The sequence below is a fragment of the Megalobrama amblycephala genome, linkage group LG1 (assembly GCF_018812025.1).
Source record: "Megalobrama amblycephala isolate DHTTF-2021 linkage group LG1, ASM1881202v1, whole genome shotgun sequence".
In the NCBI taxonomy this organism is placed as follows: domain Eukaryota; kingdom Metazoa; phylum Chordata; class Actinopteri; order Cypriniformes; family Xenocyprididae; genus Megalobrama; species Megalobrama amblycephala.
In genome coordinates, this window is record NC_063044.1 from 7615306 (window position 1) to 7687394 (window position 72089).

The 72089-nt window shown below is 37.1% G+C and overlaps 1 protein-coding gene across 1 annotated transcript; it reads right to left on the reverse strand.

Moving 5' to 3' along the window:
- Nucleotides 1–974: 974 nt before the first annotated feature.
- On the reverse strand, nt 975–39182 carry proza (protein Z, vitamin K-dependent plasma glycoprotein a). The gene is made up of 10 exons (XM_048152694.1): nt 38997–39182; nt 38681–38773; nt 18282–18451; nt 17593–17617; nt 16009–16122; nt 12932–13060; nt 12532–12647; nt 8024–8138; nt 7607–7932; nt 975–1769 (listed from the first exon to the last, which is right to left on the reverse strand). Exons 2-10 carry the CDS (start codon nt 38754–38756, stop codon nt 1563–1565), a joined length of 1278 nt encoding a protein of 425 aa, XP_048008651.1. The 5' UTR covers nt 38757–38773; nt 38997–39182; the 3' UTR covers nt 975–1562.
- Nucleotides 39183–72089: the final 32907 nt, after the last annotated feature.

The following is a 72089-nucleotide window of genomic DNA, read 5'->3' on the forward strand; positions in this document are numbered from 1 at the left end:
TAAAAAACAGTAATATTGTGAAATATTATTACAATTTAAAATAACTGTGTACTATTTAAATATATTTGACAAAGTAATTTATTCCTGTGATGCAAAGCTGAATTTTCAGCATCGTTACTCCAGTCTTCAGTGTCACATGATCCTTCAGAAATCATTCTAATATGCTGATTTGCTGCTCAATAAACATTTATGATTATTTTCAATGTTGAAAACAGTTGTGTACTTTTTTTTTTCAGGATTCCTTGATGAATAGAAAGTTCAAAAGAACAGCATTTATCTGAAATACAAAGCTTCTGTAGCATTATACACTACCGTTCAAAAGTTTGGGGTCAGTAAGAATTTGTATTTTTATTTTTTTGAAAAGAAATTAAAGAAATGAATACTTTTATTCAGCAAGGATGCATTAAATCAATCAAAAGTGGCAGTAAAGACATTTATAATGTTACAAAATATTAGATTTCAGATAAACACTGTTCTTTTGAACTTTCTATTCATCAAATAATCCTGAAAAAAAAATATTGTACACAAATATTTTGTACAACTGTACACATTAAATGTTTCTTGAGCAGCAGATTAGCATATTAGAATGATTTCTGAAGGATCATGTGACACTGAAGACTGGAGTAATGATGCTGAAAATTCAGCTTTGCCATCACAGGAATAAATTACTTTGTGAAATATATTCAAATAGAAAACAGTTATTTTAAATTGTAATAATATTTCACAATATTACTGTTTTTTACTGTATTTTTAATTAAATAAATGTAGCCTTGGTGAGCAGACGAAACTTCTTTTAAAAACATTAAAAATCTCAGTGGTTCCAAACTTTTGGACTGTACTGTATATATATATATATATATATATATATATATATATATATATATATATAAACTTATACATGTCAATATACCATTGTTACTTTCCAGCATGTACATCTTAAAGGTGTCATTGAGACAAACATCAGTTTTTCTTTCTTTTTGTTATTATTATTATTTTATTTATGGCCAATAGTCACTTATCCAAAGAATCACAGCAGTATCTATGATAAAATGCATAGTCAAGGTTACTCAACATAGTTTACATACTTCTGAATGGCTGTCAAGCTTAAAAAAAAAAAAAAAAGAAAGGAAAGAAAGAAAGAAAACTAGCTCTGGTATTAGTTCCTCATTTATTCTATCTGCACTTCTCATGCTCATTATTTATACAATGGTCATATATTACTAATTAAGGAGTGTTTTGGTACAAATAAAAACTGACTAACTTTATAAGTGAGGGAATATTATTTTAAATAATTAAAAAAAATTGTGAAATATTTATCAGTTATTTAAAAAAACAAACAAAATGTATTTGTAATCAAAATGTAACAACTTTCTCTGCCTCTGCTAATATAACACAAAAGTTCAGGACCAACGCCACAAATCAGATCAGTTCTGCTGTAATTTTTCTAATTTTTTGACTGGCTGTGCACAATACCATAAGTTATGCGTGTAGGTGGAAACAATGGCAATATTAACTAATATCACATGGCAGAAGTGTATCGCATGTTCATTTTTTTTCTTTCATTATGGCTTCATGAAGGAGTTTAACCATGGCAAAAAACGAGACACTTTTTGTAAGATGTAGCCATTCTTGCAGTCAGTTCCTGAAGGCTGGCTCACTACGCCAGTGAGGAAGAACACCTCTCGGTACAGCGTGAGCACAGGGCTGCCGGGTCCAAAGATGCAGTCTGCTTTAGCTCGGGGCATAGTACAGGCCATCTTGTTGGTGACCTTAAGACAAAATAAAAGTCATTTATATTAGTGGTGGGCCGTTATTGCCGTTAATGTGCTGCGTTAACGTGAGACTCTTATCGGGCGATAAAAAAAATATCGCCGTTAATCTTTTCTCAAAGTTGGGTCGGGAGCTATACTACGCAAGCTATGATGACTTTCACCTTGATATTTTAGCGCGGATGTATACCTAGCCGAATTGCACTGTAGGGGGCGAGAACGAGTCTTCAAACCTGTGTGTATGCCTACTGTGAAATTACTACATCAAACGTGACGTGCTAACATGGATGCAGCTATGAAGCCGCCGGGTTTGCTTCAGGGAAAATTTATTTTTAAGAAGCTTCCCAATGGAAACCTCGACAAGACTAAGGTTGTTTGCACATTGTGCAATGCGGAATTAGTTTACTGCAGGAGTTCTTCCAGTCTCAAGTACCACCTAAACGCAAAGCATCCCTTAGCTAATGCGGAAGATGCTGGGCCAAGCACTGATGTAGCGCAGGGGAAGAGTCGTCGTCAAACTACTATGTTTGATCCTGGTCTAATGTGCCACCTGGCTTGAGAAACCCATTCTCAAAGACTTACTTTTAGTCATATTCTGAATGCCTTCGGCAGAATTCAAATGAGCCATTTTAATCTAGATTAATCTAGATTAATTCCAAGATTACAGTGAGATTAATCTAGATTAAAAAAATTAATCTATGCCCACCACTAATTTATATACACTATAGCTACTTTAAATATCTTTGATTCACCCCTCATACACTCTATATTCCAGTCCTGTTACATTGACAGTACTTTTGCTTCCTTTGACCAGTTAGCCCTTACAAATACAAGACTTTGTTCACAGATATTTTTCAAATTTCCCTTACAATACACCCCTTTCTACTGTAGAGAATATTCTTGGTGTTGATAATGTTTGAAAAGTTCCATCTCTGAGATATTCATTAGGGGTTCAAAAGCGTAGTGCTGAAACCCTGTTGTAATAGTTAAAATTTCCAATTTCCAGCATTCTCCCCTAAAAGTGATCGGGCAGTCCAGTGAAATATATATGACAGGAAAAAACATGAAAATGGCTATAACTACTTTGCCGTTAGTCAGACTGAAAGGCTTCAGGTCTCAGGAAAAACGACGTCAGATGTCAGGTCTCGTACAATTAGGCATCGGACGAAACAGCCTCAGACTAAACAGCATCAGACTAAAAGGCATCAGACAAAATGGACTTAGAAAGAAGTGAATTGCCCCACCTCAATGTGACGTCACATGCACACAGTTTTCTAACTGTTAAATGTTACACTAAGTTGTAGCAGTAAAACAGATCCCACTGAGATTATTTTTTAAATTTGTATTATTCGCAAGTTTTATTTGCATGTATAAAAAGTTAGTTAAATAACACATTGCAACTAGCTTGCATTGCAAACTATTGTGAATATTTACGAAAATTAACCATAGTTTTATTATAGTAAAAGTGTGGTAACTATGATTTTTGTCGGATTGATACTATTTGTGTAACAATAGTTTTACTACAAATACCATAAACTATAGTATAGCAAAATCATAGTTAATTTGTGGTTACCATGGGTAACTACAATAACCATGTTTTTTTGTTTTAGGCTATTTGTAGTAAAACCATAGTTCATTTTCATAAGGGAGATAAAAAATCTTTTTCTGAAAAAGTCTGAGTCCTTTTCATCCGATGCCTTTTAGTCTGAGGCCTTTTTATCTGAGTCAGTTTAGTCTGATACCTTTTGGCCTTAGGCTGTTTCATCTGATGCCTACTGTAATTGTACGAGACCTGACACCTGACATTGTTTTTCCTGAGACCTGAAGTCTTTCAGTCTGAGGTGCGATGCCGTTTTGTCCGATGACTGAAGCCTTTTAGTCTGAGTCATGATGCCTTTTCTTTGTATGACTGAGGTCTGAGGATGTCCTAAAATGAACACCGTACTTGTGACTATCACTGAAATCCACACAGCGTTTGATCGTTGCATTTACAGAAATCGTTTCACTTTTAAGAAGTGTTTTCTCAACATTGCAACATCGCATATTTAGTCAGATCCTGATGAACGCATTAAATATTATTTGAATTATCATTTAACCATGACTTAAATGATCATTTAAGTCATTTAACCATGTATTACTGTCTCTGGAAGGCTTTTGCTTTTGAAATCAACCCAGCACTGCCTATTTATATACATTGTTCATACGAACCAGAGTTCAATTGCTCCCCCCTCCCCTTGCCCCCACTGGATTGTGTTCACATTTTATTATTTGGGTCCGAACTACAGTGCGTTTGCGTCATTAAAGCTGCAGTCCGTGATTTTTCCTCTTTGTCGCCATCTCTGTTTGAAACCTGCATTTGCAGTAGGGATGGGCGATATTATCGTTTGCGATAAATACCGTTGAAAATTCTCCTCATGATAAAAATTTGTCTCCTCTCGATAATTACGATAAGTCTAGTTGTTGACGTAGTTTCGTGCGAGACCGATTCACTGTTCACGCACGGAGTTAAAACAAGCACGACTAAAAAGATGTGAGGCTGAGGAGCAGTTTGTTGTTAAGCGAGGAGCTACCGCCACAATTTGGAACTGGTTTGGTTATAGAAAATCAGATGCGGAGCAAACTATAATAATCACTATAAACAAATGTTCAGTGAGTGAGCCGTATGTCATTCACGCCGTCATCACCCGGGTGTTGATAGCGCGCGAGTGCAGGTGAGACCTGAACATCTCACGCTGCTATCTGTGTTTAAACTAAACCCATTTAAACCTTGCCACTTTAAACATTCAACTGTAAGACGCAAAAGAGAACTCGCGCGCACTGTGAGGAGATTTGTGTGTACTCATCCGAAGCGCGTACACGGAGAGCTGCGTCACAGCTATATTTTGTTAACTATCTGAAAACATAGTTGGGATTGTTACTTTTTGATACAATTAGGGCTCTTACGGTCGGCATGACAACCGCGCCACCGCGGTCGTGTGAAATATATATATATTTATATATATCAGAGTTCGCGTTAACGGTTTTTTTTTTTTTTTAGCAATGACGGAAAAAAATATGAAGGCCGTCCGTCATTTTGACAGATTACTGAGGCTGATGTAGTATGTAGCTTGTAAATGTAATTCCCACCCCTGTCCAGTAGGTGGCGAGTGCGCTCCAGTGTGGCAGCAAAGCGCGAGTTCAGTCTCCAGAATAAAATGATTCACCACACAGGCAAGCACTCGGTTTAGGTATATTTTATAATAATAAAGTTGTGATACTTATACTTACATAAATCAGTTTCTAATCTAGTTCGTTTTGTTTTAAATGGTTCGTTTTGTTATTTTTCTTGCTGACTATCAAAGGAATTTTGAGGTACAAGTTAACATAACGTTAATGTTAAGTGAAAATGCTTGCAACACTGACGATTTCGGTAAGCTACTGTGTCTTTCAACATATTTTCATGTATTTCGTTCTGCAAAGAGGAAAGGATGAAGCTGTTCAAGATGAAAGCGAGATCAAAATGAAAAGCCTATCAAGATGAAAGCCTATCAACTTATCCTGCAAGTTCATGAATAAAAATGAAAATGTGTACGAAATCAGAAGCTATCAAATGTCTTATCATTATAATATAAAAATTAAAATGACGGGTAATAATTGATTATGATAGATTTTTTACTGTCCGTCAAATTGATATGTATATATTATCGTCATTGGTATAGTTATCGCAATAAATACCTGAAATTATCGCGATAATTTTTTTAGGCCATATCGCCCATCCCTAATTTGCAGTCATATGCGGAACAGTTATCTGTACGTGCGTTGTGCATCGGCACAGCTCCTCAGCGCGGATGAATCTAATGTTTGCTGTCAGTCACCGCACTTCAGAATCACAGATTCTACGTCTTGAAAGTATGACCAATATTAGAATTTTCACTGGAAAATATCAGCTGAACAAGTAAGTAACATTTCTGCCACTTTTGTTCTGACCAACTGAGGAAAAAAGCATTAGGCCTACAATAAATCGCGCTGCCAATGATGATTAAATCTAATGATTGCTTAGCTCAGATCATGCCAAACTGTGCAAATAATTATTACTGTTATACTTAAATTGTTAATGTTAACAACATCAGCATTGCATGACTATGTGTATTTAGTGTGTATTAGTGTTACCTGTAGATTTCAATGTCTGTAGCCACTCCACAGTCCAAAGTCTTTTGATTTTTGACTACGGGTTAATCTTCAGTTGTCACTGATGATTGTCATTTGGATCTTTCTGGATTACAATCCGCCATCAAAATGATAAGTTTAATTATTTCAGCTGCTGTGAGAAAAATGATCCGCTACCAGCAGCATCCTCACGTGATAAAGCCAACTAGCCTGGACTCCTTCTTTCTGTTTACGGACGTGACGTAATGACACACAAACGAACTGCTGCATGCTCGAATTTCCCGCAGAAATCCACCATGTCGCTCTTATTATAAAACATTATTACAAGCTTACCATTGTGAATTGAGCTAAGATAATCAGATAGTTTTGAACACTGGCTGGTTATGTACTTGCTCAAAAATGGATTTTGGATCATTCTTAACCAAAAAAAGTTACGGACTGCAGCTTTAAGCTGCAGCTTTTTGCCCCCTTTCTTGATAAAGACAACACAGGAGAAGGCGGTAAAATGCATAGCGCTGCTCAGCTCACTTTTATATTTAGTTATTTGAACCTTTGATTTGGTTTCCAAACACAACGGCCCTTGTGTCCATCTGCCACGAAAGTACTGCAAATGTTCTAAAGAACATGTAAGTCCATTTGTGATGAAGGTGAGCAGAAATGAGATATACATTCTCTCATTCTCAGTCACGCTTGGCAGGAAAGTGGGTGGGAACCAATGTTGGGTAAGTTACTCTAAAAGAGCAATTAATTACTAGCTATTAATTACACCTCTAACACTGTAATTAGATTACTGTACTAATTACTCTCTCTAAAATTTTTTCCATTACTTATTACTTTCTAAATCCCATATCAACCTCGACAAGCTGAACAATACAAGGATGACATGAAACTGCTCTTTTAATTCTTTCAAATAAATAATATAAAACTGTATAAATTATTCTTGGACTGAAGTACAAGGTTACATTAAAAACATAGTTTAACGTAAGACGTTAAATTTTGATGTTAAATCCATTATTGTTTTATATAGAATTTTTCTATTGTCTATACAGTATTTAATGCAATTACATCAGAAGTGTAATTAAATTGCAGTAAAAATAAGAGTAATTTCATACTTCTTCAAGGGAACAGTAATTAAATTACTGTAATTAATGACTTAGTAATGCATTATACCCTAGACTTGTTAGAAGGCACAAAATCACAAAGTTTTATCAAATCAAACTTCATTAATAGGGAGACTCTACCGTAATTTAGTATGATTGCATTAACATCAGCAGTGAACTGTACCAGAGTTAACATGAACCGTACCCCAAAAATCACTTTTTGCGGACTCGGGTACCGTTCACTGGTATGCACCCAACTTAAAACGGCACTCACATCATCCAAATAAAACAAACCCCAAAAGTGCTAGAATGGAAACACCCTAATTTATAAGTTCTGTACCTGCCCGTGCTTTTTTAACACTGTTGACAAGACGCATTATTTTACTGAAATGAAAAAGCCCTCACCCACCTTCATATTCCAAATTAATAAATTTTATGATGCTTGGAAAATATACACTTGTACTAATGTTGTTATTATGAGGACTAACATAACATTATAATGTAATGTTATTATGAGGAAATAATTTGTGAAATGCTTTTCAATAACCACTGGAAACCTGCAACCTGCAAAGTACTGACATATCCACATACCTGACCAGAGTGGCGCTGCAAACAAATCGGCAGTTTGTCGTAGGATAGGTGGTTTAACATGAGGTTCCCTTGAAAATCTGTTGCACCTGAAACTTCCTTCCAACCGGTGACCACACCCATGTAGTCGCCGGCCATGAGCACACTGTCAGAAAAGTCTCTCTCTGGAAGACAAGCTGGAACCACATTCTTCTTGAAAATAATCTTCCCTCTCAGCTCTACCACAGCCAAGTCATTCTCAGGTTTGCCATCAGCATATAGTGGGTGGATGTGCACCTGCTGTACATGAAGCGTCTGCTCTCCTGCTTCAAATGAGGTCACCCTTTTGCCTGTAGAGTTTCAGACATTACATTATTTTTAAATTAGAAAACTGATGTTTAACATATGTTTCAATCAATTTCCGAGCATAATAGCACTCACCCACTGCCACCTGAAAGTCGCTGTACTTCCCCACACACTGGGCTGTGGTAAGAACCAGATTGTCTTTGAAGATGACCCCACTGCAGAAGCCACTAGATCCCTGACGCAGCAATGCCTTGAAATAGATGAGTACAAATACACAATGTAAAGGTTTGTTAGTGCATGTAAATGTGAGAGTGAATGCCCTAAAGAATATGGAATGCAGAATATGGATGAATAATATAGTGATTAACCATCCATTTCAACTGAAAGATGAAGGCTGTGATATTAATGTTGTCCACTAGAGGGAGTCACAGGATGAGGAATTTTCTTTAAGCCTAATCTTTTTCTAAGCCTAATCTTTTTCTTCATTTTCCACCCCTTTGAATGGAAATAAATCCATAGATCTGGTTCATCAGTGAAATGCTTATAGATCATTAAATGTTTAATTAACTTTTTCAAGACCCCAATAAAAACCTATTTTTCAAGTTGCCAAATATACTGCTGACCATTTAAAATGAAGAAATATATTATACAATTTCTATAAAGACATTTATTGTTGTGGTATTAATAATAAAACAAACACTTATGTGTTAAACTGCAAGCATAAGGTTAGGAGGCCACACATTTATAAATAAATTATAAAAAAATGAAAAGGGCATTACAATAAATGCCTTAGATAAATAAAGTTTTGAGCTGAAAATTATATTCACATTCATTTGAAATTGTCCTGTGACATCTTATGACATGCAATTAATCTAAATTTAAATGTTGCATATGAGTCCACACATATTATGATCAAAACCTAACTTTCAGTGTAGATTCAAGAACTTTTCTGTAAAAACCATATTATAAGATACATTTCAATTAGATCACTTTAAAGAAGATCTACATCTCTCTATTTAATTCATGTTGATTCATGTGCCATGGTTTAGTGGAAGATTGCTGCCATCTACTGGAAAACAAACACCTTTGAAATTAAAATAACATTAAATTTCAATGACAGCCACTAGATGGCGGCAGAGTGTCACTCACTGGCTCATTTGCCATTTCCACATTGGTATACATCTTTTCAAGTTCTTCATTTAGGTTTGTTTAGACATTATAAAATTATTATTTTAACAATAATACTCTTTGTCAAAGTTTGTGTTTTTTGAGCTGATTTTTGTTTTTGCAGTTATGTCACATATCACAGTCAAACCTGAACATGGTATGATGTGGCCAAAATAATTGGAAAAAACTTTCATTGTTCAGAAAAAAAAAAAAAAAAAGAACTTCACAAAAACCTAATTTTTACTGTTTTTTGGCCCTCACACAAAATGTGTGCTAACATCATTTCACTAATCATATCATCTTTCTGGCCTGGTGTCCAGAAAGCCACTTCTCTCCAAGAAAAACAGAAGACAGGCTGAAATTCTGCAGGAAGTACAAGGATTGGACAGCAGAAGACTGGTGCGAAGTTATTTTCTCTGATGAAGCCCCCTTCCAACTGTTTGGGACATCTGAAAAATCAATTGTCCTGAGAAGAAAAGGTGAACAGTACCATGAGTTCTGTGTCATGCCAACAATGAAGTATCCTGAGATCATCCATGTGTGGGGTTGCTTTTCATCCAAGGGAGTGTCTCTCTCACAATTCTGCCAAAAAGCACTCCCATGAATAACGAATGGGATCAAAACAGCCTGCAAGAGCAACTTCTCTCAACAACCCTGGAGCAATTTGGTGATGATCTGTGCATTTTCCAGCATGATGGAGCACCATGTCACAAGGCAAGAGTGATAATGAGGTGGCTCAGAGATCATTACATTGAAAGTTTGGATCCGTGGCCAGGCAACTCTCCGGAGCTTAATCTGATAGAGAACCTGTGGTCAGTCCTCAAAAGGTGAGTGGACAAGCAGACGTCCACAAATTGTGATCAACTCTGAGCATTATATAGCAAGAATGGATCGCCATCAGTCAGGATTTAGACGATATTAGCTGATATTCAGCATGTCATAGTGAATTACAGAGGTTATGATAAGGAAGGGTCAACACTGTAAATACTGACTCTTTGCATATATTCAGGGACGTCAGGTGGGTATGGCAGGGTATGACGGCTGCCATACCTGGGCTGCCTGGTCAGGTCAATGCAAAGTAATATTTTTATTGCAGGATTAACAGAGTTATATTACTAAGTGTAACATAATTTGGAATTGTTTAATAAAAGAAAAGCAAGTAAATAAAAGCGATCTGGTTGTTACATTTGTGTCACATGAGTTCAACGGCGCTGCAAATGTGTCTATTTACAACGTGATTTTGCAGCATTGAGTATTGTAGCCTATCACAGGCATTTCTGTTGAAAATAATGATCAATCAGAGGTGAATGCTGTTAAGTTTTACATGCACACAAATCCTCTCATTATAACAAACACAGCGGCCACGATGTAAATAAATGATTCATTGTGGACTTTAGTCAGATTCATTGATTAAAACGGAAGTCCTTCAATGGAAGGAAGTTCTTTACTTGCATTTTATTCGTAATTTGAAGAAAGGTTTTTCATGAGACTTTATGATCTTTCATACAAATATATACTTCATACTTAAATACAAAACGTACGAAAACAGACAAAAAAATTACAGATTTTTTTAATGTTATAATAGTGATTTGATCATCTCTAAAACTAAATTAAAAAGCAAAATGTATGAAAAAAACTTCGGGAGTTGAAATGTCTAATGAGCCAATAAGTGCTCCTTTGCCACCATCTACTGATTATAGTGTTAATTTCATGTTTTTTTTTTTTAATTTAAAAATAAAAGTGTCTGCATTTCAATTGTTAGTTTTCCTATATCATCAAACTTTTAGTTTTATGAATTCTGTCAAATTTTGGTAATGACCAAAATGTTCTGTACCTTCAATGCACCACTTTCAAGGTCCAGAGAAGTACTAAAGACATTGTTAAAATAGTCATGTGAACAGGGGTCAGTAGTATGAAGCTGAAGAAAGTGCTTCCATCTACATCCATCCATCATAAATATTTACTCCACACAGCTCCGGGGGGTTAATAAAGGCCTTCTGAAGCGAAACGATGCGTTTGTGTAAAAAAAATATCCATATTTAGTTATGAAGTTATGAAGTAAAATATTTAGCTTCCACCAGACTGCCTTCTGTATTAAAGTTACGAAGAAAGTGTAAACTGGCATTGCGTCAGTTACACTTTTTCCATAAGTTGAAGGCATTGGACGTAGCATAAGCTTTTTGAACTTCAAGAGTTTTACACTTTCATTGTACATAGAATATGGAAAGCGGTCTGCGAAAGCTAGATATCTTACTTCGTTACTTGTTAAATATGGTTTTTTTTCTTTTTTTTTTTACATAAATGCATTGTTTCGTTTCAGAGGGACTTTATTAACCCTCCGGAGCTGTGTGGAGTACACATTTATGATGGATGGATGTGGATGGAAGCACTTTCTTCAGCTTCATACTAGTGACCCCTGTTCACTGCCATTATAAAGCTCGGATGTGTCAGGATATTTATTAATATTTCTCTGATTGTTTTCATCAGAAAGAAGAGAGGCTTGAGGGTGAGTAAAGCTTGGGGTAATTTTCATTTGAAAGTGAACTAATACTTTAAATTGCTTTGTTGGATTTAAAGCACCCATAAAGATGGCAGAGAAATTCTGACTCGGCTCATTCAATTCTAACAGGCTCAGCGCTTAATTCAAGTAGTGTTACATTATTTAAAGGGTAGGTCAGCATCAACAAGTAACTAATGAATAAGTGGCTAAATTTAGCCTCATGATTTCTGAGAAACATTGTTGAAAATTGAAATCAACACCCAAACAAACAATTTTGTGAATATTTGCTAGATGTCTGTTCTGTGTGTGCGCTGAAAAAAAAGTATTGTGTTTGTACACAGTCTTGGCTTTGTAAACAGGAGAAAAAAACAAAGTGCATCAGACTGATCCACAGAGCTTTAAAACACTCATGTAGCCAATCAGCGGTAGGGGGGCGTATCCGCATCATGATGGGGAGGAGAGAGAGTGAGCAAGCGGTACATTTGTAGAAAAACTATAGAAAGAAAGATGCTGAGATATTACCAAAGAAGAAATGTCAGTGGAATATATTTGGAAGACGAAAGGTTACGATCAGGCAAGAGCTTTAGGACCTGTGTTAATTTTGGAGAAGCTTTAGCACTGGGGAGATGTGAGAAAGCAGGAAGGCCTGAAAACGGATGCAGAGGTTGCTTTGTTTTGGCTGTTGTAATATTAGCTATAGTAATGGGACAGATTTGAGTGTCAATGTTTGTCTGGAGCAGGTGTGCTGACGACTGTGTTGCATTGCAAGTTCGTTATTTTGGTGGCAGTGCAATAACAGGAGGGGTCTGTTTGTTTGGATGTCGATTTCAAATATCAACAGTGTTTCGCAGAAATGTTGCTCTTGTTTATAACTGAAAGCTGTGGTGGGCATAACGAAACTGAACACAGAAGCTCCAGTGTAAAGAAGTGTAAAGAAGAAACATGATGTCTGGAGGATCAAGAGTAGTCCGTTCACCTGCCAGGGACACTCTTCTGGGCCACAGATGAGTCCTTCATAGTCTGACTGTATGTTAGATGATTGACGTCTGCCCCACTGGCTCAAGCTACTAATTTTTCCACATGGAAATGTCACTAAAAAAAAAAAAAGTAAACATTTACTTAGAAATTATTTGGTATTGCTTGTACTCAGGGGTATTAGCACTCCCCTAATGCACTTGCAAAGCACATATGAAGCTAGCTTTGGTGAGACAATATGGAATGGAATTACTGAAATTACTTCCTAGTTGCCAGATGAAAAGGAATAAAAACACAATGTCTCTCTCTATATATGCCATTACCAGGTGTTACATAGAATACATTTTGTAATCTGCTTTTGCCTTGTTTGCAAGGTAGAAACTATGAGACAGGGAACTCACCAGCTGGCTCGCACTTCTCTCTCTGCTTCAGTTTCCAACCGTAAGCACACGAGCACTCGTACGACTGATAGCCTGGCTTACAGAACTGACTGCAACCTTTGCTCTTATCTATTACACATACTGTTTGATCTAGATGCGACAACAATCAATGAGTTAAGTGAGAATCAAATCATAACAGTACGAGAAAAAACATCATTTAGCATCATATAATAAAGACAATTCAGAAATTAAACAGAAATAAAGCAGTAAAAACTCTAATCAAATGGTCAATTTTACAGCATTTTGTTAAAGGGGTCATGAAATGCATTTTCAGATCTTTATATCATGTTTCTGGAGGTTGGCTTATTCTAAGTTTTTGGCCAACCCTCTACGGACACGCTGAAGCTCGAGTCGCCATCGGCTAAAATTCTTCATTAATTATAATATAAAATATAAATTTCAAACATTATTAAAGACAAGTAAACAGCCTGTAATAAAAAAGAACAAATAATCAAACTACAAGCAATAGCACAAATAAACACAATATAACAAAGTTACCAATTAAATAAACAGTGATTTTTTGTTTTTTTCAGGTAGATCTAACAGTAGTTAGATACAGATTAGGTACAGAAATTGAATAAAGTAATCACATATAAATAAGACTGCATAGTCTTCACTGTATAAATTAAATATAGATGAATCTTTATTAAAGTTACAAAAGTTATTCAGTCAAAAGCAGTGAGTGATCTCTTCGTCTTTTGTTGTTTGATTAACATTAAAAACACAGGCAGAAGCAGGAATATTAGGCTGTTGTCACTTTAAGACATAACACATAGATACAATATACTGATATACTACGCATGAGTTTTCTTTCTTGACTGTTTACATTCACTTGACATAACCGACTGTGTTTAACTGACTGACTTTCTGTGCGCGTGCTTTGAATGTGTACCACGAGTTAGAGGTCTTCACGGGTCCAAAAATTCATACCTGAACCCGGAGAGACCCGTAAATGTGCTACACGGAACCGACCCGGCCCGACTATTATTTTGAAAGTTGGACCCGAACCCGTGCAGAACCGAGAAATGCCATAAATGTACTACCCGGACCCGTCTAAGCTGGACCCGAACCCGACCGGACCCGTCTGGACCCGATTGGCACATAGGTCTATTCCACAGCAAATTGCTATTAATAAGTCAATAAACAAGCTGCGAAAATAAAACGTGTTGTCTTACCTAATATTAGTAGGCTATAGCTTTCTCCCTTGTACCTGACTGTGATGCACTTGCCAAGAAAGTTCATCCGTTATTCCTCTCTTGCCGATTGAAATGCTTAATCCACTCATTATTCCAGCTTTAAAAGTTCACTTGCTGTTACGATGACAAATGCGACTTTGCAGTTTTGCATTATTTTGTTGTATCTCGAGACTCGAGTCAACTCACATAATAAAATAACTTTGACTGTTTGCCCTTTTGAACTATAATAACAATTGCTTGTTCAGTGACATGGCCGCTGACGTTAGCATTACTTATTTGCGGTCATTTCTGTGCTTTCTGAGCCGAGTCTGACCAGAACTTTAGATATAACAAGACGGCATAATGTTATTATAAAAACAGGAGAAAGAAAGTGCGCTTGCATGAGACATGCGCGTTAGCTGGAGCAACCTGAAACATAAGCTTTAAGCATCACAGAAAACATTCGTGTGATAGTTCATATTTTGTTAATGATTTGAAATAGGCTATGTTATTTAAATGTGAATGTGCAAGGCTACAAGCAGTTCTTGAGATTTGAAGTTTGTTTGCATTACTGTTGCACACGATAGGAACAGTAAAACTCGATGATCACCGTTCGCTTGCATTAACTCCGCCCGCTCTGCTTCTGATGGCTGGGGTCACTCGTGTTTTTTCACCTTATTTCCCGGCTCATACTTTGCAAGTTACAAAACACGCACAGCGCTGACTGACTCCCAACACGGCCGGGTGATCTCTGAATCAAATCGGCTCGGGTATACACACATGATGTTAATCAGACCCGGGAACCTAAGTAATAGATTAGGACCCGACCCGGACCCGGCTGACCATTTAAAATATAGTCTCGAACCCGTACGGGTCCCGGATCGGGTCCCGGGTCCTCGGGTCTCGGGTCTTCTTTGTAGACCTCTACCACAAGTACCGTGCCGAATTGAATTCTCTTTCATGTCTTCTTACACCTGAATGTTTAAATTGGCAAGGCTTAAAAACCCGATCGGGACAGTGACAGTTCTGTCAACTCTTGGCCACCGGGCAGTCCTTGTTGTTGAGCCCTGCGTTTAGATCTAGCGTGTCAATTCTCTGGCGTGTGTAAGCTTCTCTTAGAGATGAGGATATGCATAGTAAACTAGGCATTGTAAGCATCTGTGACGAGCAGGGCGGGCGAGGCCGGTGACGCGAGTGTTAATGATCTTCACCTGTGAGGCGCATCGGCCTCGAGTCTCTCACGGAGGAGCTCCGGAGGCATAAAAGGAGGAGCGACGACAGTGAAGGACAAGAGAGGACCAGGCCTGGACTTTATTTTATGTTTTATTATGTTTGTGTGGCCGGCAGACGTCTGCGAGGGTCTGCCGGCATTACTTTCGTTTTGTATTTGTTTATTTTGGTATTAAAGTTTTGTTGAATGTTCGCCGGTTCCCACCTCCTTCTTCACGTATATACGAACTGTGTTACAGCATCATATATGGTTACTTTGGGGAGGAGATGGGGTGGGAATGCATGTACGCACAATCTTCTGCTGATTGGTTTCTAAAGGCAGTTTTGTGCAGGTTCTGGCATACGTGGCATACTTTGAAATCAACGCAAAGCTTTACACATGAGACCCCAGACATGCCTCAGAAATGTGGATGCGTAAATATCAAGGACATTTTGATTTTCCATTTCATGACCCCTTTAATGTGTACTTTTAAAAAGAGCTCAATGTGCTCAAAAGCATCTCCTGAAAATGTGCAGTGCTGTGAATGAGATGCATTGTTTTTATTTTTTTATTTTTTATTTTTATATATTTTTAGAAAGAAATCATGAACATGAATGAAGTTTTTCCAAATCAACATGGGTTGAGTTACATACCCGTCTCGCAGTGGATTCCTGTAAAGCCTGATTTGCAAATGCAGTCATAACCGCCCACACTATCTGAACACATGGCTCCATTTTTGCATGGATGATCAGCACACTGGTCACCATCTAGTACGTGAAACATCATCAGGGTTAACACAAACAATACACAGAAAACATTATATATCTGTTATTGTATCCAACCCAGACTACAACATATCTTAAGCATTATTAAATGTTTTTTTTTTTATGATTTATTATGACTTGTCAATCACAGTATGCTCACACCCAATACTTTTTTATGATGACCACTAAAACTATATAATCAACTGCTGTCCCAGGAAAACTAAAATCCCTCTGTTACACTTTACATGTACTTGCTATAGTAATAACAGTAAATTATGCATAATTTCATGCAACAAACCCTAATCATAATCCTAACCCTATAGTAAGTGGCAATAAGTGAAATAACTGATTCCACTTGCCTTAAAGGATTAGTTCACTTTCAAATAAAATTTTCCTCATAATTTACTCACCCCCATGTCATCCAAGATGTCCATGTCCTTCTTTCTTCAGTCGAAAAGAAATTAAGGTTTTTGATGAAAACATTCCAGGATTATTCTCCTTTTAGTGGACTCCACTGTTGAGGGTCAAAATTACAGTTTCAGTGCAGCTTCAAAGGGCTTTAAACGATACCAGATTAGGAATAAGGGTCTTATCTAGCGAAACGATTGGTCATTTAAAAAAAAAAAAATGTAAATGTATATGCTTTACATAAACAAATGATTGCCTTCCAAGTGGTTCCGCCAAAACTGCATTTTCGTATTCTTCAAAAAGCTTACGCTGTGTGTCCTATGCCTTCACTATTCAACTTGCGGAATGAAAGCAGCGCCAGTTCCATTTTTTTCATAAGTAGAATAGGGAAGGCGTAGGACATACAGCGTAAGCTTTTTGAAGAGTACGAAAGTGCTCTTTTGGCAGAACCACTTGGAAGGCGAACATTTGTTTATATAAAGCATATACATTTACATTTTTTTTTCGAAAATGGCCAATCGTTTCACTAGATAAGACCCTTATTCCTCGTCTGGTATCATTTAAAGCTGCACTGAAACTGTAATTTTGACCTTCAACTGTTTGGAGGCCATTGAAGTCCACTATAAGGAGAATAATCCTGGAATGTGTCAAAAACCTTAATTTCTTTTCGACTGAAGAAAGAAGGACATGGACATCTTGGATGACATAGGGGTGAGGAAATTATGAGGAAATTTTTATTTGAAAGTGAACAATTCCTTTAATTGGTTTGATTGGACTATGTCTTCAATCCTGCTCCTGGAGGGCCACTGTCCTGCTGAATTCAGCTCCAACCCTAAACAAACACACCTGAACCAGATAATCAAGCTCTTCAGGATCGCTTGGAAATCACAGGCTGAAGGTTGGAAATAAACTTTTCAGGACAGTGGATCTCCATGAGCAGGGCTGAAGACCTCTCTGCTATAATGGATATCGATTTTCTTGCATTTGGAAAGACAACTGGCACCAGCCTTCCTCACATGACCATCATTCATCTTTAAGTTTCTTTCTGCAGCATTCACAACTTACCAATGTAGACAGACCAGAAGATATCCTTTAAAGAAACAAACACAATCCATTTAAGTCTGTATATAATTACAAGTGCAATTGTGAATATTAGCAATATTATTTAAAGTGTAGAGTAGGGGTGTGCGATTCTCACAAAAAAAATTATATCCCAATATTTTTTCCAAATATTTGGTTTAGGCCTGTCATGAACAGCTGATTCCTAAAGCTTTTCATATTCTTCTTATTCTGTGCGGTGCTCATAAATGTACTGATTTATTCGGTCACTGAATCAATCACTGATCTGCTGTGGTTGACAATTTTTGTTTGACAAAATAAAGCAAAAACAAAATATTGACAATATTGGGTCTAAAATGTAACTCAAAATGACAACTTATTTTTTATATAATATCATTCGAATACTTTTGTGATATTGGTTGACAATATAATTTGATCTTGGATGGGTGAGGAATGTCCCTGTAGGCCTAGATCTTGAATTTCAGGGTCATTATTAAGACATTACTCTACTGTACAGCTCACCAGGAATCTGTGCTCTCTCTCAAGGTGTGTTTCTGTTTTGTTTGTTTTTTTTAAAGTGAATGATGTCAGCCAGCACATTGTTAAAAAAATAATTACACTATTATCATAGATGATGATACATATCGCACAACCCTACTGTAGATGGGTGAATTTATTGGAAGGCTCAGACTCACTGTCCGATAATTATCCTGGAAGACTTCTCTTGCTTCCTCATAATCACAAACTTCCTCTAAACACTCCCTCTCAAGGTTGGCAGGGAGTTTTGCCTCTTCATCACCGGTGTTGCTTCTCTTCTGACGGGAAATTACATTAAGTGCATCCCACTTTTCCAAGAACAGAGGTGCTGAAGTATGTAGGGACACAGGAAAATTGTGAAAATTACATTTTGTAAACAAGTATGAAAATTATTTTATATATTATGAATGGTAGACGTTGAACCTGAAAAACAGATAAAAATGATATTTATAGTGGTGAATAGGGATGGACTCAAGTACTCGAATGTGACAGCGACGAGTGATGACTGTATTCACTTTGATCATGAAAAATAAAGTTAAGTGCTTGCAGCGTGTAGGATTATTCCCGAACAAAGCTCACCAAATTTAGCCTGACTACGTCAGACTTCCTACTTCCGCTCAATTTCATTTCGCTTCTGTACTCAGTCTGATACAGCGTCATAGCTTTGTGTTTGCCACCGGTCTGGAAACAGCCGGGCCAATCAACGAACAGAGGGCGGGCTGAGAGCCGTGACGTAGATGCTAAGCGCCGAGTTTTACATTGTAGGTTAGAGAAATCGAAAACCGAAACGACCGCGGAAATGGGAAACGAGACACGGGATGCAAACTTCGGGATGCATTAACTTCGCATAATCTGCAAAAGTCGTTTACAGCCATGTTCACTCCGGTATTTCGCTCACATCATCATGTGTTTACAACAGGTTTACAGTGGAAGTTCAATCATAGATTTGAGTTAGATGCATGATGTCTGTGCTTCGATGCGGCTGTACAGGCGGATAACATACGTCATAACTAAACGTATCTGATTGGCTTACGGGTAACCAATGATTTTAAACTTCAGACAAGCGTCCCCTAGCGAGAGAGAAAACACTTCTCTATTATGCCATTCCAGACTCTGTCTACAAAGCAAAGTGAAGTAGCAGAGTCTGGTATTACCAGGCTACACCAAATTACCACAAACTCCACATTCCAAAGATCAAAGAGTCAACTCATTCCCTTACTGAACCATTTGTGAGCCATAAAGTTGGATCTGGAAACTAAAATGGCTGATCGAAGATGGCCCCTCAATGTCTGCTTAATTACAAATGCATTTGATTGTAGTAACAGAGCAAAAGATCAAAGAGACTCTCTTTTGCTGTGTTGACTTTAAGAAAACAGATGGATCAGCAAACACCAAGGTGTAAATTCACGGTTATCAGAAAACTTGGCCCTGCGACACATCTTGAGGTGAAGATCACAGCAGGGCACCATGGGAATCACCCACAAGAAACTTTCCCTCTGCCCAGCTTTGCATTTCAAAAGACATTCCAAAGTTTCAGAGACAATTTAGAAAAATACTGCCAGAGATATGAACTTATCACCAAAAGCAGTCTCTAACATATCATATGTATTAAGCATGTTTTATTTTGTTCATGGAACGTACGTAATTCTTTCTGTGTGTTTTAAATATTGATTACTGGTAAATTTGAAGAAAATCTACCTCAATTACAGAAAGTGTGTACTGTTTGGTATGGTTGTGATGGATGAATGCTTTCCAGTATTTTGATGCAAAATTGATTTATGTAAGATGTATGACTTTTGAACCAGCAAAATTAACTTCTCAAAGTTCTGACCAAAATCCCTAAGTTTGAGAACAAAGGACTGTAAGGACAGTATGCTAATTGCATACAAGGACAGGAGAACTGGGCGTGGGACCCCGCCCAAAACAGGACCTGATTGGCTAAAACAATCGGAAAGGCGGAACCAACAAACCGTTCAAAACTCAATACTGCGCATTGTGAAAGTGCTTGCTTGCTTTTTGCTTTCTGCTTTTGCTTTCGGCTTTTGCACTTCGTCTTGGCATTCGCTGAGGCGGCGGACCGAACATCGTCCTGCCTGCAAGCCAAGCCATTTCAAGACTCACTCAAACCCCTGCAAGAAACTTCGTTGAATTTCGCAGCTGAGGACTCACCAAAAGACCTTTGTTCCAGCAACTCCTTGAGACGCAGAGAGACACTCACACAGCAACGCGTAAACCCTGCTATCCAAAGAAGACTCCATTTTCTGCAAAGCCAACTTCTTCCCCACGGACGTCGTCCTTCAGAACTCTTGACCGAGCCACGCGCTTCCTTCAACTCCGTCACGAAGGGAACACGCGCTTAAAGGAGCAGCCAACGCAAGTAACACAGGTCTCCTAATTTTGCTGAGCTGGTGCAATTTTATTAAGCAAATGAAACTATGGTTGAATTGCTAGTGTATTAATTCTCTCAGGTTACGGTCAGAGAAACTTGTTAAAAGCTAAACAACTGGGGAATCCATTCACCTCCAAACAATAACCTCACCATTTCCCTGTAACTGAATGAATGAATGTGTGTGTGTGTGTGTGTGTGTGTGTGTGTGTGTGTGTGTGTGTGTGTGTGTGTGTGTGTGTGTGTGTGTGTGTGAGTATATGTTTTTCGTTAGATTAGTTTGTGCGTAGTAGATTTAGTTCAATAAAGTCTTGTTTGATTTTCCATACATACAGTGTCTTGTGCTGTGCTTACCAAATTGCTGCCTTAAACAAAGATCATGCTACTTGCTCATAATCATAATCATAATTATTAATCATAACAAAATATTATTACTGTTGGCCACAGAATAATAATTTTGTCCAGAATTGGTAAAAATACTGTAACCTCAATTTTTCGGTGGACGAATAATTGATAAAGTGTTAAATATTGATTCTGAATCATTCACGGTGAATCCGGTTCTTATTAAATGTAATTTAATTACATTTTGATTCGATATTTGGGTTTAATTCCTACATATCTGGTGGAGAATATGCTGGCAGTTTAATCCAATTTGTAAGCACAAAACAAGTCACTTGTAATTGTACTTTTCTATTGATCCGGAAGATAGAATAGAGACAGAAACGAGTCTTTTTGATTGTCGTGTAATGCTACGAGCGCATAACAAGGCGCGGTGTGGATGAATGAAATTTGAGCTCGAGTTGTTTGTTTGTACGTTTTGTCATTGTTAAATCTGCAGTAAGTGAACTTAAGATCGTCTTTTGAGACGAAAAGAAAGTCGCCCTAAAGCGCACCAGGAAAAGAGTAAGCGTGTCCCTTGCTTTTGTTCCTTAAGGCCTTGTAAAAGCTAGATTTGATTTAATTATTGCGTGTTCCAATTTTAAATCAACTAAGCTAAACTCCCGCAGGTTAACATTGGAAGTAGCTACCTAATGTGCCTGTTTGTATCAACTCACTCAGTGAAATGATATATATTATTTGTAACACTGCGCGTGTTCGAATCTGATTTGAATGGGAGTATTTTGAAAATTCTTGATCAAGTAATTTGTTTGCAGTAAATCCTGCATGTTGTTGCGTGTTCAGAAACTGACACGAATAATTAAAATCCGCCGTGATTTTCAATAACGTTATTGTTTTAACTGCAGTAAACCTGCCCTTTAAGATAAAATTTGTCTCACTCTAACGAGCTGAGAATATTAAACTGCGCATCGTAAAACTACGAGTAGCGCCATTGTTTGTGCAAGACTGAAATGTGCCGCCATTTCATGTAAATGCTCTAAACTTTATCTGCACGCTGTAACCACGTGCGTTTGTAACTGTGCTTTCGCTGTGCGTCGCCATAGTAACAGCCGTGGCACGGAAGTCAGAGAAAACTTCCTGGATAATTCTCGCTGCGCCACATTGTAAACAACTCAGGTAGCCTAGCTAACGGAAGCCGCGGTATTTAAGTTAAAGCCTATGCTAAAGCCATTAGCCTAAAAGGTTAGCGGTTAGAGCATAAGTATTTTTGTAGCTCGCTGAAGCTAAATGCAGTGTGTTTGGAGCAGTGTTGAAGTGTTTTTACCCTTTCACCTCTAAACTCTAATATTTTAGAGTCTTTTCCATCTTCTTCTTCCTTCTTTATTTCCAACTCTCTTCCCATCAAAAAGAATACTGACTTAGGAGTATTTAATTTGTGATAAAACCACAATTAATTACGCTACTTAAAACTATATATAATCACGAACCCATTGACATTATATTGACAATTCCCTCAATTGTGTAAGAGTAAACCTTGACCTTCAAAGCTCAGGTTGAACCAGTTACCAATTGTATAAGCCATCCTTTTTTTTTTGTTTGTTTTTTTTGTTTTTTGTTTCATATTTATTTTATTTTTATTTCCTTTTATTATTTTTGTTTTTGTTTTCATTTCACTTTATCCTTAGTTTGTTTTCTTTCATTTGCTTCCCTTATTTATTTTTCTACTTTTACTTGTTTTCTCTCCCTTATTCAATTTACCATGCTGACTGGTTTATTTGAATTTTAATTACTTGGCCATTGCCATTTTTACCTCCCCTGTCATTCTCATTTATTTTAAACAAATGATGATGGATGCCATTATGTATTTGTTTTAAGTAAAGAGATGAGGATTTAAATTTTTGTTTTGTTTTATTTTGTTTTCTTTAGAGGTTTAATTTTTTTTTTTCTTTTTTTTTTTTTTCTCTTCTCCCCCCTATTGCCAATGCTTTTCCTCATTTGCTCCTCCCCTTTTCACTTAAGTCCAATCTTCACTGGGAGCAGCACATTTACACCTATCTGTGTTGAGACCTAAAAATATATAGTTAAAGCCCTGTGAGTTTAATGATAAAGTGCAAACAATTCCTTTGAACTTTTGCTTTATTTAGGTATAAACCAAATAACAGCAGCTTTTCACTCACAGATAAACATAGTGGATGAACAATAGCAGAACTATTGGTCAAAATTCCACATGCTAATTGAATCAGTCTCCTTTTTCTCACTGTCATCTAATTCTCTCTTAGTCTCTTCCGTTTTCTTTCTTTTGTTTTGTTTTGTTTGTTTTATCTTTCTCCCCATGCCATTTCTGGAACCGAACCTGTGAGAGTTATACAGTGATTACAGAAACTTTCTGGATAACTATTTATAAATAGTTTGAAATTTTAAGCAGACGTTTAAACTCACTCTCCCTTTCAGCATATCACCTTCTGAAATTTCGGTAGCCTACCCAGCCTAAATTTGAAAAAGGAACAAGAAGCGACTGCCATTCGCCTAACACGTTCTAAAAAGAAAAAGAAAACAAAGAGCACATGAACAGGTGTATGGTGTCAATCCTATAAAAATAAAATTATTGATGTTAACATTTTCTTCCAACCAGGAGAAAAGTATAACAGCAATAATACACTGCATTGAGAGATTGTAGTTCAGATAAAAAAAAAGAAAGTTTTTTTTTTTCTCTTGACTACTTTTCCCATTTGATCTTCATTGAAGTATCTCCATTTAACCCCATACAGAATTCCTTTTTTTTTTTTAACACAAACATTATTCTTTCTATTTTCATTGGAAACTCTTTCATAAAAAAAAAGAGACAATTTTTTTGTTGTTTGCCTTGATTGCTATCTGCATTGTTTTACCTCTGCTCTCTTTCTCTTCCCCTCTCCTCAGCTGTGTCCTCCCAAGTTGTATGCACTGTTTTCTCTTACAGAGACTACGCGACAGCAGTACACTTCACTAGAGGCCCCACAGCTTCAGCACACAACACATAACTGCCCATCACACTTAGATCACACAATTTTTTTTTTTTAGAACGATCTGTGTCAGTCTCTTTTCCAGGTCTCTTCCCCACGTGCCAACATGTCTCGATCTACCGACCCCATCGCCTATTGGGAAGATTTAGAGAACTGGCTGAGTGCAGTGACAGGAAGTCTCTTACCCCAAGCCGCTGACAACCTACGGCAACACACACAAGATCAACTGGATGTTAACATAACAGACATCATGGCACAGGATCCACTCCAAAGCTTCAACCACAAAGAACTAGCAAAGATCACCGGTTTCCTGAGCCACACACTGATAGCCACACTCAAGTTGAGCGACAAGAAAACAGCCCACCTCCAGGAGGAGCTGACCCTCGCACGTCAACGCATCAACCAGCTAGAACTGGAAACGCAGGACCAACAGGAAAGGTCCAATGAGATGGAGATAAGTACCAAAAGGGAAATTAAAAAACTCCAAGAGACATTGATAACCACCACACAAAATTTAGAACAAGCAAATGCTGCTCAAGATGATCTGACCAACAAGCTGCAGTATGCAGAACAGATACTGGAAAAGGCCAAAGTTGATTTGAGAGACAAGAGCAGCCGAATAAAGGCCCTTGAAACCCATCTTGAAAAGTCACGAGACGAGATCCGCAGTTTAAACCGCCAACTGGACTATGTAAAAGAAGAATCTGACTCAATAAAAGAAGAACTTAATCATCCTTATGAGCTGCATCCTGAGTCAACAAGGACTAGACACACTCTGATTTCACCTCTGCCTAGCAGAGCTGCATCCCCTATCCAGGGACCAACACATTACAAAAGAACTGAAGTAACACCACTAAAACATTCTCCCACCTGCTCAGAGGAACACTATCCTGCTGACCAAAGAAAGGGTAATCTCCAAAGGGAGTCTGAAGTGGCATGCAGCCTGACGTTAAAAGACCTCGACAAACTTGCCAGAAACATCCACAAATTCACTCCGAATGTGGCAGGAAGTCAAGATGTCCAGGCGTATCTACAAGACATTGACTTCCACCTGGAGATGAGAGCTAACGTCACAGACAGAGATAGACTTTACTTACTCCGATCAACATCCAGTCCTGAGGTGAGAAGTTTCTTAGACAGACAGCCCACACACACCAAGTCTGATTACCACCTCCTCAGAGAAGCCCTTATCAAAGAGTTTTCGGACCCAGAGTCTGACCAAGGACTGGTAGCCGCCCTAGAAACCAAGCAAGGCCGGCATGAATCACCTCAAGTATTTTACAACAGACTCAGACGAGCATACTTTGGGGCACGCAACGAACCTGACATGGAAGAAGACCTAAACTTCAAAACACTTTTCCTGAGAAACCTCCACCCTGGAGTAAGCCATCATCTGGGCATCATGGCCTGCCCTCGATCCATGACTATACAACAGTTAAGGGATTTGGCACACAAAGCTTTTGGCAAGCAGAAGATGGCCTCAGAAAAAGGGACCAAGCAAATAGAAGTCTTTGATGTCAACACTCAAAATCACGAACTTTCCTTAGAGGGCATCCAACATCAGGACAGCGCCATACTGCCACCTAAAGAACGCAGAGAATCCTCCTTCAGCAAAGAATGGAACTCTCATGCCAGCGTCAGACCCAAACAACTAAACAACCATGGGTACAGGCCACGAGAACAGCCACACGCATCTAAACGTCACTGGGAGAAATCCTGGAACCAGCCATGGTCGCAAGAAAACCGCTGGGACAACTCATGGAACCAGAAACAGTCATATGGAAACTCATGGGGAAAAGGTTCATGGCAATCCAACAGAATGTCCAAAGGAAACCGACAGCCAACCCCACGAGCAACAAGCCCAAGGAATCTACCAAGAAACTCCCATCACTATTGGCATCAATCAGACCAACTCAACCATGGGTCCACACAAGAACAAAAGACTGAACCAGGTATGAGCTCACAAGAACTGATGCAGATGTTCATGAGAGAATTTTTTAAACGCAATGAAGAAGACAGGAAATGGGAAAAGAAAAATAAGTCAGATTCCGCATAACTAGAGGCGAAGTAAAGAAACAGCGACTACATGGTACACCACAACACTCTGTACAATAACCATCCATGTCACACTCACTATCCTCAAACTACCACAAGTGAAGCTGCAATCGCAGAACCAACAGAGGAACCAGAGACTGAACCTAAATGCCTAGCAACAGAGTTAGAACCTGATCCAATACCTGTCGATTTCTTCCACAAGAACCAAGCCAAGAAAAGGGGGGAAACCAAAAGTGACTGACACAGATCAATGCTACCACACATTACATTATATCTAGGAAAACATACAGTTTTCTTCCCAAACACATTATCATACTTCATTTTATTTCATTTTAAGGTACTCCCACACTGAGATTGTCCCCTCTAACAAGCAATTCTGATCCCATAGGTGTCATTACTAACGCTCCCTTTCTTTCTCTTGTTTTCTTTCTCTTTTCACCTAAATTATTTAAAACCAACAGAGAACTGAGTTAGGGCTAAACAGTAGGATTGACCCATTACATCCATTGTGCCCAAAACATGGATTACCGAGTCCCATGATCTAATCGTCATGGCACCCTCGCAACTGATCAAAACACCCTAACCGTCCGACCAAATCAAAAGATTTTCCTCTAACTGTTTGCTTTGTTTGCTTTTCCCTGTTACCAGGATGATATTCGAATTCACCATCCTGTCTAGCCACGCAAAGGGGGGTGATGCCTCAACCCAAAGTGGCATCGACAGGCCCCGCGTTGACAATTGTGTTCCGTGAACAGCCAGGGTTGTTAAGAACAAACCCCCAGCACGCTTTCCAACCAAACCATCCAATTAATCAACAAACTCTTTTTGGTACTTCAAATTGACCTCAATCAAATGAAATGCGTAACCATCCCACTGTCCGATACGCTGCTTGAGATCACTTCCCCAGTTGATAGCCTAGCTATGAGTAGGATCAAACCATATTTAACTTTTGTTTCGTCTCGTACAAAACATTTTTCACTGTCTACTACTGTGGTCCAAATCAGTCCGATTTAGGCCCATGATATCCCTGTACTAAACCAAATCCTTGCACCAGGGCTCAGTGAATGATGGAGTGTTGTGTTATCTTTGCATGTATGCCTGTCTCTCTCTCTCTCTCTGCCTGTTTCCTCAGCGCCCGCCGATGTCCGCACCAGGAACATCAACGTCCGCAAGGGGGGGATATGTAGGATTATTCCCGAACAAAGCTCACCAAATTACCACAAACTCCACATTCCAAAGATCAAAGAGTCAACTCATTCCCTTACTGAACCATTTGTGAGCCATAAAGTTGGATCTGGAAACTAAAATGGCTGATCGAAGATGGCCCCTCAATGTCTGCTTAATTACAAATGCATTTGATTGTAGTAACAGAGCAAAAGATCAAAGAGACTCTCTTTTGCTGTGTTGACTTTAAGAAAACAGATGGATCAGCAAACACCAAGGTGTAAATTCACGGTTATCAGAAAACTTGGCCCTGCGACACATCTTGAGGTGAAGATCACAGCAGGGCACCATGGGAATCACCCACAAGAAACTTTCCCTCTGCCCAGCGTTGCATTTCAAAAGACATTCCAAAGTTTCAGAGACAATTTAGAAAAATACTGCCAGAGATATGAACTTATCACCAAAAGCAGTCTCTAACATATCATATGTATTAAGCATGTTTTATTTTGTTCATGGAACGTACGTAATTCTTTCTGTGTGTTTTAAATATTGATTACTGGTAAATTTGAAGAAAATCTACCTCAATTACAGAAAGTGTGTACTGTTTGGTATGGTTGTGATGGATGAATGCTTTCCAGTATTTTGATGCAAAATTGATTTATGTAAGATGTATGACTTTTGAACCAGCAAAATTAACTTCTCAAAGTTCTGACCAAAATCCCTAAGTTTGAGAACAAAGGACTGTAAGGACAGTATGCTAATTGCATACAAGGACAGGAGAACTGGGCGTGGGACCCCGCCCAAAACAGGACCTGATTGGCTAAAACAATCGGAAAGGCGGAACCAACAAACCGTTCAAAACTCAATACCGCGCATTGTGAAAGTGCTTGCTTGCTTTTTGCTTTCTGCTTTTGCTTTCGGCTTTTGCACTTCGTCCTGGCATTCGCTGAGGCGGCGGACCGAACATCGTCCTGCCTGCAAGCCAAGCCATTTCAAGACTCACTCAAACCCCTGCAAGAAACTTTGTTGAATTTCGCAGCTGAGGACTCACCAAAAGTCCTTTGTTCCAGCAACTCCTTGAGACGCAGAGAGACACTCACGCAGCAACGCGTAAACCCTGCTATCCAAAGAAGACTCCATTTTCTGCAAAGCCAACTTCTTCCCCACGGACGTCGTCCTTCAGAACTCTTGACCGAGCCACGCGCTTCCTTCAACTCCGTCACGAAGGGAACACGCGCTTAAAGGAGCAGCCAACGCAAGTAACACAGGTCTCCTAATTTTGCTGAGCTGGTGCAATTTTATTAAGCAAATGAAACTATGGTTGAATTGCTAGTGTATTAATTCTCTCAGGTTACGGTCAGAGAAACTTGTTAAAAGCTAAACAACTGGGGAATCCATTCACCTCCAAACAATAACCTCACCATTTCCCTGTAACTGAATGAATGAATGTGTGTGTGTGTGTGTGTGTGTGTTTGTGTGTGTGTGTGTGTGTGTGTGAGTATATGTTTTTCGTTAGATTAGTTTGTGCGTAGTAGATTTAGTTCAATAAAGTCTTGTTTGATTTTCCATACATACAGTGTCTTGTGCTGTGCTTACCAAATTGCTGCCTTAAACAAAGATCATGCTACTTGCTCATAATCATAATCATAATTATTAATCATAACAAAATATTATTACTGTTGGCCACAGAATAATAATTTTGTCCAGAATTGGTAAAAATACTGTAACCTCAATTTTTCGGTGGACGAATAATTGATAAAGTGTTAAATATTGATTCTGAATCATTCACGGTGAATCCGGTTCTTATTAAATGTAATTTAATTACATTTTGATTCGATATTTGGGTTTAATTCCTACAAGCGCCAATCTGCCATATACACAGCAATACGAGAACAGGATTGTAATAGAATGTTGGGAATTCTTCATGCTTTAGTTGGCCATGTATCAGCATTGTTGTTATGGGAAGATCGCATCCACAATGGGAGTTGCCCTTTCAAACTAGCACGGTCAAGTTCATGTGCGCATTTGCATCCTTTTGTGCAGAAGTTGTAATCAATAACATAGAAGCAGTGTTATTTTTTATAGTCATATGTTCATGCTTTCATGTCATATTTTTGTCAACATTAATTTTCGTAACAGTCTTAAAATATTTTCGATATCTCCATGAAGCACATGCCCCGGCCCCCGAGTACTCGTGTTTTGAGAATTGAAATTGGCAAAAATGCTCATCCCTAGTGGTCAACCAATATATATCATCAGGGCCAATATATCGGCCGATGTGTCTGAAGCAGGACTTTTATTTTGACAGTGTACACACAGACATCTCAGATTACTGAGTGCACTGTTGGTTAGTGTTTACTTACTTTTGTTCAGATTTTTAATTATATTTATAAAAAATTGTATCGATTGACTACTAGATATTTCAAATGTTTTCTGGTTATGTCCACCAAACATCTGCACATTGCTGAGAATCCATGGGTACCCAATGAAACATTACATAAAACATTTACATTGTCATAAACATTTACAAGCTTTGGAAACAACAGGAATATTTTTTAAATGTCATAATGTTCATTGTTTATATTATTTTATTTATTTTATTATTTTTATTTAAAGGTTCTCTAAGCGATCCTGAGCGGAGTAACTTCCTGTTGACGTTCGAAGTGTTGTCAAACAAAACAGAGGCTAGCTGGACCCTCCCTCCTCCTCCTCCCCCGCCTCCTCCTCCCCCTCCCCTCTGTGCTTCCTGAAACAGTCATGAACGTGCATTTAAAATCATTCCTGTCGGTTATTGGCTGGGGCATGTTTATTATGATTCGTGGTCCAGGCTGCACCAGTTTGTTTTTGTTGCCGTTTTCGGAACTTGTGGCGACTACAGAGATTGCGTTTTTTTACAGTGTGTTCAGGGGACAGGCAGCTAGCGGATAGTGAGGAGATGTTTGCTGTATGTGACAAAAAATGTTTTGGCCTAAAAACGCGTGACATCTAGAGGACCTTTAAGGTTTTTGATGAAAACATTCCAGGATTATTCTCCTTATAGTGGACTTCAATGGCCTCCAAATGGTTTGAAGGTCAAAATTACAGTTTCAGTGCAGCTTCAAAGGGCTTTATTCGATACCAGACGAGGAATAATGGTCTTACCTAGTGAAACGATCGGTCATTTTCGAAAAAATACAACTGTATATGCTTTATATAAACAAATGATTGCCGTGCATGTGCTTCCGCCAAAACCGCACTTTTGTATTCTTCAAAAAGCTTACGCTGTATGTCCTACACCTTCCCTATTCAACTTACGGAACGAACGCAGCGCCAGTTAAATTTTTTTCTGTAAGTAGGGAAGGCGTAGGACATACAGCGTAAGCTTTTTGAAGATGGATGAATCTTCAAAATGAAATGGATGAAAGAACATCATCTACAGCTCAACCTGGCTAAGACTGAGCTTCTCGTCTTCCCTGCCAATCCGACTCTAAATCACGATTTCAGCATCCAGCTAGGTACATCCTCAATTACCCCATCAAATCCGGCCAGAAATCTTGGAGTAATCCTTGATGATCAACTGACCTTCATAGACCACATTGCAAAGACGACTCGGTCATGCAGATTTGCACTATACAACATCAGGAAAATCAGGCCCTTTCTAACAGAACATGCAACACAACTTCTGGTCCAGGCCCTGGTCATTTCTAGGCTTGATTACTGCAATGCACTTCTGGCTGGACTGCCATCATGCACAATCAAGCCTCTACAAATGATTCAGAACGCAGCAGCACGTCTCGTCTTCAACGAGCCCAAAGAGCCCACGTCACGCCTCTCTTCATCTCTCTTCACTGGCTACCACTTGCTGCTCGCATCAAATTCAAGGCGTTGACGCTTGCTTACAGATCTACCACAGGCTCAGTACCCTCCTACTTCCACTCACTCTTACGAGTCTACACTCCTACCAGAAACCTGCGCTCATTAAAGGAGCGAAGGCTTGTGGTACCATCACAGAGAGGCACGAAATCACTTTCCAGAACATTCTCGTTCACTGTTCCTTGCTGGTGGAACGATCTTCCTGCCTCCATCCAGAATGCGGAATCCCTGGCAATATTCAAAAGACAACTGAAAACCCATCTCTTTCGTGAGCACTTAACCTCATCTTAAAAAAACAAAAAAACAAAAAACAAAAAAAAAAAAATACTAATTCCTATCCTTTCACTTCCTCTAATCCCTCTCTATTGTATCTTAGGATAATCTGAGCACTGCCTATAACTTGTATTATGAGCACTTCTTGTCTATTTGCCTCGTCATGACGACTCGCTTGTTGTATTCCTCACTTGTAAGTTGCTTTGGATAAAAGCGTCTGCCAAATGAATAAACGTAAATGTAAATGTAAATGAAGAATACGAAAGTGCGGTTCTGGCGGAACCAATTGGAAGGCGATCATTTGTTTATATAAAGCATATACATTTACATTTTTTTTCGAAAATGACCGATCGTTTTGCTAGATAAGACCCTTATTCCTCGTCTGGTATCATTTAAAGCCCTTTGAAGCTGCACTGAAACTGTAATTTTGACCTTCAACTGTTCAACTGGAGGCCATTGAAGTCCACTATAAGGAGAATAATCCTAGAATGTTTACATCAAAAACCTTAATTTCTTTTCTACTGAAGAAAGAAGGACATGGACATCTTGGATGACATGGGGGTGAGTAAATTATCAGGAAAATTTTATTTGAAAGTGAACTAATCCTTTAAGGATCCAAATGCAGCATTCATTAAAGGGTAATCCAAAGACGTAGTCTAAGTAACAGGCAAGAGGTCATAAACACACGGTAAGCAGTTCAACACAAAACACCAGGCGGGAAACTCGGGCAAACGGGGCAGTGTTGCCAACTGCTTTCAATTGAAAATAGCTAAATCTGATCGCTAAATATCACTAGATGACATCATAATGGCGATTTCAGTGATATATTTAAATATAAATACAGATCATTGAGTGAGATAAGAATCTAGATAAGGTTTTTCCATGAAGTTGCTAGATTTGTTGCTAGGCTTTTGAAAAAAGTCTCAAAAGGGTTGAGGGAGTTGCTAAATCTAGTGACAAAATAGCTAAATTAGCAACACTGATACGGTAATCCGGAAAATAGGCAGGTGTCAAAACCATGAAACAGATAATCACTGGAACGTTCAGAAATACAGTAGTAATAACACATACCAGATTTAACAACGAATGACTTCAGAATCGCTTCAGAAGGCATTTATTAACCCCCTGGAGTTGTATGGATTCATTTATTTATGGATGGATGCATTTTTTTGTCTTCAGAATTTGGGCCCCCATTCACAACCATTATAAACCTTGGAGTACTAAGGACATTTTTAAATATATCTCCGATTGTGATCGTCTGAAAGAAGATAGTATATACATCTAGGATGGCTTGAGAGTGAGTAAATCATGGGATATTTTTCATTTTTGGGTGAACTATCCCTTTAATACACAGGGGCGACATACAGAGATTGTACTACTCTCAAACCAAGCTTCAATCTGTGTACAACTTTATCCTAAATCACCTGACAGTTGACAGCTGACAAAGCATGACATTACCCTACAAAGGGTCTCAGTTTCCTCTGAAATGAACCAACCTTATGTCTTTACTGACTCTTTACTTGTTGTATTCAATAATTGCTTGATGACTGACCAATGATTAGTTTTGGTATTGAGAATTGTGAAATTTCACTGGTGTCTCAAATTTGGCAGTGGCACTAAGTGAAAATAGTTGTTAGATGCTATTCAGTGCAAATAGTGGCAGATACCTCAGTGTATTGTAGTATATTATAAAACAGTATGCAATAATAACATATTCAGTGTATATGGTTATTTTTATTAAAATCATAATTGGATGCTGCCTTATTGGGACATTACTGTCCCTGTTCCTAAAGCCCTTCTACACCCACCCAATAAACACTTTAATTGTATTTTATTAATTGATAAGTTTAATATGCTGTTAATCACTACACTTTATTGAAGTTCAGCTACTAAATGTAAGTGATCAATGATTTATTGCTTGTTCAAGCATGCAACAATATACAAATTTTAGCCTTGTCAGTTTGTAGAAACAGTACAAACTACAGCTGATAACATGACAGTTATGCAATGTGAAATTACAGAAACAATGTTATATCATTAACTGTGAAATCACACAACACAACTGTAATTTTACTGTAATTTACATTCAATTTCTATTGTAAAATACTGTGAAAGTATCAGTAGCCTTCCCACCGTTTTCCTGTAAACAGCCAGTGACAGCCAATGCATCTTTTTAGCTCTATGAATATATGCAATAAGCATTTCAAAAACTGGCTACCCCTCAACCATCAAAAGGTCTCTTAAAAGCATAAAAGAACACTTAAAAGTAAAGTAACACTTTACTTTTAGGCCTTCCACAGCATATTACGGATGTGTTAATGCACAGACTAGTATTACAGTAATATTTGTGTAATGTATGTGCTTGTTGCTTTGACCAAAAATTTTCCTACATTAAACTGGAACACTGATAAATATTTCAAAGTGCTTTCAGTCATTTTGACAGCAAATATTGTATTTCCCTGCATTCCAGTAAACAATGCTGATAGAGTTTAGAAGTGAAAAGGGAGATAAAATTACATTTTAAAGCACTCGTGTGGAAACAAACAGGGAAAGAGACGTGAATGAGGATTTGGGGGAAAAACAAGATTATTTGTGCATTTCAGTGATGGGATGTTGTTCATTAAATCAGGAAAGCAGATCACAAAAATCACAGCTTCTGTGTCTTTTTCATTTTGTTACAGCTGAAAACGAAGGAAAAAAAACAGTCAGGAGAAAACGAACAGCAGAATGAAGAAAATTCTTGCCACATATTGTTGTGATACCAATGTCACATTAAAATACCAAGTCTTTATTTTTCCAACAGATAAAAATAGAGCACAACGGAAAATTTGCAGCTCATTCAATCACACAGACAGATCAGAATTATTTGCCTTATTATATTATATTATAGAATTATTTGCAGTCTTATTATTTGGAATTATTTGTTTCACAGTCCTTTTGAAAGTCAGTTCCCAAAACCTATATTTTAAAATGGAGTAGGCTTGAAAGACTTTGAAAAAAGTGATGAAACCAAGCATCGGTACATTGTTCCTGCTGATCCGGCCTTCCCAGGTGAAAAAAAATAATAATACTTGAATACAGGCAAGTACATTTGTAGTACATTCTTATTTTTTGTGCTAAATAAAATATATAAGTTATACACTATAAATACACCAATTAAAAGTATATTTCTACTTCAGTAGTACTTCAGTGCACTTAAAAAAGTATACTAAATGCCACTAATACTTAAATTGATTTTTAGTGCATTGAAATAAAGTATACTACTGCAGACATATAGATTTTATTAGTGTATTTGTTAAAAGTGTGCTTTGAATGCTTTAAAAATTAGTTCAATCTTAGTAGACAATATAGTACTTATATAGTAATCCTAAATTTAAATTAAATTGATTTTATTAAAAAAAAATATTACTAATGTATTAGTTATAAGTACATTTGCTGTCCATAACTTTTTTTTGTGTTCAAAATTTACATAAATTATATAATGAGAATGTACAACATGAATCCATTTTCCAAACCGTGTTTTTGTCTTACCCTGAATCATTATGGTACACTTATAAGTGTTTATATTCTGACTATTTTAGACTGGTCTGGTAGGAACTGCTGCAGAGTAGCACAGTAACTGTGTGACTCGCCATAGACATACACTGAGAGAAGTAGCTCCGGCTACAATGTTCTTCCGCAAGATGCGTGCAGTTCTGTTTATTAACCGCTAGAGGGCCAAAAATGCTGGAATGCAGCTTTAAAGGGATAGTTCATCCAAAAATGAAAATTACCCCATGATTTACTCACCCTAAAGCCATCCTAGATGTCTATGACATTCTTCTTTCAGACAAATATACTCGGGGTTATATTAAATAATGTCCAGGCTAATCCATGCTTTATAATGGGAGTGGATGGTGCCCCAAATTCTAAAGACAGAATAAATGCACTCATCCATTATAAAAGAAGTCCACACGGCTCCAGGGGGTTAATAAAGGCCTCCTGAAGTGAAGCAATGTGTTTGTGTGAGAAAAATATCCATATTTCAAACTTAATAAACTGTAATCTCTAGCTTCCGCTAACTGTCATACGCACGTTCACGAGAGAGTGGCATCCCAGCTTATGACGTAGGCGCTGTAAATCTGCCACAAAGATAGACTAAAAACAGAGAATAAGACTTTTCTTAACTTACCTTGATTTATATAGCGCTTTTTACAGATTGAGTCAAAGCAGCTTTACAGTGATAGCTGGTATATAATTTTAGCTGCACAGCAGCTCTTAAAGAAAATGGTGTCAATGCAGGCAGATGCAAAGCACTGTTGAATATAAAATGTCAAGTGTCCCCAACTAAGCAAGACAAAAGGTGACAGCGGCAAGGAACCCACACTCCAACAGGTGACATCAGGTGGCAAACAGGTGGCAAATAGGTGGTAAAATGGAGAAAGAAAAAAAAAACCTTGGGAGAAAACAGGCTTAGTCGGGGGGCCAGTTCTCCTCTAGCAAAAAGTGCTTTGTTACGATTCAGGTAACTATCATAAGTCCGATAGGATCACAACATTCAAAGTATTTTGTCTTTGTAAAAAGTTTTTGAGCATGAGCATAAGCCTTGCGCGCTGTATACAAACCTTAGTAAAGCTTAGAAATAAAGCATTATTATAGTAAAGCTAACAGCTACAGCTACTTTCTAAAGCTACTTTACTCCCAGTCAAATGGTTTAGTTTATGCATGCAAACTTTTGTCATCGCAAAGCCATGCATTCATTAACGGTTTCTGTGAAACATCCGAGAGGATATCCGAACACGAAAAGAGTGCTGATCACTGACACCGCATGCTTGCTTTATTAAACAGAGTGAAACATCTGTCTACATTGACAGCTTCTCTGAGTGAAGTGGTCACTGATGCACCAACTGACTTTTTTCTGGATCTTCGCTATGTGATTGGAGCTTTAACTTTAACTTCTACATTTCCATAACTGTTTATTTCACACCGACATAATGAGTTGTTCTGAGTGTGGGTGGGACACTGATATCCCGGCTCCACTTCGGGCTCAATACTGTGCAGACTTGGGCTCCAAGTTCACTATGTGCAGACTCGAGATGTCAGCGCCATAATGGCACACTACTGGCTTCAGTTACTACAATGGAAGAGAGTGAAGGTGAGTCTATGGCCTCTAAATTGACATTCATTGTTCAGCACTCAAAAAGTCATCTGGTCTCACTGACTCTTCTTCTTCTTATTCCTCTTTTTTTATTACTCTCAAAGCTTCCTGCCAGACCAAGTAGGGCATGCTACAGCCTGCGGTGGACATCCAACTCCGGCCATATCCAAGTGTGATGGGAAGTTCGGATCATTTTACTCACTCAGATCTTTGAATCTTGTTCATCATTGCGTTCATTTCAGCAGAATATAATTAAAGTGTTACATGATAATAGCCAAATTCCCCAACACATCAACTTATGTGACATTTATCACATTTAGAATAAAAAAAAATTTGCAATGCAAGGCCAAATAATGAGAAACAGAAACTATGAATTAATTGCTTTGCTGGGTCTGTCAGTTCAGTTTATCTTAGCATCTGTTAGTTTACCTCACGTCAACTTACCTCCCCGTGTCACCCTGAAAACCCCTGTGGTAGGGGTAATGGTAAGTTGAGTGTTTCAGGTGTAAAGTTAGGTTTTAGGTGGCTTTCAGTGTGGTCTGCACGATTTTCCCCCCAAACCACTTCACCAGAAATCCAGATAATTTCCAGCTAATGCAGCTAATTTCATTTGTTAAGGCTACAGTGACAGCTAGGTTTAGGATCAGTGTTTGGTGTAGGTGTAGTTCCCAACCACATTCCTGGAGGCCCACTAACACTGCACATTTTGCATGTCTCCTTTGTCTGACACACCCATTTTAAATCTTTGAGTCACTACTAATGAGCTGAGAACCTTAAAGGTGCCATAGAACGTGTTTTCAAAAGATGTAATATAAGGTGTCCCCTGAATGTGTCTGTGAAGTTTCAGCTCAAAATACCCCATAGATTTTTTTTAATTCATTTTTTTAACTGCCTATTTTGGGGCATCATTAAATATGTGCCGATTCAGGCTGTGGCCCCTTTAAATTCTCGTGCTCCCCACCCCCGAGCTTGTGACTGCCTTAAACAGCATAAACAAAGTTCACACAGCTAATATAACCCTCAAAATGGATCTTTACAAAGTGTTCGTCATGCAGCATGTAGAACTTTAACCACATTTAACAGTACATTAGCAACATGCTAATGAAACATTTAGAAAGACAATTTACAAATATTACTAAAAATATCATATCATGGATCATGTCAGTTATTATCGCTCCATCTATTTTTCGCTATTGTCCTTGCTTGCTTACCTAGTCTGATGATTCAGCTGTGCACATCCAGTCGTCCTGCCCTTGTGTAATGCCTTGAACATGAGCTTGCATATGCAAATATTGGGGGCGTACATATTAATGATCCCGACTGTTACGTAACAGTCAGTGTTATGTTGAGATTCGCCTGTTCTTCGAAAGTCTTTTAAACAAATGAGATTTATATGAGAAGGAGGAAACAATGGTGTTTGAGACTCACTGTATGTCATTGTACTGAACTCTTGTTATTTAACTATGCCAAAGTAAATTCAATTTTTAATTCTAGGGCACCTTTAATCAGGTGTGTTTGATTGAGGAGACATGCAAAATGTGCAGTGTTGGTGGGCCTCCAGGAATGTGGTTGGGAACCACTGGTGTAGGAAATTTAATACTGTGACTGACATGACCAATAAAATCGGCTGCAGGGCGGCATGGGCCTGGCTTCTGTCATCACACTTGGATGTGGGCCGGGTTGGATGTCCACCGCAGGCTGCAGCGAGATGCTTCTCTGCCAGCCCATGTTGTCCAGAGAGGGGGAGCTAGACGTCATTTATTTGGCTCTGTCTGCAATGAGCAGCAACACTTGGAAGTTGGCAACATTTCATAAAAGCGAAGATGACGCAGTAGTGATTTGAGAGTCCCCTCAATCTCAACCCCAACACTGTCAAATTAGCAGACAGTCTCACTTTTGGGAGCGTTTGGTAGAACAAAATACATAAGGCAATCTTTTTGTTCAAATTTAATTTGTACAATATATAAAACAAAAACAATTCGCAGCAACAGTAGGGACATTTAAAGGGGAAACAGACGGACTTGGCAACCCGGGTAGTACTCGCAACGGGATTGATCACGTGGTGTTAGTTGCTATTCTCAACGCTTGTCTTGAGGGCCAATCGTCTTTTACAACGAGGCGTTTTATTTAAACAATTTATAAGGGCTCTAGGGAAGATTTACATTGGTATGTTAGAATCCAGTCTTTGCTTAATTGATTTCAACGATTTAAACGCTGAAGTGGCTAAATGTCTGACAAAAAGAAAACAGGAATGCGGCCCATGGAGATACGAAGACCAATGTTTTCAACCACAACAAAACGAGTTAGTGTTTTACAGACTCCAAAAGCTTTAAACGCAGTATGCTTTACCTGTTCTTTTGTGCAATCCAGCCGTCACGAAGCCAAATAAAACTGCGAGTGAAAGAAATCTTCCGAGATAAGCCATGATATGATGGTCGACGCCTGTGGAGAAAGCAGGGATAAATAACAGCGCGCTGAATTCAGCTGCGAGTTGTTTATTAACGGGCAGAACCGTTATTTCTAACACTGTCCTACATCTTCCGTTTACAGTTAGGAGAAACATTACATTCATACGCAGTGCTTGGTTTTAACCTCAACATGTAATGTAGGTTTACTGTCATTTACGTTAGCTTTTATTTATTTTATTCGATAATGGGTCACTCACCCGCTCAGCTGGTGACGCAGATCTGGACGAACTCTGTATTGACTGGAAACACTTACTGTAACTGCGCTGACAGTCTGCTATCCTATCGATTAAAGTTATTCAATCTGGATCAGACCCACATCAGAACATCTACTGTTATTCAGTAAACGCAAGACCCGTCCTGCGTTTGTGTATTTAACCACAAGAGGGTGCAATGGACTAGCAATTGTCGTTTTCCGTCAGATTTGCTTGAAAATGAATTATGTTCAACTACAATTTGATGTTTTCATCAGTTTCACCATTAGCGCAATTTTAAGCAGAGATTTACAGACCCACATTAAAACCATTTTGGCCAAAAGGGAAGACAACAATAGAAATGTAACAACAATGAATTAAAATGAAAGATATTTAGTGATATATAATGCCCCTAGTGAAAAAGGCAATACCAAACTGTACTTAAAAGTGTAAATGTAAAAATAAATTGACACATATATTAATCGAAAATACCCTGTGATTGTAGGGGAGACCGGGGGCAATTGTAAAAATTATAATGTAATAGTCTACCTTAAATACCAAGGACCACAATAAACTCCAGAGAATATATAGTTAAAGTTGCAAAATGAAAATGAAAATGTATTACAGAAATGATTAACATTCAGGCAAAAATTGTAGCAAAGTGATCATTTAAATGTTAACTCACAATTGAGACACTTGCGATTGCATTTAGTGTCCCACAATAAATGTAGCAAAATTCAACGTGGATTTGAAAATGCATTCCGGATGAAAATGCATGTCCCCGCCCCACCCTGCAAATTATTGCATTAAGGCAGGGCCAGGTTGGTGAAATAAGGACGCTACACAAACTGTGCATTAAGATCCGTATATTGCTCTGATTCAGAACTGCCATGCACACAGTAGAACAACACACTGCTGACTTCCTGTTACATGTGAACAATACTCAATTTCCCCACAAGGTGGAGCTGCTGCCTAAGCAGTACAACAGGACACCATGTAACACAGGTGTTGGAAACTGCTGTGTAGTGTCGTGGCAGATTTTCCCTTCAGATCTCGTCTCGAAGAAAAACTCGCAGAGTCTAAGTTCCAGGTCTCAGAAGTATTTAACTTTATTGTCAAGCAACAAAGTGAGATGCCAGCTCCGCATCTGAGGCTCCCTTAGCCAGGGCACAGTTTTATACATTTTTCTTATCTCTTAAAAACACACCAAATTAATATCATTGGCTTTTTCTTATCTCTTAAAATACACCAAAGTAATATCATTGGCTGGTAATATTCACCCTAACAGTTATTTTCCATGATATCATCTACGGGGGCTCTTCTCCCACACCTCCTTCCCATGTACTCCCCGACCTTTCTGCCATAGACACTTCACTAATATAATTGCAGGTGTTGCTTATGTAAGAGAATTTTCTTAGTAAGGGTGACCAGTTTCCAGCTACTGTACATCTTTTGACTTCATTTCTCATGGGCCTTCTGCCAATTTGATGGTCAACCCTTTTCCCATTGGCCAAATGAAACATTGTATCAAAACAGTCAACACTCCCCAGAGGCAAGAGGCCTTCACGTGACACCCTTAATAATGGTCTTGTTCATTTCACAGCCACCTGTTGTCTGGTGGAAAATTACCAACAAAATATGCTCAAGTAAACTTGTTTGACCCTTACAGTTACAAAGGCCAAGAGGGCCTCACAACACTTCTAGCTTTTATAGTAAGCAACCAAATTCTACAATTGTTTTCTATTGGATGGATAAAATACTCCATCAGTAGCTGTCCAAAATGTTTCTAAAATAGAGAAGAGAGAAATTCAGACATCAACAGAGTGAATTTTAGGAGCATTAGAGATTATCTGGGTGGGGTGCTTTCCAGTGTGTGAAGAGGGGTTTAAATATCAGATATTTTTGGGAATAGAAATTATTATTATTATTATTATTAAATTATTATTATATGAATAACACTAATTAGCTTTTAGATGGACTACCCGTCATTTTATTGATATATAATTGATGTATAAACAACAATCAGAACAATAAAAATAGAAAAACATACAACCATACTGATAGAGCAAGCAATGACCTTGGATAGCTTGTCTAAGATTATCTCTACGAGTTAAAGAAACTGGTGTAATAAAGCACCACTGACTCGCGGCTTTCATACATCACACGAAAAAAAAAGGTTTCCCCCTCATCAACAGTAAAAAGTCAGTATAGCTGACAACAAAAGTAAGTGAGTCACAAATCATTTGACTAAAAACATCTCAACTTGATAATCCATAGAATTGTCAATGCTCCCACCCTGCTCAATTTAAGAATGCATACAAAAACCAACAGTTATAAAAAACATCAATGGGAAAACCTATGGAACACAATCACATGGGAGTTAAAACAAATGAAGGAAAACTTATTCTTCTATCATTCTTATTTTTTTCATTAGGTTGGCAGGGCATGTCTCAGTTGCTTTCACATTTGTGGCACAAATAGTATTTGCTCCATTCTGTACATTCTTCATGGGCCCCAGGTGTGGCATGATAGACAGGAAATCCAAACCACCTTTGATCTGGAGTAGCTCCAGCTGACAGGTGTATCCCTTAAGACTGCAGTGGTTCTTCTCCATTCTCTTGACACTCATGTTGTGTGGAGAAGCTTTTGGATGAGGTCTGATTGTGACACCCTGTCTTGCCAGTAACCTGCTGGGTTTCTGGACTGTAGTTTCATCTGCATTCCATATGTATTTTGCACAGAAACCCTATTGTTTTACCTGTTAATTGTGTCCCACTTTTTGAGCATAGATATGAAAATGACTTTTCAACATAAATTGTTAAAAAAACTTGAATACATCAGAGCACAGACTTAAGTTTGGTATCTTTTTAAAGGGAACACTTCACAGATCATTGTAGAAATAATAACAATAATAAAAAAGTAAAAGTAAAGTTAAAAAAGTTTTTAAGATTTTATTATTGTTTATGAAAAATTGAAATATATAATATATATTTTACAAAACATGTTTTCAACTCTAAAACTTCAAGAAAATCAATTAAGCAAGTTCTGTGCCAAATTTTAGGTTGATATCTCAAAAAAGAACTTTCAGATTGTTTCACTAGATGATATCTAGACTCCATTGTTGACCATATGAGGACTCTTTGATTTCCAGATATAGTTTGAGTGCTCTGAACCATATTTTTCCATACTTTTCAAAATATTTATGAAGTACACATTCTATTCAGAAGAAGTCTGGGCAGTAATGTTAATATTTGATTTGAATTCAATCCCTAAAACACATACGGAAAGAATAGAGTGTGTGTTATAGTTTGGCACCACATCACAAATGAAGAATCTATCTCTATTTGTGTATTGATCTGTCATTTGTTTTGAAACTCAGTCACCAAATATAAGTCTGAAGGCTTTCAAATGATATATGGTTTGTCAAGATTACTTTAGGTTTAGATATTATAGTTAATGGTAATTGTCCCACAGGTGGGGGAGGGGCAGTCTTAAAAATAGTGGTTAAAAACTTTTTTATAAAACAAATTTTTATTATTATATTTATTCTTTGTAATGTGTGAAAAGTATTGATATTAAAAGTAATTATTTGTACATGATTGTATGTTTTTTTCCCCCTTTTTTCTTTTCATAGTGTGATTTTTGGGGAATTGTATTGAATGCAGTTAGGGTCAATTTGACCCAGACCATACAATAAGATGTTTATTTATCACATTTAAGACAACCAAAGTCGACCAAAGTGCTGCAGAGTATGCAAAACAGAACAGTCAACAAGATTACAAACAATAAGAACACAATAAGACACACACTGTAAAATATATGAGGTTAAAATAAAGGATTGGATTAAGGATTATTAAGGATTATTAATTATTAATAAAGGGAAATAAAATAAAGGATCATTGCACAGCAAGTCAGGAAATATTAAATGCCAGGGAGAAGTAATAAGTTATAAGAGTAGACTTTAAAATAGAGTTGAGGCAGATCGAATATGAATTGGGGGACTATTCCACAACTCAGGGCCAACAACAAAAAAGCACGATAGCCTCTGTTGAGACGTGCCCTGGGAACTCGCAATAACCCAGAATAGGCAGATCTGAGTGCTCTTGATTGAGTGTATGGATGTAGCAAATCAGATAGGTACTGTGGAGCCTGATTGGGAGAGATTTATAGACAAACAATAAAATTTTAATATCAATTCTATATTTGACTGGCAGCCAATGCAATGAGATCAAAACTGGTGTAATAGACTCATGTTTACGCTTCCCACAAAGAATCCCAGCCACTGCATTCTGAACCTACTGTAGACGTGAAACACATGATTGAGGAGCACCGATATACAATGAGTTGCAGTAGTCCAGTCGAGATGTTACAAAAGCATGCATAACCATTTCAAGCATCTTTAGAGACAAAAATGTCTTCACCTTCGTTAGAAGACGAAGATGATAAAAACAGGACTTATCTGTTTATCAAATTTAAGATTATTATCAAACCAAACACCTACATTTCTTACACGTGTAGTGCTGTATGGAGTGAGAAGTTCTGAATCAAAATCATGTACACAGTGGTTATTTGAGCCAAACAAAATAAATTCAGTTTAACTCTCATTGAGACTTAAAAAAATACTTGCAAGCCAAAGTTTTAGTTTATCTTAACAATCTAAAATATGCTTTAAAGCCTGTTTGTTTATTATCACAATTTAAGGGGATATAAATTTGTGTGTCGTCAGCATACAGATGAAAAGAGACCCCATACTTAAAGATAGATCCTAGAGGAAGCATATAAATGGAAAAACAGTACTGGACCTAGAATCGAACCCTGAGGAACACCAGACTTTAAATGTATTTCAGATGAGGATTGGTTTCCAATGCTAACAACATACCTCCTATTAGTAAGATAAGAATGAAACCACTGCAACACCGTGCCCCGAAAACCAACACGTTTCAAGACGTGATATAAGTGTATTATGGTCAACTAAATCAAAGGCAGAACTGAGGTCTAACAGAACCAGAGCCATAGACTGCCCAGAGTCAGTAATCAGCATATCATTCCATACGGGCAGTCACCAGAAATCGAACAGTGCATGAGGGTTAAATGAAACTGTTAAACTCTAGTCTGATTCACAGTTGTGGCAAATGTAGATGTCACTGCCATCAGTGCAGGGCAAGTGTTCCCAGGACCTGCAAGACACACAAGACAGCCAGACCTCCTTTAATTTTGAATATGTACGGCGGAGATGATGGAAGGTGGTGCAGTGGAGATGGAGAATTGCCTAGCCGCAGGCACAGTGGAGGCGATAGACACAGTGGAAGCTAGATCAGGATTGTGTGGACATAGGATGGTGCAAAATCAGCATCGCTGAAAATTTCCATGTTGAAGGACCAAATGCATGTGCACCTGAAGCCAGCCTGAATATTTGATGGTGTGGCAGAAATTGGGAAGAATCACTTACAATTGATGGTATGTTGTAAAGTGAACATGGTTTGTTCCAGGATGATGTCTCATCCAGCTGGCAGAAAAGGTGCAAACCATCTTCTTGAAAGTGCCAAACACACTACTGCGGTCCAGTGGCTGCAACTTGTGTGAACAGTGCAGGGGGTAGGAGAGGAGAATAATGCCAGATTCCAGACAAAAGTCGATTCCTCGCAAAGACGTGGGAATGATGTTTGTCGAGGATTAGCAAGACTGTCTGTGTTGGAGAGGCTCTTGATTACATAAGACTACCGCTAATAGCAGTGGTTTACTGCCTAACAGACTACATAAGACTACCCTGTGACACCACTGTTAAGACTTTTGATGGAAATGTGATATCTACAGTGTTACTACAAGCATATTTGTTTTATGGGTGGAACTCCTACAGCGGTTCAGACTGTAAGGTTTGCCGAGTGACTAAAGAAACTTTATCAGTAAGATGTTAGAATACTGTACATTTCTTGTCTATTACCACCCACTGCAACTTATACCAACGACGGAAATAAGCGCAGTTATAATAGCAAAATATGTGGGAGAGCGTTGCTATAGTGTGACAATATTGTATTGCAATAGGGAGCACATTAATGTTAATACTAAATCAAAACTAGTTAGCACAACATTTGTAATTGCAAGGGTTTAATGACAATATCTGATTATGGTTACACTTAAAATAATTACAAAATAGATGTATGAGATGATAAAATCATACCATTAATTGTACACAGCATGTATGTAAAAAGTTACCTGAGAGAGAGAAAGAGAAAGAAAGCGAGAGAGAGAGGCTTAACCCATATTTATTTGATCATTCATCATATTTCATTCCAATATTCCATTCAAAAATCTACAAAACTGTAAATAATTTAAAAATAAATTAAAAATAATTTAATCAATACAGATTACAGCCCTTTCATTACATCTTTAAAACCAACATTTCATCCTCCCCGACCTCACACAAAAAACTCCCCACTGACCACATTTCAGAAAAATCTATAATATTATTAACTAATTTGAAATAAGCAAACTCAATTTTAATTCGAGCAGCCACCATCCCCTTCAGAACTCTCTCTGCATCAATTGAACCAGTTCCCAAGATCTTATTTTTCTGTGTCCTCCAAATTGCCATCTTGGCTGTTCCCAAAAAGTAATTTAACAAAACCACTTTTCTTCGATCACTGACTTTATACTTTGGACCACTAATAAAAACTTTATAGGAAAATTCCTCACCCATACTTTCAAAACAAACCTCTAAAAAATAAAAAAGACCTCTTAACCTCTCACACTGGATAAACAAATGTTCAACCGTTTCTTCCGTTCCGCAAAAAGGACATTCCCTCCCTACTTCTGGATTCAGGTGCGCCACGTGTCTGTTCGTAGCTATTATACCATACATCAGTCTCCACTGTAAATCTGCTGTACGTTTCTCAATAGGAGGCTTGTACAGAGATCTCCAGCATCCTCTGAAGTCTGGCCCGAACACTTCTGTCCACCTCCATGTTTTAACTCTTCTCAAAGCAGTTTGATGAGACACTTTAACACACACAATGTATAATGCCTTTTTACAAATGTCTTGAAATAATCCCAACTCTGGAGTTTTAAAGGACACAAAAGTAACTTCATTATCCGGACTTTCCTGTGCAGCAGAGACCCGAATTGCTGGAAAACTATAGCTCCATCCCTGCGAAAGTGTTCCCAGTGCTTCTCTGCAGGCTCCAGGCAGTGCTGAGTGTACTTCCTCCAACATCTGATCCAAGAGACGTAAAGAACGTATTCCTGTCTTGTGCTGAATTGAATCTGCCGTCCTCCACCCACTGTCATCCCTTAGATGTTCAATCTTTGTACATCCTGCTTTAACCAAACAGTTCCTCAGACTGCTTGAAGACAAAATGTTTGTTTGTATCAAAGAATTATGAAACAGTGGTTCTCCCATAATCCAGTCCTGTGGTCGCAAAATCTCTCTACTCACAGAAAAAGTCATGCTCCACACTTTAAGCATGGATTGGTAGAATGAAGTCAAATGATTCAAATCCAGCTCATTAACTTTCAGTAAAAACAGCTGCTTGTCATATCCCAGATTCGATGTTCTTCTCAACAGAGCACATGCCACATTTATCCACCCCACGTCCTCCTCATACAACAGTCTCTTCACTGCCTGTAATCGAAAGGTGTGGATCCTGCTCCTTATGTCAATCAGACTGCCCCCCCTCATGAGTTGGAAGATACAGAGCTGGCGCAGGAATCCAATGCTGTCCTGACCAAAAGAACTCCACCAATTTTCTCTGGATACTTTTAACAATATCATCTGGTGGCTCTAAAACGTTGAATCTGTGCCATAACATGGAGGCGGCCAGGTTATTTGTAACCAAAACTCTACCCTTGTAGGATAGCTCTGGCAATAGCCATTTCCATTTAGACAACTTAGCAGACACCTTCTCCAGCAAACCCTCCCAGTTCTTCTTTCTATAGTTTTCTACTCCTAAAAACACTCCAAGAATTTTTATACCTTCCCTGCCTCAATGCAATCCCCCAGGAAGTAACGGTAACCCACCATTTTCCCACTGGCCCACAATAAAACCATAACTTTTTTCCCAATTAACTTTGGCCGAAGATGCTTTTTCATAAATATCCAAACTCTCTCGTAATATTTGCATACCCTTACGAAAAAAAAGTATACTTCAAGTTCATTTTATGAAGTATACTTGAGTAATGTTCAAGTATATTTATAAGTATACTTTATGTAGTAAGTATACTAATGTCAATATTTACTAGTAGTAAACTTGTACGTGTACTATTTTAATACCGCTTGGGACTAAATTGGCCCACTTGAAGTATATAAAAGTATATGTTTAAGTGTACTATAAGTGTAACAGTAGTAAACTTTAAGTGCACAACTAGTTCATAATTATGTTTCTCATTTGTACTGCAAGTGAACTTATGAGTGTACTAGTAGTTAACTATTATTTTATTACTTGTAGCAATTTTTTAGTTTATGAAAGTTCACTTTGACGTATACTCTCAGTAAACTACTAGTTTAGTAGTTTCATACTACAAGTTTACTAATTATATATTATTTTTGCTCCTTTAGTGTACTCTCAGTAAACTACTAGTTTAGTAGTTTTATACTACAAGTTTACTAATTATATATTGTTTTTTCTCTTTTAGTGTACTCTCAGTAAACTACTAGTTTAGTAGTTTCATACTACAAGTTTACTAATTATATATTATTTTTGCTCCTTTAGTGTACTCTCAGTAAACTACTAGTTTAGTAGTTTTATACTACAAGTTTACTAATTATATATTGTTTTTTCTCTTTTAGTGTACTCTCAGTAAACTACTAGTTTAGTAGTTTTAGACTACAAGTATTCTTTAAGTGGACTTAACATCACAGTTTACTAATTCTTTATTAGTTTTGCACTTTAAGTACACTACGATATTTAGCCATTAATTATTATACTTTAAATATACCTTTAATTGCACTTTAAATTATAAGTAAGTTCTTATGTACACTATCAGTGGACTACACAAAAATTCACATACTCAGAATTATGAACATAAGTTATCTTTATAAATCAATAATTTCAAACAAATCTATTGTATAGGATTCCACATAAACTTAAAATAACAATGACACTCACATTTATACTCCAGTTCAAAACAAAACAGTAAACACAATGTTTACGGTAGTGTCATACAAGATATCAGTTCCTAAAGAAACTACAAATCCAAACAATAATTGTTCAAATATATGACAACAAAAATGTTCTATTCAAATGGGCTTCTTTGCAGTAGCTTGCTTGATGTAGTTTTCGTTGTTGCATTTTTTTCTTATGATGCGTCTCACATCTTGCATGGTGATGTCAGGGAACTTTGACAGAGCATGGTCTGTGAGTTAAAAAAAACACACACACACACACACACACACACACACACACACACACACACACACACACACACACACACACACACAAAAACACAAACATACACACAAACAGAACAAAATAAAACATAGCTTATATTTTTTTTTCTGTCACCCCAAATACATCATCCAGAATTAACACAATAAAACAGTCAAAGTAGCATGTAGTGATATGCAATTCAAGTTTCTGAAAACTAATGCAATAATTTCTATATTTACCAACAGACAGCTGAAAATGACCTTTAAATGTCTAACTTTACATAAAATAAGATTATTTTTGGGGCATCATCAAAGGGGTCTTGGTTCTTTTGTTTCCTCCATTGTGTGATTATTTTCTTTTTTTCTTTTGTGACATTCACAAATCCAAACTGATGATCCTAAATTAAACTTTTATAGATTAGAACTTTTCACAAAATGTTTGGAATGTTCCTTTTTGATCCATGTTGGAGGTGACAGTAATTTAACACAATCACTGTCACCTCCAACGTCGAACATCATTTTGAAAAGTAGAAATGTATGAGAAATGTATAGGAATTTATTTCATTTTAAAAATGAAATTTCCCTTAAATTAAATACACTCACCAAATATAGCATCAAGTTTTGTGCTATCAAGCTGTGGCTTTGATTCCACATCTTTGTGTGCCCCTGACTGTCTTCCTGTCAAGCTTGAATGAGACAGGGTTTCCCTTCCATAGACAAGCACGGCAAGGTCCCCGATGTATACTGACGGATTTGCCGTCCGCAGAGAGTTAAGCTTTCGCTTGGGGACCTTGACATCACAGCCTGGCATGAGAAACACCTGAAAAATAATTGTCAGTTTGCAATTGGTTATACATTGTTGTTAGACACTAAACTAATGAAATGATAATAAAACACATTCCCTGGGATATATATCTATTCATCATCTGTGCATTAATGCAAATAAACCAAGTTATTATTCCCCAACCAAATAGGAAATCTGAGATACATTACCACATTTCCCAATAAAATGAACTAGGGTGCGAAATGCTCCTGTGCAATGTAAGATCCTGTCTAAATCCTGTCCACACTGCTTTTCCACAGCATTAAACATTTCATTGGGTAATATGGGAATGCTTCCTATATTTCCTGTGGTCAGGCAATATTCATAATAACCACTTATCACGCACATTCACCATGCAATTGAATATGCAGATTTTTCAGGTAATGTTTATAATTACTGCCAAGTTGATTTACTGGGACATTGTATAATCACCTTCCCACATGGACCGTAACACTTATATGCTTGTGCGGTACTTACCATATCATCAGACAACACTTGAGGAGAAACACATGCAGAGTCTACTGATGTTGAAGGTGTTGCAGAAGTGGATGCAGTAGGTGAGGTCTGAAGTGTTATTTGTCCAATCACTTCTTTCAACTTTGTCACTACTGTGGGAAGCTCTGTTAAAAGAATGGAGATATAAATGATTATAAGAAAATTGTGAAAAGGCCTCATAACTGCATGTTGACACAAATGCCAAAAATAAATCACGACTCACAACAAAATGTTTTTTTTAAAACATTTAAATATTATTCAAAATAAATACTGATTAAATCATTGCCATTCACCACACTTGTTTGTGCTTTGTATAATATTAAAATGTTTTAATTTGAGTTACGTCTGGTAAGGAACACTGTTAGTTGCAGCAGTCACTATAGCAGTCAAACATGCTGCAATGCTTCAGATTTATAGAATGAGGTATTTGTAACTATTTTATGAGGTTGCAGGTGTTTAACCCTACACACAACTACCTTTTAAATGTATTGCTTTTAGCTGCATTTTCATTAAGTTTAGTAAAGTGAGCCCACACTTTCTGTAGTTTTGCTCTGTCAGCCATGACTGTAGAGCACAAAATGTAAACACACAGTTGCAATGTCAAGTTGTGTGTTTGCGTTCAAAGGGCAGATTATTATTATTTTTTAATTCATATAATTACCTCTCATGGCATCAAGTATCTCTTTAATGTTGTCTTCTTTTAGCCTCCTGTTCTCTCTTTTAAGTTCCTTCATTTGCTGTTGTACCTTACTCCAGTTTCTGGCAAGTATGTCCTCATCTGATGAGAACTCATTTTCGATAGCTGACTGGAACACAAAGAGCAAAAAGAAAAGAAAAAGAAAAAAATGTTTCCCCTAAAATTTGCAAATCTTAAAATAATTTACCTGTAAAGAAGTTTGCTTTGCCATCAGCTCCTTCTTCAGGTTTTCAATCATTTGGTCTGCTGCCTCTTTTGGGGTACATGTTGTGTTTTTACACTTTTGCTATCAAAATGACAATTTGAAGTTGTTCAATACCAGGGATTCAATTCAAATTGATTTGTATAGTGATTTTCAAAATATAATTCCAAAGCAGCTTTACAGAAATGCATGTTTGTGTTACAATTAAAGCAGAGTAATATATTGCTTCATTATAGCAATGGACATTTGTATTTGTCCTAGATTCACATACAGATGTATTTATCCATCTAATTACCTTTTTTTTTTTTTTTGGCTGTTCATTCTCCTCTTCTTCTAGATCCTCCATCAACCAACTGTTTGGCTTTGTCTTCCTCCTCAGTGTTTGTTTTCAGATGTCTTCACCCTTAATCAGGGCTGGACTGGGACAAAAAAATGGCCCTGGCATTTTTGCTCAGACCGGCCCACCACAATCGGTTGGACACCACCCACCAGAGTATTACAATTAATTGGTAGAGTTATTAAAAGTACACTTAGTAAGAGTAGGATTTCTAGATGGACAATGTGCTCCATGATATAAAAGCTAGTTAACCCTTAGAACGTGGATGTAGAATGCTGATAATTCTGTAAAGAATTAAAAAAAAAAAAAAAAAAAATTCCAATGAAACAGACAGCAGAAAAACCATAATTTACAATTACAAATATACTTTGTTTTAAAGAGCACAAACCCCTGTTTAAGTGTCAAATATTTACCTCTCATTGTTTAGATACTCCCCATTAAAAACAATGAAAAATAAAACTACCAAATTACTCACAAAAAACGTCCTAATAAAATGATATTCATGTTATTCACTTGCCATAAACAACCAAGTGTTCATACCAGAGTAATAGGGTACAAGAGCTACAAAACATAACTTTTTATAGCTGAAAAGTGAGATCTAGTAGACCATTATCACGACTAACAGCTATAAATAGACACCTATAGTCTCGTTGTGAAATAAACACATCATCAGTAATATTACATTATAATAATAACCTGATTTTTTTTTTTTTTTTTTTTGAAAAATCAAATTGCATCATTTCAGGTTTTTCTATGAGAAAGGCCGTTACTGCATAAGTGAACTCTGATAGCTACAAGGGCACTGCTAACTACAAAAAATAACTTTTGCTGTGCTATTTGACTTTAGCTGACTGAGTGACCAGTGCAGTAGGTGACAGTCTGACTTTATAATAACGACGACGATTATGTTGTCTTATAATATTCATTCATTTAAGCATCATCGTCGTCGTCGTCGCATCATGAGTCCCTCGCTGTTAATCATGTAACTACCCTGCTTACCGCTTCTATTATACTCTCCTGCTTGTCCCTCATTGGCTTCACTGTCAGACACCTGCTGCTCCTCTGCCTTACAGGTGTCTCCTCCATGTTCTTCTATGTTCACCTGTTTTTGCACGTCAGGTACTGTAGGTTTGGAAACTGAAGCTACAGTAACTGCACTAAACATGCCAGTAATTTTTGCACGTTGAGGCATCAACCTCTAAATTTTTTTATTTTTTTGCCCGCAACTTCTCCGCACCCCCCTTGCACTTGCGCTTTTGTTTCTCCATCCTCCTAATCCACAGATGTTCTGGCGAAACAGAGGGGACGGGCTGGAGTCTGTTAAGAGATGTGATTGGGCCAGCCCAGTGTCAGTATGGAAAATGAACCAATGGGCCGCTGTCCCTGCTTTATGGGCCGGTCGTTGGCAAATTTTATGTTTATTAAAAAAAATCATATCATATAGCGGCCCCGCCCTCAAGTGCGTCGGCCCACCGGGCATTTGCCCGGTATGCCAGATTACCAGTCCAGGCCTGCCCTTAATGAACTGTTCCTTTTTCTGGCAGAGATCACTAGTTGTCTGTCAAAAAAAGTTGTGTGTACATTGTGAAAAACTGGGTTCTCCGCTGTTCCTAAAAGACAGTCTGTGATATTTTTTTGCTTGTTTACTTATGTCTAATCCGTCAAGATTAGTGATGCAAACCTTAATTAAAAGATTAAAGTTAACTTACCACCGAACATTAAAACCTTTGCAGGAAAAAGGGCTGGACAATTTTTCTTTTTTCTGCCTTTTTCCCACTTCACACTCATCCATCCATCATCTTCATCCTCGAGTGTGGGACATTGTGTTATAATTTTTGAACAATTTTGCTGGTCTTCAGTACTCATCCAGTCAATTTTACCCACTTCCACGCTCTTGTCCTTGAAATAATAAATGGCAAATGCCATTGTTTAAGTGTTGTGACTGACACTTTTTCTTTATTTTCTTGTGTTTGTTGCTAACAATAGGTCGTGTTGTTAATTAGGCAAGAGCTAAGATTCGGATTCGGATAAATATCACGACAGACGGTTACAAATTATTTTTTTTAAAAATTCGGAGATGCATTTTTGTTGATGCAGGTGTTTGCAAGATAAATAATGGCAAAGCGTGCAGGACCTTACAAAAGGTAGGCTACTTGGAAGATGACTCAGAAATAATTCCAAGGAGAACCAGGTTCAGATGGATTGAAAATGACAATATGGTAAGACATTTTTATTTTTAAAGTCGACATGAAATGTTATTTTTGTAGCGCATGTTATAATCTTGTGGTGAAAAATTAATCCGAACAAGTACACACACACACACACACACACACACACACACACACACACACACACACACACACACACACACACACACACACAAAATGTTTGCCGTGGTAATCTTTAATCAAAATCTGAGAAGTTATTTCCGGTCTGGAATGGCGTTCCTTTTCTGATAACGTCAGTTTGACGGCTTGGGTTGAAAACTAACACTCCCCTCAAACCATTAGTCTGCTATGAGCAGAGATATGTTCATAAACATTGTTCGCTAAATGTCTTGAGAACTGAATTGTATTTTTCAAATTCAATAAAAAAATATACGAATAAAATAAATAAAGTTCAGATATTTTTGCTCTTTAAACCTTTTTTGTTACACAATCTTTCCCACCCAAGTTACACCACGAAAACATCGAACGTTAAGTCTTCACATTTTTTGATAAACCTTAAGGGTAGGCCTATGAGCAATATGGTATGGGTCTTGTAATCTATTATTTGGCTGTAGGCCTTCATAGCAGGATAATTGGGTGTAGCTATGCCATGTTCAGTAATATGTCTTATATATTGTTAGCCTTCAACGATTAGGTTAAATTAACTTAAATTAACATTTTATTGCTGACAATAGATGTAGGACTAATTGCTATTTCTTGTGAAATGTTATATATATATATATATATATATATATATATATATAGTCCTATGCCACACACATTAAAATAATTTTGATACATTAATTGATTATAAGTGACAGTTGTAGCATTACCTTTCTTTAAAAAATAATAAGAAGTACAATCACGAAAGACAAATTTATCACAATTTCAAAAACAAATAAGCTGCACAACTTCAACTGATAATATTCAATCATCTTATTAGAATGATTTCTGAAGGATCATGTGACACTGAAGACTGGAGTAATGATGCTGAAAATTCATCTTTGACATCACAGGAATAAATTACATCTAAAATACATTAAAATATATTATTTTGAATTGTAATAGGCTAATATCTTACAATATTTAATATTTTGAATTTCTTTCAAAATTTAATTTCAGAATTTCTTGCAGAGTGAAATTCGTTAAAGGCATGTATGTTCGACATGAGGTCCACATACTTGACCGGGTCCGTGTACTTTTGCGTCCATTCGTTTTTCCTTTTTTAACTCGTAATGGAAAAACGAATAACATGCTTTCTTCTTTATTCGTTTTTAGACTGGCGAAAAAAAATATTCACATACAAACTTATTTCCCATAGCATATAAGCTAAAATGCTTATTTAATTGAAAATCAGATAATATAAACAACTTTTTTTTTTCGTTCTACAAAAATGTGAAATTTGATTTCTGCATTTTATTTGCGTTGACCCGCAACATTTAGATAATATGGAGCCCGCGAAGTGAAAAACAAAAACAAATAAAAAAAACAATCCGTGGACGGTTTTGCATCCGTCCACTCAGTTTATAAACCGTAGGCTAGGCCTACTCACGAATTCTTAAAGTACACATGAAATCAAAATTGACCTTATTTATTTTGTTAGCTCAAATTGCTAGTTTTGTGGTGAACAATTCATCCGTGCAAGTCAATCCACACAAAAAAATTGTTTGGCTTTGTAATATTTAATCAAAATCTGAAAATGCTCCTCCCCTCTCAACAGTGCCCCTTCTCTAATGACTCAGTTTGACGGTTGGGCTGAAATCGCTTAAACCACTCCCCTCCGACGTTAGTCTGCTATGAGCGAGAGACGGAGAGGAGGAGCGCTGAAGTAAAACTCTGCCCTCTATTCAATATTCCGTTTCACTTGGAAATACGTCACAGCACTGGAGAAAAGTCGTTTGCAACTTCCAGTTCACGTGGACTTTAAACTGTTCCCACGATCGGTTTAACAAATCGTGCCCACACGGATTAATAAGCCTAGCCACGATATTCTAATCCGCGCTCTCAGATTTGTAAAGCCGTGCCTTCAGTTTTAGCAATTTGTAGCCCACCCACAATTTCATAAACCGTGCCCACGCTTTCGCAATCCAGTCCCACGGGTTTGTAAACTGTAGTGTAGGCTATTCACGGATTTGTGGCCCCTCCCCCAGTTTGTGCCTGCTGATTCAACCAGACCACCTGTTTAGAAGCGTGATGCATTGCATTTTGTTTAAACTTACTTTTTTTTAAATGGATAATTTCTTGAATTTTCTAAAAAAACGACATTTAGCCCAGGCTACTTTTATCTTTAAAGTCATTTTTTTCGGAGGAAAAAGCTCAGTATAATAGAATAAGCAAATAAAGACTATATAAAAAAGAAATATAGGCTAGGCCTAATACAAACACATTTCCAAAACTGTAAAAGGTTAGGTTATATAAAAATAGAACATTAATAAATTATTTTATGATAAACATTGCCTATTACTGTCTTAGTTAACTCATAGTTAAACGCAAATAACAATGATCATTATTATTATATTTAGGCTATATATTTAGAAGACGTTTTTATCCAAAAAACGAACAAAGTAATTAATCAAATTTCATTCATAATACAGGTTAGACAATAATAATACAGGGCCAAGATTATCACAAATAAACACAAGATTTTGACGCATATCCAAGGGTTTGTGGGGCGTATGGAGCGCGCACTGCAAGGAGGCACGGGCGCGAACCCTTGCATTTCCTATCAACAGTGGAAACAACTTAAAAAACTCTATCATTTCTGGACATACAACATAATAATACATCATTCGCAACTATACTTTTATTTGTGTAAACTCACAATAACAAGAAAACGTTGTGCTTTTGTAGCCTATAATAAAATAAAACAACCAGACGCGCTTTCATAATCTCCCTGAATTGGGCTTCAAAAAAAAAAAAAAAAATAGCCTAACATTTTTTCCATATTAATTTGTGAATATTTTAAATGTTTAATAAAGGGGCAAAAAGTCATAAATAGAAATCTGAAAATACGTCAATATTTATTTTTTTGCGCAGCATTTGGTGTATAGCCTACAATTCAAATTCAAATGTTGGTGTTCAACTTTGCGTTTTTTAGAATACAAATGTTATAAGAGCATTAGGAAATAATATTTTAACAATGTTATCATTAAACATTTTTAGAATGTTTTAGAGAATGTTATCCTAACTTTAAGGAGAACATTCTGGGAACTTAAATAAAACTACCCGCTAAAAATGTTATAAATAATGTTCCAACAATGTTATCATTAAACATTTTTAGCGTGTTCTTATAGAATGTTATCTATACCTTTAAGGAGAACATTCTGGGAACTTAAATAAAACTACTCAATTAAAATGTTATAAGAACATTAGGGAATATGTTTTAACAATGTTATCATTAAACATTTTTAGAATGTTTTTAGAGAATGTTTTCCTAGCTTTTAGGAGAACATTCTGGGAACTAAAATAAAACTACCCGCTTAAAACATTATTAGAACATTTCAAGATAATGTTCTCAGAACATTTTTAGAACAACAAAATTCTAGCTGGGACCGTTCATTTTTCATTTTTCAATTACGGGTTAAAAAAGGAAAAACGAATGGACACAAAAACACACGGACCCGACAGCCTATTGCTCCGTACTACGGGGAATTGTTTCTTTCTTATTTTATTCATAATTTTTTTTATTGAATTTCAAAAATACAAATAAATTGAGTATGTTCTCATCAAATTATGTTTATCCACATAAGGATGCAAAAACTACACAAAAATAAAATGAAATAAAAATGAAAGGGCAACACAAACATACTATAAAAATAATTTGCCTGCACCTAGGCTATGTCATCTAATGAAATTCAGCACACCATCAAATCTATTTACACACACAAAAAAAAACTTTTTGATTTATTGTACTTTATAAATGACAACAACTTCTAAAAATGCATGAAATGAATGTCTGTTACAATCAAAATAAGCCAATATTCCTGTAGGAAGTGACTATTTCAAACGAATGTCCATATGTGCAACAACACTGATTCTAATAATTATTTAGTAACAATTATAATGTATAATTCATTTAATTTGAGAACTTTTATCTATCCTCTTTGGTCTTGTATTTGGCTGAATTTATGGCACTTTTTTACTTTTTAATTTATTTTTGGCTACTTTATAAATTGCTAAAACTATCAATATATTATTAAAGGTATAAGGAATTTCCTTGACATGTCATCCTTCCCATTTTTTTTGAAGGATGAGGATGATCAAGACAATGGGAATGACCAAACAAACACAAAAGACATCCTGAGTAATACGTCCAACAGTGGACCAGATGAAGTGGACAAAGACAGATCCATCAGGACCAGTTTATTTTGTGCTGACATTCAAGAAGTAAATACACATATCACACATGTCTTACCTTTGGTTAAATACCCTTTTCATTCATTGATAATATTTCACATCATATTTTCATTTATAACCTGTAGAATGAGGAAGACCTGTCAGATTCTGAAGGGAACATGCTTGATTCTGAAGATGAAAATTATGTGGACAGAGAAGACTTGATGGAGGGCAGTACTAGTGGAGAAAACACATCTGAATTATCAGTGGTATGTAGTAAATGGTTCTGTGACACAGTGTTTTTGTTAGTGTAATAGTTCACGTAGACCTGTTTTGCCAAAATACGGAAGTGAATTGACAGACACAAATAAAGTATTCTGCATTACCAACCCATGAAAGCACAAATAAAAACTAATGAGAATATTGACACCATTACGACATATCATTCCTGGGCAATTCTAAAATTCAAAAATGTACCAAACCCTGTTATTTTTATTTTTTATACCCTATTATTTTTGGTTTGCAGCTAGGATATGTTAAAGTGATTTAAAGTGAAAAAAGTGAAGCCATTTTGTGATTATCCAGGGTAAATATTTCTAGGAAATATACACAAGAAAAGGAAAGAAAATAAGCTGGACTGATATTCCTGATCATTCTGCTGCTCACATTTTTAAATATTTTGTCTCTCTCTCCCTGTAGGGAAATGAAGATATAGCCGTTACTGGTGACAAGCCCTTGTATCCTGGTGCACCTATTTCAAAAGGAGAAAGTGTATTAATGCTGATGTCCTATCTGTTACGGCACAATTTAACAGGCAAAGCACTTACTCACTTACTGGAAATGTTTAACACAATGTTTCCAGGTCTGATCCCATCTTCACATTACCTTTTCCACAAAGATTTTGGAAGTTCATCTAAATTTGAAGTTCACTTTTATTGTGAAAGTTGTTTAAAATACCTAGGCGTCAGAGGAGACTGTCCCTCTCAGTGTGACACTTGCAATACAGAATTTGATGCCAATGCAAACCTTAAGAATGGATTCTATTTTCTTGTGTTGCCCCTGTATGCACAGATTCAGCAGCTTTTGCAAGAATATGGTGTCAATCTTAATGAAAAAACTAGAACCTGTGGGGTTCTCTCTGACATACAGTCTGGTGAAGAGTATCAAATGTTATGTGACAGTGGAGTTCTTGGAAAAGATGATTTGACGCTAATTTGGAATTGTGATGGCGCACCAGTGTTCAAAAGTTCTAAATGCAGCATTTGGCCAATTCAGTGTCAGGTAATTGAACTGGAACCAGAATTGAGAAAAAGTCACATTTTGATGTCAGCGTTATGGTTTGGGCCAAGTAAACCATCCATGCTAACATTACTAACACCATTTGTTAAAGAAGCCTTATCATTAGAGCCTGAAGGTATTGACTGGCAACTGTCCACATTGTGGTTTGATACAGCAAACAGTGAAGCCCCCTGGTACATTGGCAAACAGACGGAAGAGGTTGATATGCGACTTTTAAAAAATAAAACCTCCTGTTGATATAACTAGGACACCAAGATCAGTGAATGAAAGGAAGTTCTGGAAAGCTTCAGAATGGTGAGCATTTCTCCTATTCTATGCTCTCCCTGTACTGAAAGGAATACTCCCTGCCAGATTTTGGAATCATTTGTTTTTATTGGTGTTTGGTATATATACATTACTCCAGGATAAGATCAAGACTAGAAGCGTATTGTTGTCAGAACTGGCTCTTAAAAAAATTGTAATACAATTTCAAAGAATATATGGGAAAGACCACATGACTTTTAACATACACTTGCTCACACATATCGCACAAAGTGTGAAACAGTGGGGACCATTATGGGCTACGTCGGCCTTTCCATTTGAATCCAATATGGGTACTCTATTAAAGTATTTTAATGGAACACAGAATGTCCCTTCACAAATAGTTAGAAAATGTTGTGGAAAGAATTGCCAGAAAAGGCTAAACATACGAGTGCAAAGGTCCAGTCATTTGTTAAAGAACTTTATTTTAACAAGCGAAGAACAGATAAATGTGAAAAATTAAATGATAGTGTCCAGGTTTTTGGGCATCCCCCATTTCAGGAAAACATCACAACTTCTTCCAGGCTTGCGATTTCTAAGTTATGTGGAAATCTAAGTAACTGCTTCTGGTCTTACAGCCGTTTCTTGGTTAATGGAGTTCTGTATCACACTCAAAAATATGATAGACTGAAGAAAAGATATAACAGTGCTGCATACTTGAAAGATGGTACATTCTGTTTAATTAATGACTTGGTCATTTTTAAACAAATGTGCGCCCATCAAAGCCCTGCATATTGTGCATGTATATCCAAACATTGCTGTGCTTTAGTTGAGGTACTTGTTAAATCTAGCAGGCCTTTATGTAAAGATTCACAAATAAATGTAGAGAGTACTTTTGTACATCAGTTTAGGAAGAATGGAAAGATCAGTGCCATCTGGCCTGATATGATAAAAATGAAATGTGTTGTTGTTGAAACAGTTGACAATTTGTACATTGCACCTTTGCCAAATCCATTTGAAAGAGACTAAAAAAAGCAGTCATTAGTGATATTATACATAGTACTATAGTGTTGTATTGCCAATAATTTATGTTTCATAAAAAGATTTGCTTCTTTTCCTATTTGGCTTGATGATTTGTAATGAGATTTAAAATTGTATCTGCTTGTATAGCTATCTATGTTATTATAGAAGCCAGTATGAATTAATTCTGTTCCAATTCTTACACCTGGGAAAAATTGCCAATAAAATAATTAAAAATGTATGTGTTTCTATGTGGGTTAGTATCACTGTGTCAATATCATGTCATCAGTTACATGTTTATTTTATTTACTCTATGCTATTCCACCCGAAAGCTTGTTACTATATAAACTTGAACATGTTAGTCTATAAGAAAGTGTGTAATATTATGTTAAAAAGTATTAAGTAATAAAGTAATAAGTATAAAAGTAATAAGCTACTCAATCAAAATAGTAAACACAATTACAAGCCAAGAATACTTAGAATACTTAATTATACTTTTAAGTATATCTCGAATAGCAAGCAGGCCAAATATACTTAGACTTGTCTGTCAGTATCTGTAAGTCAAGTATACTTAAGTGCAATTTTTATATTTCTGAGAAGTACATCTGAATAGTACATACGAAGTAGACTGAAAGTAAACTCTCTTAATTTTAGTTTAAAAGAAGTATACTAATAGCACACTTGAATAAACTTCTTTTTCGTAAGGGTATCCCCTTGCCTAGTAACAAAAATAGTTACATCATCGGCATAAGCCGATACAACATATCTCAGCTCCCTTGGATCACCTGGAACCATGAAACCCTTTAATCCAGTTCTTAATTTGCATAACAGGGGCTCAATTGCTAGGCTGTAAAGTTGCCCTGAGAGAGGACACCCCTGTCGAATACCTCTTTTCACCGGCAAAGGATAAGTCAAACCATTCCCCATTTTAAGCATAATTGAAGCCCCTTTGTACAACAATTGGATCCATGAAATAAAACAATTCCCGAACCCAAATGATTCCAAGACTGTAAAAATATACTCATGGCTCACCCGGTCAAAAGCTTTCTCCTGATCAATAGACAAAAATCCAACGTCACAATTTTCATTACAAGACACATCAATAACATCTCTTATTAAAAACAGATTGTCCATAATTGAGCGACCCGGAATACAATATGTTTGCTCTCCTTTGACCACAATATGTAAATATTTTTTTAACCTATTGGCTAAAACTTTTGCCAATATTTTATAGTCCAAACACATCAAAGAAATAGGGCACCAATTTTTTTAAAAAACCTAAGTCTCCATTTTTTGGTAAAAGAGAGATCACCGCCCTCTGACAGCTAGTTGGCAACATTCCCTTTTCAAAACATTCGCAACACACTTCATAAAAATCTTCACTTAAAACAGCCCAAAAAGTCTTATAAAATTCAGCAGGTAAACCATCTATTCCTGGCGCACGCCCTGTGGAGAGTTGCTGAACTGCTTCTGAAAGTTCAATAAGGTTGATCATGGTGTCAAGCTTTTTCTTATCCCCAGGTTGCAACTTTGGAAGTCCTTGTAATAATTTTGCCATATTCTCAGAGTCACAGTCAGTATTGCCATACAAATCAGCATAAGAGTCCATTGCCATTTTCCTCATTTCTGTTGGGTTCGAAGTTAATGTTCCATTTTCCTTGCGCAGGTGAAGAATACGCTTTTGTTGTGCAGCTTTCCGCTCCAGATTGAAAAAGTAAGAAGTGGGAGAGTCCATGTCTTTAATAGAAGAAATTCTTGCTCTAATCAAAGCACCCTTTGCTCTTTCCTCTAAAATAGATCTTAATTCAAATTTCTTATTCCTTAAATCATTGGATACACCCAAAACATTTACATCCATCACATTTTCCATAACAATAATTTCTTTCTCCAACAGCTCAATTTTCTTTTTAACACACACAGTAGTATTATCTGTGTTTTCCCCACCTCCCACCATTGTGTCATTTTTTCAAAATTACCTTTATTCGACTTCCACAATTTCCAAAAATCACCACATTTTTCACAAAAAGACCTATCCTGCAGCAATTTTGTATTAAAATGCCAATAAAACCTGGGGCGGTCTAAAACAGTAATGTTAAAATCTATGGTTGCAGTATGATAATCCGAAAAACCATTAGGGAAAATATTAGCATTAGAAACTCTATTCATACTTGTTTTACTTATATATATTCTATCTAATCTTGCTCCAGTTACATTAGAGTCTAGTATTTTAACCCATGTATACTGTCTAATTCTCTTATTCATATTCCTCCACACATCCATTAACTCAAACTCTTTAATAATATTCTGAAGAGCATTACTAGACAGTAGATGTGGCTCTTCTCTGTTCCTGTCTAAAATAAAATTTGTGGTGCAATTCCAATCCCCACCCATAATTATGCAAGAATCATTATCACATTTTCTTAATGCACTCTGCAACTTCCTAAACAATTCCACACGATCTGATCCATTGTTCGGAGCATAAACATTTATGAAACAACATTTTAAATAATTTATTTCTCCAGTAACCATTAAAACTCTACCCTTTTCTATTTCTTCAGTTAACAAAATTTTAAAGTTCAAATTCTTTGAAAAAAGAATGGCTACTCCAGCACTCAAATTTGACCCGTGACTGAAGACGCTCTCCCCCTCCCACCATCTACACCACTCTACTTCATTTTTACAATCTGTATGTGTTTCTTGCAAAAAAGAAACATTTACATTCTTAATATTTATTAATTCAGCTACCAAAGCTCTCCTGCTCTTGTCTCTCCCTCCGTTAATATTTAAAGTGACTACCCTTATCATCTCCATAGAAAATATAAAGAGATAGAAAAGAGAGACAGAAAGAAATAAAGAGTGTAGTAAAGTCATCCGGAGTGATGTATAAACCATTGATTCAATTATTTGAATTTACGTTTTATAGGTGTTTTATCCCTTCGCAGTTTTGCAAGAAACTTTTTAAAAAGAAATCTCTTTCTCTGACTGAGTTCGTCTTCTCCAACCTTCCTCTGCCAATGACGAACAAAAGTCTCAAACCTCTTCAGATCAGAAAAGTAATTCCGCACATCAACAGATTTTCCAAAGGTTTCATCCAAGAATTTATTTATTTCATCTAGTGAGTAAACCTGCTCACAGCTTTTTTGCGAAACATCTGACACGTCTGAAAAATCAGACAACCCACCACCATTATCATCATCATCGTCATCATCATCATCCACTTCCTCATCAACCATTACTGATTGCACCTTCTTAATCAAAGATACTATCCTTCCTCTTTCCAAAACTTCACCTTTCAAACCGATTGCGTCATCATCCGTCTGGCCTGTATTCACTGAGTCTGAACTCTCCACAGTATCACCCTGCTCAGACCCCTGTACCACACTACTTCTATCAACAGTCGCATCAGTCACAACATTAACTTTCTTCATTTTTCCCCGTTTTGTCTTACTACCAGAAGCTTCCTCTGTATCTTTTCCATTATTAGGGAACAAATCTTTTATTATCATTCCTTCCTTCAAATTTGAATCCACATTCTGATCATCATTATTCACTACTGCTACTTCATTTGGTACATTACTCTTTTGCACTTCATTTTCCTTCGTTTTGTCTAAAGTATTACTAGGGCCTGCTTCATTCTCAGATTCAACTCTATGAGGACAAGACAGCCGTACATGTCCAATACTCCCGCAATCATAACACCTCATCTCTCCCGTGCTCGCGTACATCATGTACGACTTGCCCTCAAAAACACATCGAAAGGAAATATTCAGCGTTGGTTCATTTAAAAACATGTACACCTGTCGCCTAAACGACAACACATGTTTTAAAGCGGCATTTTTACAACCAAGTGAAATCGTTCTAATTCCACTGGCAAGTTTTCCAAATCGAGAAAGCTCTCGCTCAATGTCGGCATCCGGAATAAAATTCAGAACGTTAGAAACAGTCACCTTCGTCGTGACTGAAACTAAAGGTTGAACAGGAACAAATGAGCCACTTACCGAAATCCCACTCTCGATCAAAACATGGACCAGATTTTCTTCTTTCAAAAATATCACTACGGCCTTGTTCATCCTAGACGCCGAGACGATATTCTCATGGCCCACACGTTCTGCCACGTCCAGTAACACATCTTCTACAGGCACACCTGCCTGAGTCACACACCTAATCCCATGCCGGAGCGACAGGCCTGACGCCTGCACACTCATGTGAGTGTGAGACGCCATCCCTACCTCCGACACGCCACAACTCTCACGGAAAACAAACTCAGTTTTTTTTTTTTCTTTTTTCTTTTTCAGTTTAAATAATTGAATAAAATAAAACAAAAAGCAAGAAACGGTGAAAGTTTAAGAAAAATTCCTCTCACCTAGATCACCTTCCCATGCATTCCCTTCCCAATTCCCAGCATGCACCAGAGAGAGAGAGAGAGAGAGAGAGAGAGAGAGAGAGAGAGAGAGAGGGGAGAGTGCCCAAGATCCAAGAATCCAAGAAAGAAGAGCAGAGTATAAAAGAAGAGACAGAGCAACCGTTACAATCTTCTTTTATCCCTTCCTTGACCATGTGACCAAAACTCAAATGTGAGACATCCAAACTGACCAATCAGAAGATTAAAACTTCCCCCACTGTACTAAAGGTGTGACCATTTGTTGACCCCCAATGTACACACATCTTGGCCTACAGGGCTTGATCACTATCAGCACCTTGTGCCTTCCAAATGGCCCTTGTAGCAAGAGAGAGGGGGTTGAAACAGTAAAGCAAATGTCTTTGTTCATTTTAAAATATCTTTAGATATTTTCAATTCTTACATTGTAAAATAACAACAACAACAACTTTGCTACACAGATAATTTCCATAACATCCTCTCATGCACAGCCAGGTAGTGTCTGTAAAGTCCTGAGCATATAACCGAATACTGGACACATGGATTATACAGCATCATGAGTGTGAGCTTTTTAAAGGATGTTTTGAAAGTATTAACCTCTTTTTTTCTGGATCAGAGACAACTAGAGATTTTTGGAATCTTAGTGTAGGATGAATCAAAACTTTGTTCACACACAGTGACTCCTTTAAAGGTGAAGTAACCCTTAAAGTTGGCATCCATCCGTGTATTGTCAAGTGCTGGGATCTTACCGAGCATGATTAGCCTTGGAGTGCTTGGCGGGGAAATCTGGGCCTCAACCTCTGCTTGGGTGGAAGTCTACTGTAACAATAAATAATCAGGAAAGACTATTAGAAATCACAAGTACAATGTTCATAAGGGAAATTTGGGGCAATACTTTACAAAAATGACTTACATCAGCCAAGAGGAAAATAGCTTCTTCCTTTTCTTTGAAGTAAGCAATCATGACTACTATTGCAACAAGTTCAGGATCCATGTTTTTCATCTTTTCCTCTTATCAACATGTGATTCTCAAAGTATTGATTCCAGCTCAATTCCTGTCAATGTGCAGAAGTGCTGTAGTAAAAACTTCTGCATGAAGAGGAATGGCGGTTTGTTCTGTAATCCTGACATGCCTGGTGAAGGTGTTGCATTAACACTGTTGCTCATACAGTAATATCATGAGGTAACTGACTTGCTTCTGGTCTGCACCCCTTTGTCCCTCTTTGGAATAAATAGTCAGTAGCTCTATTTTTGTCTCATAGAGAGACTCTCTGTTTTCCCCTTCCGGTAGCTGTGATGGCTGCCACTTAACACAACTATCCATTTTGGCACACTTTCTTGATGGTCCTGGCAAGTATTTGTCCATGGCAGGGACCATTCGTTTTGGTTTTCGAATTTGGGTTAGGGTATTGTCTTGGTCTAAAAAAATTCTATCCTGGTCCCCTAGTTGTTTGACTAAAGTGTAATATCCATTGGTCAGTCGTTCTCCCTCTTCTGTTCGGTATTCAAAAGACTCAGGATATTTAGATATTTAGCCAGTTCAGCACACTGCCTGAATGGGTGGTTCAGGAAAACCTCTCTTATTGCTTCTGCTATGACTCTCGCCATATAAGGTCTATCTGCAGCTTCTGGTTGTTTTTTCTGTGCAAGACACCTTCTCAAACTTTCATGTGTTTTCTCCTATGGCACAGTTGATGCCCAAGTACTATTCAACACAGATATAGGGCTTGCATGTTCCATTGTAGGCTCTGAATTGGGTGAGGTTTCAGGATAAGGTACAGGTGTAAGAGTCAAAATAATTTCAGGTTAATAAGTATCCATGGTACAGTAACTTTGCTTAGTTTTGTGTTGTGTATCTAAAAAAGAAAAAAGGAGTAGCTACCACAATGTCACATGTCTTGTGTTTCTGTTTCCCCTGTGACACAGTTTTCCCCAGTCTGATTAGTTCATTTGACCCACCTGTGTCTAGTTAATTAGCTCATCACCTTGTTTAGTTCTCTTTGTTGGTCTTTGTTGTGTATATACTGTATACCCAGTGTTCTCCTTCACTTCTTGTCCGTTCTCGTTTATGTGTACATGCTGTCATACCTCGTTGGAATCTCCTGTGTTTTATTAAAGTATTGCTCATGTCGTTATCTTCATCTCTGTTGTGCTTTGATATACAGCTACTGTAACACACAATAATTAAAGTCTAGGCTTTTAAGAAAACATATACATCTTGCCAATGACTTTTTAAATAAGCACTCATAAATATTGACTTTCCTCATTTATTAGATACAGCTATAACATTTTTGGGATTCATTTGCATTGTGTTTTTATAAAGGTTTTGAGTATTTAACAGAAATTATTAAAGTGATAGTTCACCCCAAAATAAAAACATTCTGTCATCAATTACTCACCCTCTGGTAATTAAAGAACTGTAATACTTTCGTTCATCTTTGAAACATAAATAAAGATATTTTCATTGAAATATGTGAGATTTCTGTCCCTCCATTGAAAGTCTGTTCACCCAAAATGTTGAATGAAAGGACCAAATTTAATTATAAGGTCTGTGTAGTGGACTGGGACATGAAGGTTGAGGATCCAAACACAGTATTTATTAGAAGGGTAATCCATAATCGTAATCCAAAACCAGGCACAGGTCATACACAAGTAAACAGTCCATACAATGATTAAATCCAAGAAAGACTGGCAGAAGTAAAAAAACAAAAAAAACAAACAAAAAAACAAGGACACAGGAGGAACAGAATACAAACCTGATTCCAAAAAAGTTGGGACACTGTACAAATTGTAAATAAAAAAGGAATGCAATAATTTACAAATCTCATAAACTTATATTTACAATAGAATATAGATAACATATCAAATGTTGAAAGTGAGAAAAATAAATAAATCTATAGGGTATTGTGAAGAGAAAGATGTGATATGCCAGACCCAACAATGCAGAAGAGCTGAAGGCCACTATCAGAGCAACCTGGGCTCTCATACACCTGAGCAGTGCCACAGACTGATCGACTCCATGCCACGCCGCATTGCTGCAGTAATTCAGGTAAAAGGAGCCCCAACTAAGTATTGAGTGCTGTACATGCTCATACTTTTCATGTTCATACTTTTCAGTTGGCCAAGATTTCTAAAAATCCTTTCTTTGTATTGGTCTTAAGTAATATTCTAATTTTCTGAGATACTGAATTTGGGATTTTCCTTAGTTGTCAGTTATAATCATCAAAATTAAAAGAAATAAACATTTGAAATATATCAGTCTGTGTGTAATGAATGAATATAATATACAAGTTTCACTTTTTGAATGGAATTAGTGAAATAAATCAACTTTTTGATGATATTCTAATTATATGACCAGCACCTGTATGTGAATCAATTACAACGAATCATAATTAATTACATATATGGTCAGTTGTAGTTTAATAGTTGTTTTAGAGAAACTATACCCCAGTTTGTCCAGCAAACTGTTAAGTTTTCCACAGACTATTATAAAGGAAATGTTATCCTCTGGCCACGAGGATAAATTCCTATGATAGCATCAAACGTAAAGCGATTGTGCTAGATCGAAACTTTAAAGTGACCTGGGTTTTATGAATGAGCAAAAGAAACAATCGAGCATGAATAATGTGTTTAATATATGAAAACTACTACTACAGAGGTTATACGGCTATACACAGGGCAGATACATATATACAGAATATACACATATATATAAGAGCAGAAGTAAAGAAAGGGAAAGAGAGAAGAGAGGTGGCAAACTTACTAACAGTCCTTTGCTAACAGTCCTTGAGAGCCAGCACAGAAATCAGTTTCATTATCTAGGATTCAGAAACGGTACTTGCATCAGTTTGCTTGCTGAGTTTCGGTTCAGTGCTGCTGCAGTTCATTGGCTTCTTCTGTTTCCGCGGGAGGGTTTGAACTGAGGACTTGAAAGTTAGTTTCATCGGAGATGGTGGTCCCGAAAGATGAGCGCGATGGGAGCGCGTCGCCGTGACGTCCAGGAGAGACGTGTGTGAGTGGGCGAGGGATGATTCAGGGCAATCGGGAGAACACACAAAAAGTTGTTCTTTTATGTGTGTTAGTGCTTTTATGGAAAACCAAGCTAACACACCTCCTTGGTTGGGATAGCCAATGACATAGGTGCAAAGTTGGCTGGCAAACTTTTCCTTTGTCTTGTCTTGTTGCTTGATTTGCATAATTTATGGAGGTTTCAGATAGGAGTGTATTTTCTTCAAAGTACCATAACAGTGCATTTTGTAGTGATGTGACATACATAGGTGAATGAGACATGGAAAGAGCTTTAAAACGAATCCAAACTTGACAGATAAGAAAAACATGTAAAAGAAGTTATGGTTTACAGACAAATTCCATCATTAAAACTAACACTAGCACAACTACAGTCATTTAAACTAAGTCTAAACACTAGGAAGCATACATGCACTTGACATACATGACGGGTACCTTTTGGCACAGTCATATTTTTTTTTTTTTTCAATTATCTTTTTATTGATTTTTAACATTTTAATAACATAACGCACAGAAGAGAAAAAATAGATAATAATAAATAAATATATATATATATATATATATATATATATATGTATATATATATATATATATATATATATATATATATATATATATATATATATATAAGAAAAAACAGCAAGTTAAATCAAGTCAGTCCATGGTCACAGATCACAGTTCAACCTTTGTAAATGTTACGTAAACATGCCAAACATTGTAGTGTCAGAGGTCCATAAGCGGTTCCCATATCTTCCTGAAGGCATCCCACTTATTTTTTAGGACATATGTGCGTTGTTCCAGCCTTAAAGTTTCATTTAGGATTTGTTTAAACAGATTGAATGATGGGGGTCTTTGTTGTTTCCAATTGAGCAAGATGCATTTCTTTGCTATATACGACATTAAGATAATCCTCTTCCTGCATGTGGTGTCCAGTGTCTTGTCCAATTCAGTACCAAAGAGGTACAGTGTTGGTGTAATGTCCAACGGGGTTTCCACAGTCTTAACAGTTAGATCATGTACTGCCTTCCAGAAATGTTTTAATTTCCTGCATTCCCAAAAAACATGCATCATTGACCCTTTACATGTTTTACAACGATGACATCTGGGGGATGAATTAGGAAACATTTTACTTAAGCGGAGCGGAGTAAGGTACATTCTGTGCATGAATTTATAATTTTGTTCAATTATTTTATTACAGGACAGTGAGGAAAAAACATTCTGACATATCGTATCCCACTGATCATCATCAAAAGCACATCCCATATCCTTCTGCCATATGTTCCTAAGTGGGGTTAAGGAAGAGCTGTAATGATCCAACAAAGTGCTATATATTTCAGAGATTTTTCCTTTTAATGATGTCGATTTTACCAAAATCTCCTCAAGATTTGTTAGCCCCAAAGATAGACGTTTTTCCCCTTTTAGGGTGTTTATTAGATGGCGAATTTGTAAGTATTTATAAAAGTCCCGTTTCGGAATTTCATATTCTGACATTAAAACAGCAAAGGACTTGAGCGTATCACCATCGAACAATTGTTGGAGTTGGTATATACCATTACTTCTCCACTCTGCAAACAAAGAACCACCAATAGATGATGGCAGATCTGGATTTAGGCATAAGGGGGAAAGCCTGGAGATTTTACCAAAATTCCCACAGAACTTGTTTGTGTCTTGCCAAGCCCGAAGAGTGTTGTAAACTACATACGTTTTTGTTATTTGATGTAGTACCTTTATGTTGTTAATGAATGGTAGCAAGGTTGTAGAAATAGGAGTACAGAGTTCTTCTTCTATGTCTATCCAGACTGCACTATTACGTCTTTGCACCCAGCTAATAATGTTCTTTGTCTGGGCGGCCCAATAGTACCTCTGTAAATCTGGTATTGCCAGTCCCCCTTTCTCTCTGGATTTTGTTAGAGTTTTAAAAGCTATTCTTGGTGAGGAATTTTTCCAGATGAAAGAGGTTAACATTTTGTTTACAGATTTAAAGAAAGTTTTATCCAAGTAACAGGGCAGTGACTGAAATAAATAACTAAAACGGGGCAGAACATTCATTTTAATTACATTAGTTCGTCCGAGAAATGAGATGGGGAGCAAATTCCAATGTTCTAATTCTTCTTTAATCTTTTTAAGCAGTGGAATGTAGTTTATGAGGTAGAGGTCCTTAAGTTTTAGAGCCACATTCACCCCAAGATATTTAAAGCTGCTTTGAGCCCAGGTGAACGGTGAGATTGCCTTGAGTTTATTCGAAACTGACGAGTTAATTAATAATGCATTGGATTTTGTCAAATTGATTTTATAGCCTGAAATTGTTCCAAATTTAGTGATAAGGTCTAATATTGCTGGGATTGATTGCTCGGGACTAGTTAAGTATAAAATTATATCATCGGCATAAATTGAAATTTTGTTCTGTGTTTTCCCAATATTTATACCAGCAATCTCTTCATTAGCCCGTATGGCTTCTGCGAGTGGTTCAATTGCCAAGTTAAATAAAAATGGAGACAAAGGGCACCCCTGTCGACAGCCTCTAAACAAATCAAATGGTTTTTCCAGAGGGCATTGACTTAATTGCTTGTAACACTTCCTCTGGGGTGAATGGGGCACTTAACTGCTCCTTCTCATCCTCTGAGATAGAGGGTAAGGATATTTTTTCCAAAAATCTGTGGATATCTGTTGCGAAGGGATTTTCTGACGCGTAAAGCTGTTTATAAAAATCAAGAAATGATGACTTAATAGATTGTGTATAATATTTCAACTGGCCTGCCGCATTACGTGTGCATTTTATTGTGCTTTCTGCACGTTCTTTTTTGAGTTGATAGGCTAGAAATTTACTCAGCTTGTTACCATATTCATGATATTTCTGTTTAGTAAAGAATAAAAGTTTTTTAATATGTTCTGTTTGAATGAGATTAAGATTAGTTCTGGCTGCATAAAGTTTTCTTAAGTTTTCCTCTGTAGGAGATTGTTTATGGCATTGTTCCAAATCGATTAACTCTTTCTTAAGTTGTTCTGCTTGTTTAGTAATTGATTTTTTTTTGCAGATCAACTGGCCCCTAATTACTGCTTTAGCCGCGTCCCACATCACTGCCGGAGTAACAGGGGAGGACACATTATCCTGTCTGTACTGCTCTAACCATTTTCTAACATTTTTACAGGCTTCACGGTCTGTGAGAAGTGAGGCATTAAATCTCCATTGTTTGTTTTGATTTGTCTGTTGGGGAAGGGATAACCGCAGGTAGACTGGTGAGTGGTCTGATATAAGAATGGGCCCTATGTCACACGAAACTATAGATGAGAGATGATCTTGGGGTAAAAAAAATTAAATCTAATCGGGAGTATGATTTGTGTCTAGCCGAATAGAAAGTGTGATCTTTCCTTGTGGGATTAAGTTCTCTCCAAACATCGACCAGGCCTATATCAGCCGAGGCTAATCTCAGAGTCTTAGAAGCGTTGGGGTTAGACAGTGTGGTTGAAGATTTGTCTAAGTTACTATCCATATGACAATTAAAATCTCCAGCAACTATTCCAAAGTCTGTATTATATTGATTAAATAGGCTGATTATATCCATCATGAATTTAGGGTTATCTTTGTTTGGTGCGTATACGTTCAACAATGTCAGTTCTTGTCCATAAAGCATCCCCTTGATTAGTATTTGTCTGCCACCTAAATCCCTATATTGCTCCT

Coding starts and splice junctions, on each gene's coding strand:
- proza (XM_048152694.1), bottom strand. CDS start 38,756: ATGGCTTATCTCGGAAGATTTCTTTCACTCGCAGTTTTATTTGGCTTC. Junction 18,452..38,680: donor TGGATTGCACAAAAGAACAG/GTAAAGCATACT, acceptor TACATACTTCAG/CACCTCTGTTCTTGGAAAAG. Junction 1,770..7,606: donor TGCAGCGCCACTCTGGTCAG/GTATGTGGATAT, acceptor TTTTGTCTTAAG/GTCACCAACAAGATGGCCTG.